The sequence below is a fragment of the Pan troglodytes genome, chromosome 5 (genome assembly GCF_028858775.2).
Source record: "Pan troglodytes isolate AG18354 chromosome 5, NHGRI_mPanTro3-v2.0_pri, whole genome shotgun sequence".
Classification (NCBI taxonomy): Eukaryota; Metazoa; Chordata; class Mammalia; order Primates; family Hominidae; genus Pan; species Pan troglodytes.
In genome coordinates this window covers 128,776,786-128,848,874 of record NC_072403.2, presented here as the reverse complement: position 1 = coordinate 128,848,874, position 72,089 = coordinate 128,776,786, and the positions used below count along the sequence as shown (strand labels likewise).

The following is a 72,089-nucleotide window of genomic DNA, read 5'->3' as shown; positions in this document are numbered from 1 at the left end:
ATGCTGAAAATACATAAAAAATTTAGCTCATTACCTGGATGACTCCTTATGTTAAAAAAAAAATCAACTCTGTGTATTTATATGTTGGGGCTCAATAAATAAAATGTGGGGATTGAAGGATCTTCTAAACCATAGTATTTCCAATGAACCAGGAAATCACTACATTTATATATTTTTAAGTCTAGAAACCACTTAAATATCCAGCAGTAGGGAATTGGTTAAGTAAGTTATAAATATCCATATTTAGAAACTCTACACAGCTACCAAAATTTTCTGGCGAAGGAAGCTAGTTAATATAGAAAAAAAGGTTCACATATAATACATAAGTGTAAACCAATATGCATAGAATCATGTTGTTAAATCATATGTGCACATAGGCTTATATGTGTATGTGTGTAAAATTATGTTTTATAGTTTTTACTTATGAGAGGTCAGTTTATGCATTTCTGAGCATCTTTTGCTTTTGTATTATAGTTAGAAAAAATATTTGTCAGAGGAAAAACAGTCTTCTCCATCTTCTCTAACAAAACATTTATTACTGCCTAATTAGCCTCCCTGGAGATATAAACGTTTGCTAATGAGACTTAAATAACCCCTTAACTTCAATAGCATATATTTTACTCCACTTACTGCTGTACTGTTCAACTAATATCAACGGGTAAATTATGTTTGAATTTTTGAAACTGAATAGGATCTCTTTTCTTATGGCTTATTTTTATTTTACCTTAATAAATCATTATGAAATATTTTAAGTTACCAAAAGTACACAGAAAAATATAATAGATATCAATGTATCCATCATTGTACTTGAACAAGTATGTAACATTTTGTTATATTTGCTTTGCATCTTTTTAAAAATGAAACCAAGTCTTTCACATACAAATGGACCCTCATCCAATCTCATCCCCCTGCCTCCTTTCCCAAAGGTAATCATGTACTGAAAATAATACATATAACTATACATACCTCCCAATCACATATTTATATTTTCATCACATATGTATGTTTATAAACAATAGTTTTATTTTATGGTTTTATTTTTAAATTTATATAAATACTGGACTTTAATCTTTTGAACTTGACTTCCACTCAACATGATCTTTTCAAAATTTATTCCTAATATGTAGAGATTTCATTAATTTTGCCTCAAGTATAGTATTCCATTGGATGAACACTTACTCATTTTGAAAATCCATCCGTTGATGGTCATTTAAGATGTTCTAATTTTTTGCTTTGAGAAATAATGCTACAGTGAACATCCTATCATCTGTCTCCTTGAGCAAAAGTACAATCATTTATTTAGGATGTACACTTGGGTTTTGTGACTTACAAAGGCATTTCCAGTTCTCCCCAATCAATCAATCAATCAATCAATTAGTGCATTAATCAATATTTGCTGAGAGCCTAGTCTATGAAAATAAATAACTAGACATTAGTTCTTAGAACCCCCTTGTGTTTCAACCCTGCCGTTGATTCAAAATAAAATCAAATCTAAAGACAAAAAGTAAGTAGACAAAATTTATGTGCATATATAACACAACTTTCTTCCCCAAGGAAAGTTTTAGATTGGTAATTATGCCATGGCAAGTCCAGCCTCCGTTAAGTTTCTATACTTTGTGCAATTCTAGTCCCATTAGATGACAATGATTGTTGTCCAGACTGTCTCTGGCCTCAAGATGTTATTTGGTGCACAGCATCTTGAGTGATGAACCCAAAGGTGACTACTCTTATTCTGAGTTTAAAGGTGTTTACTTGCAATTTTAATTAATCATGTATTTATTGCAGGATTATATCAATAAACCTGAAAATTGCCTCAGCCATCCCAGAGTATATAGTCTAGTTCAGGATACAGAAAAATAACATAGCATAAGTGCCATGTTGGGGAAGGACCTAATGGGAGCTCATGGGAGGAACACTAACCTGGAGTTTAGAGTTTCAGGAGAGACTTCTTTGGGAACAAGACACCTATACCGGAAGATTAAAAAATCAGCCAAGCACAAGAGGGGCAGAAGAGAGAGTTTATTAAATTCCTGTGTATTAATTTTCTTATCTCAGCCTTTGCCTCAATTAGGTCTCGATATGCCTTTATGTCATGGGGGTCTATCAAGGTATTTCCTCAGCTTTTCAATATCACTTTGTCACACATTAAAGAGACTGAGAATTGAGCCAGAAACGTCCATTAAATAAGGTTTCTTTCAACGTTGTTTGTGTCAAATGCTAATGTCCTGAAATATTTAAAGCCATTAAAGCTATTGATTTTTATAAGCAATTTCATCTCTATTGATCCTTTATCATTATATTCCTACACTTTTTACTCTGACAACAAAACACAAAGGAAATCCCAGTACCTACAGTGATTATTTTTGCCATCTAAAAATTCTATAAGCCTTCCAATTGCAGATGAAGTCCTCAAAAGCGTATACATTATAATGATCAATACTAGCTCCAGGCAGGAAAAGTGAAAAAACCTTAGACTCATACAGACGAGAGTGGGCCTCGTTCCGAGGTCAAAGAGGAGCAGGTGAGGAATCTTGAGCAGAGGTGTAGTTTGTATTTAAGAAAGATCTCTCCAGATACGATGGAGAAACTGATTGAATTGGGCTAATATCACAGTCCTGACAAGAAGAGTTTGCACTGGGTTGTACACGAAGATAAAGAGAATGAGAGGGCTCAAGAAGATAATTAGAAGGAAAAGACTGACCAGAAGAGGGGGCAATGAGGGAGCATTTAGGATAATTCCCAGGTTTCTGGCTTTTGTGGCACTATAACAAGGAGAGAAATACATGGTCAGAATACAACAAGAATGAAGCAAATGGCTCCAAGTCTGTACACACCGAACTTCACGGCTGGGGGACATTTTGGGGGAGATTTTCAATTGACAGTTGGATGTACAGCTTAGTGGCCTGGGAGACTGGCCTTTTGACTAGCGTGAAGGTCTTCCTTATAATAATAAGGAAGAGATCAGAAATCACCTTGTCCCTAAGCAGTTACGAAGACATTAGAAATGTCCAATTCATTAATAATTTTTTGTTATAAATTTAATCACATGTGCTTGTAGAACTATTAATTTAAATGACTTTTAAGGAAGAAAAATTAATCCATGAAAAATACTTTTTTATAATAGAAATTTTCACAGACAAGTTTCATGTTTTTATGACTTTATTGCAGGTCTGTGAAAACAAATACAATTAGACTGAAATAAACATTGACAATTCTCCTGCTAGAATTACTGATTAATAGAGAAAGAATTTGTATGATTGTATGAAACCAGTAATATATGTATAAAAACAAATTGTTTTAAAATATTGCTTGTAATCTTATTTTCATATCTAATAATTCAGACCATATTGTTACCCCATGAGTATCACCTCTATGAAACCACATTGGAGTAGTTAATGATTTACTACATTTTGCTTTTTTCCCTTTACTTTTACATAATAAATTCTTATTTAATTGGCACTGGCCTACGTTATCTTACTAGACAACTCTAGCAATAGAGCAGTTCATGTTACACATAAAGACATAAAAGAATAGTCTGCATTGCTTTTACTACTGCTACTGATTTCATGGGATTTGAAGAATAATAATGATAATTAGCAACCATTGCTATTTATTGAGCCTGTACAACGTGTCAAGAACCATCATGCTATATGGCTTAATTAATTCTCACAAAAACCTTCTTTGATAAATACTATTATTAAACCCATTTTACAGATGAGAAAAATGGTTCTCTGAGAAGTTATCTAAATCATCACACAAATAATGTGGTTAAAAACAGATCCATCTGACTCTGTGGTAAGAGTTTTAAAATTATACATATTTGATCTCTACCTTAAACTCATATTTTAGCTAATTCTGTCTTTATATTTTAATATTATATTTTAATAGAAACTTGAATACCCACTTCAATGCTATGACACAGAGATGAGTACGGGAATCTTGAAGAGATGTCTTTCCTGGGAAAGCTTGAGACTTGCCTGCATCATCCTGACACATCTTAGTGCCTGCTGCACCCCCATCTGACTCTCAAACCAAGGAGCCCAAGAAAAGCTATACTGGACTTTCACTAGGTCAAGCCATCTAGCACTGAAGCATGGACCAAAGACAAGCAATTCTTTCTGGTTTCTAGGATTAATTAGTTAGTTCTTGGCCACTGTTCCCATATACTCCCTGGGAAACATCAGTATGTAAGAGAACCACTGATATGCTAAGGGGTTATCTTTCATCCGAGGTTCAATGTTCCCCCGGAAGACTTTGTTCTGCTGGCTTGATGTCCAAGTGTCTCAAATTCCCCAGACAACTGAATATCCCGCTTCCTGTAAAAATGCTGACATCAGGTGTCACCTTCAGGCACATCTTCTAGGTGAATCTTCCTTTGGGGAGTAGAAAGTCAAAATGGGCACAATACATTGTACAGGGGTCCAGACAATAAGAAACGCGTGGAAAACAGCATGTGTGTGGCAGGGAGGGGTAGCAGATAGTACAAATATATTACCCCTGAAATTCACAGGCAAGAAATGTTGCCATTTTTAGTATAAAAATATTATATGAAAAAACATAAAAGTTTTATTTTTTCATAGAGGTCATGTGTAAAGCATTAATAAGCTAAAGTACACAAAACCAAATGACAAAGCTTGATTAACAAACTGCCCACAAAGCTCATATTTGCCTCAGTGTGTTTAAAGATGCTTGAAGGCTGTAAATCTCTGACCCTTATTCTGACTATTGATTGGTAAGAACTCCACCCTTGTTTTTAACTAATAAAAACAATGGTTTCTCTTTACTTTAGAGCAGGTATCATATTGGGTAGTTAATTTTTCACTTTTGTAAGTGTGTTTCTCACCCGAATCTTACTTGGAGGCTCTACATCTATTTTGAGAAAGGAGGTCAAGTCACTACATCACACTGAAAAATCTTGGTTTTGACCTCTTCACCTTTAGTTCTCTTCAATTTTAGGGTTAAAATCAATCATGCCAGAAATAAAGGAAAACACCATTTAAAAGAATTCACATACTTTTTCCTTTTCTTGTTATCTAAGTGTGTTTTTCAAGAAAGGATGTCTGGGATTAAGTTTGTAGAGGAAAAGAATAGAAAATTCTACTAAACTTGTTTATATTGGCTGAAATCATTTTTAAAAGAGATCCAATTTGAAACTTCCACAAAAAAACTCATGAGATTAATTTTCTTGATTAAGTGTTGTCTTTGGACACATAAAAGGGACTTACAGCCTATTAAATAATTTTTAACTGTGAAATCTAGGAGAGCAAGGCTGTTCTCATCATGAAAATGTTTCAGCATTTCAGTTTATAAAAATCTCAGTTAGGCATTCTTACCAGCCTCTTCTAATTCTTTATAGATCTTCACAATCACACAAGTTTCTCACATTTAACAATAAATCGCTAAGATCACCATTACAGTTTGAAAGCCTCAGTAGTCGCTCTCCCAACTCGTTCTGGCCGCTCTCCCTAGCTCTCTGTGATCTGCCACATCTTTTCAACTTTGATGACCAGTCTTTAGTTCCTCACATGTTGGATTCTTGTCCTGAACAAGCGGTTCTGCTGCTCGCCACCACTCTCTCTCCACCAGAAAGTTTCTCCCCATCACCACCCACTTCCTACTCATGCTTCAGGTCTCAGATTAGACGTTGCTTCTTCCAAGAAGCTTCCCTGGCCAGCTATCCCCACCCTATACCTTGTCCTGCACACACCTGCATGAGCCTAACTCTTGTTATCATTTCTCTCAGCAGCCTTCACTTTTCACATTTTCAATTAATTATTTCTTAATTGTAATTAATTGTGTAAATGTTTAGCTTACTGTCTGCCCTCCCTCATAACTATTAGCTTCATGAGGGAAGAAATCTTGTCTGTTCTTGTTATCACCAGTGTGAGCAGACATATTCATTAAAATGTGGGATAAAAGGGACTATTTCTTGGAACTTTCAACACATTCGTTTCTTAAAACTTAACCAACCTGAGATCACTACAACGTTATCTCATTACAATATTCATGCATTGGCTTTTCTAATTCTGTTATTTATTTATTATTTTTTGAGGCAGTCTCACTCTGAAGCCGAGGCTGGAGTGAAGTAGTGCAATTCCGACTCACTGCACTCTGCCTCCTGGGCTGAAGCGATCCTCCCACCTCAGTCTCCCAAGTAGCTGGGATTGCAGGCGCCACCAGGGCCGGCTAATTTTTGTATTTTTAGTAGGGACCATGTTTCACCATGTTTGCCAGGCTGGTCTTGAACCCCTAACCTCAAGTGATTCATTCGCCTGCTTCAGCCTTCCAAAGTGCTGGGATTACAGGTGTGAACCACCACACCCGGCTATTTGTCTAGTTTTGAGAGGGGGTCTTGCTCTGTCACCCAGGCTGGAATGCAGTGGCATAATGTTGGCTCACTGCAGCCTTGACCTCCTGGGCTCAAGTGATCATCCTGCTTCATCCTCCTAAGTAGCTCAACTACAGGTATGCATGTGGCTGACTTTTTTTATTTTTTGTAGAGACAAGGTCTCACTATGTTGCCCAGGCTGGTCTCAAACTCCTGGCCTCAAGCAATCCTCCTGTCTCAGCCTCACAATATGATAGGATTACAGGCATGAGCCACTGTGTCCAGCCTAATTCCGTTTTTTAAAAAGAAAGAAAATAGGCTGGGCGCGGTGGCTCACGCCTGTAATCCCAGCACTTTGGGAGGCCGAGGCGGGTGGATCACGAGGTCAGGAGATCGAGACCATCCTGGCTAACACGGTGAAACCCCGTCGTCTCTACCAAAAATACAAAAAAATTAGCCAGGCGTGGTGGTGGGCACCTGTAGTCCCAGCTACTCGAAAGGCTGAGGCAGGAGAATGGCGTGAACCCGGGAGGCGGAGCTTGCAGTGAGCCGAGATCGCACCACTGCACTCCAGCCTGGGCGACAGAGTGAGACTCTATCTCAAAAAAAAAAAAAGAAAGAAAGAAAGAAAGAAAGAAAATGATACCAAGCAACTGATAGATTTTAAACATTGATATCAAATGAAATATTTGTAAATAGTGGGATAATGTTTTTAATAGGAACAAGAATCTAGAGTTATTTTACATTTATATGTCCAAAGCTTCCCATGCCATTGGATGGACAGAGTCTTCTACTACAACCTCATCATATGACAAGTAAAAGGGTCAAACTAACAAGGGGTCAATTTTATCCTCATAAACTTCGCATGAATATATTTGAAAATATAGATTTTTAAAGAGAGATTTGGGAAAAATCAGAGACCTCTCCAGCTGGATTAGATTCTTTAAAAAACTAAGTAAAAAGTGATGTTGCTTGTTGTGGAAAATAATTGTTTTTATAATAGAAAACATTTCTATGATGGTATTATATAGCCAAGATCAGTGAAAAGCAAACTGTGTTTATAAGGTTTTGATATTAGAGAACTAATTAAAGCCTTTTATCGTTAAGAACACAGAGACCTTATTTTATGGTTAAATGTCTCAAAATTAGTGAATAGATCATTCCTCAGAGTCTGCTTACAACTACCAATCTTTTCCAGTCATTGCTAATGCCTACAATCAAGGAATAACTACAATTTATTTTCTTTTCATTTAATCAGTGTGCTTTTGAAACGGACAGGTTTTGTTCTCCGCCATTTACAAACTCAACTCAAGGATTTAATTTAAAATTCAATAATTGAATGAGATGGTATAATAACCTTTTATATAAATTCATCATTTCTTATCTTTCCCAAAGAACAAAATGTCCTGTATGCCATAATCACTACTGTTTACTTTTCTGGAAGGTTTTTGTATAAATTTCTATATCTCACCCTGGATTGTAAATCCATCCTCAAAATACAGCGTGAACAGTTTACTACTCCAGGCCTTACAAGAGCTCATAGCTGCTATTGTAACATTTGTATGGCAATTAATTTCACTCCCTGTTATAAAGAAACCGAAGTCCCTGTAATATCCCTTTCCAGGGAGTTCAGACATATCACTCTCATTTGCGTCCTGCTTTTTAAAAAAGTTAGAACTTCGGGTTTGGGTTTCACAAGATGTATCTCAAAGGTTTTCCTCCCCTACCCCCTCCCCTCCACTCCCCTCCTTTTCATTCCCCTCCCCTCCTTCTCTTGCCTCTTCTCTCTCTCTCTCTTCTCTTGTCTCCTTTTTGGAGGGGTAAGGAAGGAAAATGCATTACCTAGGCTGACTTTCAAGAATTGACAGTATTTTTTGTCCTATTTTAATGGACTGCATTTGTATGAGAAGAGATTTATTTGTTGAAAAATAAAATCAGTGAACCACTAATGTATTATTTATCAAAATTTTCTACAGAAGAGGAAACATACTGTAGTATACCTGGTAGTATAGTTAAAGCAGCTGTACTTTGAGTGACTATACAAAGACCACGTCCATTTAAGTTTCCAAGGGCAAACTCAAGTAAGTGGGCAGAAGAGAACTGGGCATTGTTTATCATTGGCCAAGATGGCAGAGCTGCAGCTCTGGTTTCTCCTGCAGGTCTGGGAAGCTGTCATTTCAGTGTCCCATTAGAGGAGGCCAACCAAAGGGGGCCAACCATTGCTGCCCAGGGACCTACTCACAACTCAGCTTCTCTCTACCTCTGCTTTTCTCTGTCTCCCTCTCCCAGCCTTACTCTTCTGCCTGTTTTTTTCTCTAGGCTATGTGTGAGTTTTGCAGTCACAGTTCCTGAGGATTTTTTTTTATAATTTTTTTTTTTAAGTTCCAGGGTACATTTGCAGGACGTGCAGTTTTGTTACATAGGTAAACGTGTGCCATGGTGGTTTGCTGCACTTATCAACCCATCACCTAGGTATTAAGCCCAGCATGCATTAGCTCTTTTCCCTAATGCTCTCCCCTCCTTGCCCTTCCCCAACAGACCCCAGAAAGTGTTGTTCCCTTCCCTGTGTCCATGTGTTCTCATTGTTCAGCTCCCACTTATACATGATAACATGCAGTGTTTGGTTTTCTCTTCCTGCATTAGTTTGCTAAGTATAATGGCTTCCAGCTTCATCCATGTCCCTGCAAAGGACATGATCTCATTCCTTTTTATGGCTGCACAGTATTCCATGGTGTATATGTACCACATTTTCTTTATCCAATCTTTCATTTATGGGCATTTGGGTTGATTCCATGTCTTTGCTATTGTGAATAGTGTTGCAATGAACATATGCATGTATCTTTATAATAGAATGATTTATATTCCTTTGGGTATATACCCAGTAATAGGATTGCTGGCTCAAATGGTATTTCTGGTTCTAAGTCTCTGAGGAATTGCCACACTGTCTTCCACAATGGTCGAACTAATTTCCCAACAATATAAAAGTGTTGCTATTTCTCTGCAACCTCACCAGCATCTGAGATTATCTGATTGGATTAGTTAGATGTTAGATAATATGAAGCGTCATGATTGGGCAAAGTTTTGTGGCAACCACCTCATAGCCTACTGGTCTGCCTTCATTTCCTTATAGAAGCATTATTGGCTTTTGAAGTAAGACAATTTCTCATTGTGCAAATCTGACCCACACATTGCAGGACATTCACATGCATGGTCCTGGCACTAAATGCCAGTGTGCCTTCCCTGTTTCGGCGTTGTGATAATCATCCCCCCTCCATTTCCAAAATAGGCTCTGGGCATGTTAGACCTTGAGGGTCTCCTGGATTCTTCTTTGAAAGGGGAACAAAGAGAAAGGCTTTTACATCACAACTATAATGGGAATTTAGCTTAAATTTTTGTTTAAACATTCTGACCTGAAAGCATGCTTTGGAACATATAACTGATGAGAGTTCTAATTTTTCTTAGTGCAACACTACCTGCAGAGAGGAAAATAAACCAGGTCCATTGTGATATGTGATTCTATGTTAATGACATAGCTGGGTTTTAAGTTGTTGTAAAACAGGTTCTTGGTCTCTAAATTCTATTAAAAATTTACTGAAGCCAGGATTGAAGTGGCTCGTTCCTGTAATCCCAGAACTTCAGGAGGCTGAGGCAGGGGGTCACTTGAACTCAGGAGTTTTGGGAGGATCACTTGAGCCTAGAAAGCCTAGGTTGCAGTGAGCTGTGATCGCCCACTGCACTCGAGCTGGGAGACAGTGAGACCCCGTCTAAAAAAAAAAAAAAAAATCTACTGAGTTAAACTGAGTTAATTGGAGCATTCATTTGTCAATAGGTCTTTTATCTATAGCAGCCACCACACCATAACATTTGAAAAATACTACTCGAGGACTGAGTTATAGGTCTGGTACGGTGGGTTATGCCTGTAATCCCAGCACTTTGTGAGGCAGGAGGATCACTTGAGCCCAGAAGTTCAGGACCCATCTGGGTAACATAGAGAGACCCCCATCTCTACAAAAAGTTAAAAAATTGAAAAAATAAAATAATTGAATTGTAAAGCAAGCATTTTTTGAATTCTGATTTCTAACCTTAATTTTGCATTTCACATAAGCATTAGCTGAAACAGGCCACTTTATAATTGATACTTCACAACTTCTAAAAACTACTTGAGGGATAATATACTTGCTTTTGGAAACAGAAACACTAAAACGCTAGGCAAGATCCTTTAACCTATTAAAATTAACAAGAATATCAGAAAATGCCTTGAGCACCCAGGCTTAGATCCATGAAGGAAACCATTTTTAAATGATGAGTGTAACTGAAGGGAAGAGAGGTATTATATTGTCTCATGCTCCTTCTAGGTAAAATTAAAGATGTTGTCACCTTTAATTCATGGAGAACTAGCACTGCCTCTCCAGAGGCATTTGAAAAAATGTGAGGTGTTTTTGGTTGTCACAGTGACTGGGAAAGGGAGTTCTATTGAGATTTAGTGTTTGAGAGCCAGGGATATAAATCTTGTGCAATATGCAGAACAGTGAGATAAAAGAACTGTCCTGCCTGAAAGCCAATAGTGCCTGCATGGAGAAACACTGTTATGCATTTAACAGAGATAAACTCAAGTCCCACTGCCTGGCAAAAAGAGCAAGTTAGTCATCTGTCTCTTGACGTCAAGATTGAGCACCTTGTTATCAGCCAGGTGCAAATGAGACCCAGAGATGCTGTTCACATGTCTTGTAAGCTTCTCCCTGCTCTGGGTCATTTTCTCTCATTTACAAAAAGGGCATCAATATATGGCAAATTATTTACACTGCAATGCTTTACAAATAGGGTAGGGAAATCCTTTGCAAACAGGGTTAGAGAAAATCCTTAAATAAATACATTCTTTTGAAATGATGCTTCTTTCTCTCTCCCTGATCTCATTCCCTCTGCTTCCAAGTATTCTCTGTGTTTATCCACTGGACATCTAGATGAGAGAAACAACCTCCAAATAGCCCCCTTTTCAGACTAATTTCTCCGCTATCCAATTCAGCCCCTCTCTCCAACTAGTGTTAGATATTCCCTAAACATCACTTTCCCCACGTTGCTTTCCTACTCAAAAATCCTCTAGGAGCTTCTATTTTCTATCACATTACCCCTTCATTGTTACACAAAATTGTATAAGGTATGACAGTGTCTTTCCCATCTTTGTATCTTCCATGTTGTTATATAATGAAGTGTCTGACACATAGAGGCTGAACATGTATTTAATTAGTATACATTAAAATTTTGGTTAACTTTCCAGACTTATGGCCAAACGCTTTTTAAAGCTGTTTTGTTTACTACTTAATTCCAAGTCTTTATTAATTTTCTCCTCTGTATTTCTACAATATTTCTAGATCAAAGAATAGAACATTTGCTATTCTTTGTGATTTGTTACTGCTATAATCTTTTTCTGTTCAATAAATTAAATTATAAACTGCATACTGTTGAACATACAACTAAGCAAATGGTAGCAATACTCTGACAGGTCCACAGATAATTGTTTATTGCTTGCTGAAAAAAATTCCACAGTTTGTTTTACCAAATTCCATCATGATGTATAATGAGTATCTGGGGCTTATAGATCCTTTTATGATGTACCTGGGGTTTATAGTGTAACCTAATCCTTAATACAAATAATATGAGGCTTGTCATAAGACTATAGGAGAAGCCTGTAAAGTTTATGGAATTCTCCTACCACAGGCCAGGAACTTTACAACAGACCTTTCAGTGAAGACATATGGAAAAGAAAAGGAAACAGAGGTAGAAAGATAGATAGATAGTGTTATCAAATTGTATTAATTTATATGTAATGATTCCTTCACTTCTGAATTAGGCTTTGCATCTAGCTAATCCCTGAACACTCATTTACTTTCAATGTATAAGAAAGTACTTGGTAAAAGACTGCTTCTAAATCTGAAAAGGTTCAAATAGTCTACAATTCACAATTTCTTTATATGTATAGGCATGGATATGATATGCAAATGTTTTTAAATTATAGTGTTTAACCAAACTACTTGACTCCTTAATCTCATCTCCAAAGGAGCTGAGATTAAAGAGTAAATCCCCAGCATTCTTCAGAAACAGTACCAGCCCCAAGAGCACCAAGCCTTTAAAAATATTTCCATACATTATTTCTTTTATTCCTTTTAATCTTTTTTAAATAAAGAGGGGAAAGCACTTATCATCTCCATTCAGTTACATAGAATCGGAATGCTGCTATGTGACAGAAATCATCACACTAATGCACAGGAATTGAAGTCAAGCAACTTTGGTCTTGGCTGAATTGAATTAAGTCTTGACCTTGTAAACATTTCCGTTGGAGGTAGAACATACACATTTGACTTTTTGTCAAATAAGGGATAGTAAACAATGATTCTGAGATCCTAATAAATTAAAGGTATTGTAAAGGCATTAAATATACTTTTTAAAAGAAACCAAAGATAAAAAGGCACACAGATGTTTAATAAATTAGAAAGTGAAATGTAAATCTTCATAGTTGAAATGTTTGCATCTTCAGATCTTCACTGGTTTTATTTGATAATTTTGAAACTATGATTAATAATGAGCTCACATTTTAAACTCTTAGTGTGCATGACAAACTCTGCAAGTATCTCCATTCACTATGGAGTTGTCCATAGTACCAGTGACTTTAAAACAATGTCAGCCACTGCATATTCATTTTTCTTTACTCTTATGGAAGTCTGAGTGAATAATGATATTTGCACAGTAGAGATTTTTTTTAAAGTTTTAGCACCCCCTCCCACATTGGTGGTTTAAGTGCCTCCAGCTGCTGTTCCCATGAACACAGTGTTGATAGGTGGTAAAGAGGACACCATTTCTCTACTGCTTGTTCCATGGGAGTCCAGGGTTTCTTGAGCTGGATACTGGTTGGAAGTTCCATACATACATTGGGATGAGGAAGAAGGAATTGGGGTTTGCAAACTGGAAGCTGTAAGGGAAAATATAATCAGCAATTGAAAATTGATTGACATTTTCTTTTCTCTGCAAATGCCTCTCATTTTAATACCCTGTATTTATTTTTGCACTTAGCACACATACCTATTCTAAATTTGAGCCTGTATGGTTTACCAGAGCAATCATCTTTTCTTCCATTTGTTCCCACTTTTCTAGTCTCCCAGAAATTATTTCCTGTACATATTTCACAAAGAAAACTCCATTTCAACTTAAGTGCTACCACCAAAATATATCCCCCAATCAACCTCCTCTTTCCATCTGCACTTTCACAGTTGTAGTTCAAACCACCGTCTTTTCTCTCCTGGACCAACACAGCAGCCTCCTGACTGGTCCCATGATCTCCACCTTTGTCTCACCCACTCACCTTCCCGAGAGCAGCCAGAATGATATTGCTGAAGACTAGATCAAACTTTCACTCGTCTCAAATGCCATAGTGGCTTCTGATACCCTTGGAACATGAACCAAGCATCTTACCCTATGTAGATGGGCTCCTGATTTTTTATTTATTTTGCTCTACTCTCTCCTTCATTCAACATGCTTAAGACACACTGGCCTGCTCTCGGCCCATTGATTTTTTTCAAACTTACTTATTCTGATTTCAGCGGTTCTGCATTCACTGTTTCTTCTGCCTGGAACTCCTCCCTCAGATCTTCACATCTTTGCCTCCTTCTCATCACTCAGCTTTCAACTCAAATGTTTCTGCCTCAGGATTCCTTTCTCAGCTGTCCTACCGAAAGCAGCTCCTCCTTTACTATCTGTCATTTTACTCTATTTAATCAGGTTCAGAGTACTTGACATTATCTTTTTAATGCATTTGCTCATGTATTTATTGCCTTACTGTCCCTCTACTAGAATGTAAACTTCTTACAGGCAAGAACTATGGCCTGATCACCACCATATCCTCACATCTAGAATGGGGTCTGGCTCCTAGTCGGTTCTCAATAAAATTCATTAACTGGCTCACTAGCCCTGTATTTCCCTCATATATGGTTGCTGCCTTCTTATTGCTGACATGACATGCTCTCTGTCTAAGAACCAGGCTTTATACTTAAGAAATAGTTGAACTCAATTCTCCTTGCACTACTTATCCACTTATTCTATCCCCTCATTTTACCCTGCAGCACACTTTGTAATCTACTTGTAAGCCAGCTCTGGTAAACTAAAGCTTAGACTCCACCCTACTCTTAACCTATGTTTCGTCAAAGCTTCCACTATCTCTTCAAGTAAACAGAACTAATAGTAACAATAGCAACACAGTACATTTTAGTCTCATGGTGAGAAAACTTCCTGAAGTGGAATTTTCTGCTTCATTAGAGTAACCTAGAAGCAATGACCATTTGCAGATAGCAGAAGATGAGCTGCTAGATTCTGCTCAGGGAGCATGTGTGACAGTGACAGGAAGAGAAGGAGTACTTCCTATTGAATTATTGGGAAGGTACACTGAGTGAGGAGAGATGAAATTGATTTCATTTTCCCTTATGCTCTGGTTGCGTGTCAATGCCCTCCACTTATGCTAGTCTGAAATCAATCTCATTGGAAGACTTTAACCATCTCATATAAATATTAACACTCTGCTTTGATACTTAGTGAATATATACTTGCCCTGTGAAATCTTATTAGTATTTTTAGAAACTAAATCTATAGTGACTAAATCTGTGTTATTACTAATAACATACTAATTATTATTGCAGAATTTCTTCATAGATGAGGATTAAGAAATGTAACCTGGTTGGAAGAAGATTCCAGGAGGCTTCACGGCAAGCACACGTTTTTCTTATTTTTACTTACATGATATGTTAGAGAGCAATAAAAATGGCAACATTTTCTACAGAGGTGTTGAATCACATTTTACATAAGAATGAGAAAATGCTAGTAGCACCCATCACAGGACACCAGTTTTTTTTAATCTTGGAGTGATTTTTGGATACTGATGGAGATCATGAGGCCTAAAGATATCTCTTGGCACTACAACTGGGTCCAACACTAATCAAGAGTGAGAAAAGGATATTATTACTGCCCTTTTAAAACTTACAGTTTTAGACTGCATTTGACAGGTCATATTAATCTTTTGCATACTTAATAGATACCAGCTATTTTTTTTTGTAAAAAGTAACAGATCTAGCAGTAGGTTGCATAATAGAGATATACAGAATAAGAAATGAAAAACTGTTACTAACTGTGTAGTCAGATACAAAAAATATAACTTTAGATCCAAGGTAATAAATCAACCGTGGAAACATGCTTGCTCAGTTCACCTCAGCATATCTCCCTCAAGTAATGTTGCATACCTGAGGTTAACAACTTCTTAAAATGTTTTCAAGAACTACTAAAATAATTTACCTAGGACTGGAGTTCGACATGCAACTGGAGATGATGTGTCTGTGTAAAACGAGCTGGTCTGTTTTCTACCACTGTCATCTAAAATGTTAAGTGGATCGTGGATGTCACTGTAGGGGGGCAGTGAACGAATGCTGCTGATGACAGAAACGTGCTGATTCACCATTGATCCGAGCCTGTGAGACTCTGGGTAGTTTATGTTGCTTCCATAGTATCCTGTAACAGAAAATGTTGAGAATTTGCTGTTAACTTACTACAAAGAACTTTCAGGAAGGAAAAAGGTGACAAAGTAATGAGGTGACGTCCTAAAGATATCAAACTGTAAGTATTACATGTGTATCTATACATGCTACAGAACTGGATTTGTGCTTGTACATGGATAAGGTTTACTGTGCTGTTTTTTGTGTTTTTTAACACATAAGAATTGTAGCATCATACATAATTTAATACAATAATTATAGCATAATACATAATTTAAGACATAAGAATTGTATTAACTTTAAGACCAGATTACACTTCTGTCAGATTTCCCTTATCTAAATTAACAAGATCTATCTTTGAAGAAAAAAAAGCACTATCACCTGTCACAAAAATACTACTTTCATGTATAGATGCATGTTTAGGGAAGACAAAGACTGGCCTACACTTGGGAGAAAGACGCCAAAGAAGCCTACACACAAAGCCTATTTTGGTGACTCAAGGTCACAGGTCTCTCTAATTCCCTTAACTTCCTATTTTTATTGGTCTGTTTTGGTCCCAATCTTTAAAATCTGCTTTTAGTTATCAGGAAGAAATATTATCCACTAAAAATGTTTTCAAAAGACAGAACATTCTTCTTTGGGGCTATTAAGGTAGGTCTCAAACATATGATTTAACTATCTTTTTTTTTTTTTTTTTTAACATATGCGGTATTTAGGAGGACAGCTGTAGGCCGGGGGTGGTGGCTCACACCTTTGGGAGGCACCTCAGCATTTTGGGAAGCCAAGGAGAGAGGATTGCTTAAAGTTGGTAGTTTGAGAACAGCCTGGGCAAACATAGCGAGACTTTGTCTCTAGAAAAAATTTAAAATATAGACAGGGATGGTGATGCATGCCTGTAGTCCCAGCTACTTGGGAAGCTGAGATAGGAGGATTGCTTGAGCTAGGGGTTTGAGGCTGCAGTGAATCATGATCCTGCCAAGCACTCCAGCCTGGGCTACAGCATAAGACCCTGTCTCAAAAAAAAAAAAAAAAAAAAAAAAAAAAAAGGAAGAAGGGCAACTTTAGGAAAGCCACAAAAATTAGGAAATACATATGTATGTGACAGAAATCAGCTCCAAATGTCTAAGATTCCATGATCTTTGGAAGCCTTAAATGAAAGGACATGCTAGTCAGCAGAGGTGGAACGCAATGTCTGATTTTGCCTCATTGCCATCTCAAAAACCAAGAAAAATTCTTTTAAATATCAATACCATTTGGTGAATTAGGAGGCAGTGTTGCTCCTTGGCAGCTGGCAGCTCCTGTGTTGCTCAAGAAATTGAAGCTTCCTGTATTTAAAAACTGCATATTGTGTGAATCCTGGGCTTGCAGGGATGGGCCATAGCTAGACGGTGGCCGGGAGTTATATGGAGACCCCGCACAGCTGCCACTGAAGAAGTCTCTTGAAAGCTGCTGTTCAGTCCAAGCCATGCATCGACCATGCTCGGTGTGATGAGGATAGAGTCCTGATGTGGAGTGGGGCTGTGCCCTAAACACAGTCTGGTAGTTAGAGCTGGTGCTATAAAAGTCATGATTGGCTTGAGGGAGAGTGGGATAAATGGGCTCTGGGTATGTGGAGCAGTGTGATGGAGCTGACAGTACTGGGCCCACACTTGGGGGCCTCCCTGCCATTGGTCCTTGGTTAATGACACTTCCTCGGCTTGCCATGGCTGGAGAAATGGGTGGTGTCATCAGATGACCAGCATTCTGTGAAAGCTCCATTTGATCTGGAAAAAATCACCAGAACATTCCTTTAGTGTCATATTAAAGTAGATGAGCTCACATCTTTAAAAAATATTCAAAAGATTTATTAATGTATTGTTTTCCAGCTTGCTTCATTCCTGCCCTCCAAAAATAACTAAATTGAAAAGCACCAAAAATCCAGAATTTAAAAAATATAATCACAACACATGTATATATCACAACAGTGGAGACGTGGATTTGGTGACTACAGAGGAAAGTCTGCGATGGCTTCATGGTTTCTCCACAGGTAGCATGGGGAGGACATGGGTGTCTGCTGCTCATATTTCCCCATAATTAAAAAATTAGCTGATTGTTAAACTGTTTGATTTTTAGGGTAAAAAGAAAAAGTCACTAATGTCAAAATGGCCATGGCTTCAAAGCAGTCAATTCAAAATGTCATGCAAACACCTCTTATAAGTAATGTGATTTATGAATGCCACCAACTCTCTGGGCCGCCAATGTTCCATTGGTAGAAATGGACCCCTGAATTATAAGGCTCTTCTAGGTTTAAAATTCTGTATATCAAATGAAGTAATGTATATAAAAAGATTTCAAAAAAGACACAAGGCAATAAGCAGATTTAAAATATTCCCGAGTAGCTAGTTCAAGCCACCAAATATTCATGTTGACACAAAGAGAACCTTAGACCAAAAGGGAGAATTATTGTAACAATTATCCTAAAATGGCCGAATCCAGTTTTTTTGTTTGTTTGTTTGCTTTTTTGATATGGAGCTTCACTCTCGTCACCCAGCTGGAGTGCAATGGCCTGATCTCAGCTCACTGCAAGGTCCGCCTCCTGGGTTCAAGAGAGAGTACAGACGCCTGCCACCAAGCCCGGCTAATTTTTTGTATGTTTAGTAGAGACGGGGTTTTGCCATGTTGGGCAGGCTGGTCTCAAACTCCTGACCTCAGGTGATCTGCTCGCCTCGGCCTCCCAAAATGCTGAGATTACAGGCATGACCCACCATACCCAGCCCGAAACTACTTTTTAAGGAAGGAGAAATAAAGTCTCCTCAAAATCCAGAAATAAGCAACCCATTTTTTTGATCTTCAAAGCATCTTAAGAATTTTATGTATACCTCATCTAATTATTTCTTCCACTAAATTAACTAATTATTCATACTTCTAATATAATTTATGGAGTGTGTCAAGACATGATACCTGTGTTAATAACAGTATTATTACCATTGCTGAAAATCACAAAAATATTATAAATCTTTATTAAAACTCAGTTAAGATCATCCTTTTTTATTGTTGGAATTCCTGGACTGGAAGTTATGAGTTTTAAGAAAAATGAAGCAACAGGCTTCTCTGAGATGTGCTGGAGCCTAAGCAGTTCTCTTTAGCGTACCTGTGAGCGGCATGTTGTCTGTGTTCCCAGCAGGGAACTGGTGCAGAGCAGGGCCTAGGCCTCCAGATTGACTGGATGGCAGAGGGAGATAGGCTGTCTCCACATGGCTTTCATTCTTCACAGCGTCGCTGGAAACCATGCTCCCTTTATTACGGTTGGCCAGAAAGCATGAACTCGGAGAAGCAGTGAAAGCAGCTTTACTCGCATCTGGAAAGAGTTTTTAAAATGGGAAATTTGAGATTTTTTCTCACATTCCTCGTAGATAAACCCAAGTAAAAGAAAATGAAAATGTTTCATTGTTGAGTATTTAATCTGGAAACTACTAAGCAATGTTTCCCATGGGAAGTGAGGTTGGCAGACCTTTGCTCTTGACAGTGATGCTAGGTTTTTTTTAGCTGCATATTTGCGGATGTGGATGTAGATAAGGAGCACTAAATAATCCAGTTTGGAGTGAAGTCTTCAAAATGCAAGTTGCCCTATCCTGAATAGATGTGTTTCCTTCCTTCTCTAAACTCCTATAGAACTTATTTTTACACCACTTACATATGTAGTATACCACATGTGTCTTGAATTACAGTTATTTTTTGTATTATAGTCACTTCTCCAACTTCACCTTAATTCCCAGAAATTAAGATCACCAATTTTGTATACTTCAGAGTTTCCAGTAAAGTACTTTTGACTACATAGCAATGAGTGAAAGAAAAGTAGTGCTCCAATAGTGTGACTGTATGGTGAGAATTAGTAATGACATGTTTGGAGAAAAACTCTGAGATTATGATAAACCCACTTAATATCTGAACTTATAAATTCTTGAACTTAAGATTAAAACAAAGAAATATGCAAAACAAAACAGTTATTTTAAGTTACCTGAATTCTTCATATACTTGTCCAATAAATTCTGTAACTCCTGCTCTTTGTCATTATTAAACTGGGTCTCCATGGCCAGGAGAATGTATTCATCGAGAAGCATTCGAATCAAATGAAAAGAACCTTGTTTATGGATGGAGAATGAGGAGAGGATAGTGTGAAATGTAAAAAGGGGAGAGAAAGAGAAGGAAAGGGAAAGAGAAGTCAGTTATCTTTGTGACCATCTCGCAACACTTTACAAGGAGCAACTGAAATAAACAAATACTTGTTGGACTTTAAATGACCTGCTAAGACCAACATGCTTAACTTGGATCTCTAATCTTTCTGTGTATTGCCTGCCCTGCTCACTGTGTGTACTGTCCTGCCAGCTCTTTGGCCACTAATTACATCAAAGGAAAATACGGATGAAAGTGAGACATGCTTTATGCTTTAAGAGGGCACACATTGGAGTGTGATAAGCTTCAACTTGGGGAGAATGAGCTCTACTCTGCTCTATTTCTGTTTACTTTGTACTAAATAATTAGACAATGGCCAACATGGTCTGAAAAAAGGCAAGTAAAGAGATGTCTTTCTAGCCTGAAACAAAATATTCTTAGATTTGGCAAAAACTAAAAGAGTAATTTTCAAGTGAAATATGTTCTGGAAAACTAAAACTTCTTTTAACTATTCAATAGATTTTCCAACAAAAGTATTTTTCGTAGTAAGGCCAGGCTTCAATGCTGTATATTTTATAAAACTTTAAATATAGAAGTCTATTTCAAATAATAGACAATGTGTTTTGTTTATTCTTCAATACAAATTCACTGATTTTATTTAATTCTATAGAACATTAAATAAAAACAATTTAGTTAATTGTAATCTCTTTCATAATGTGAAGATTTCCTGAAATGCAGCTACCAAATGCAGAGTTACTACTCATGAGTTTAACATTATAACTATAAAATAGGAGTCTCAGGAATTCTAAGGAAAAAGAAGGCATTCAATTTTATAAAAAGCTAACGTAACCCTATTTGTCTCCCAAGTCATATAGAACAGGAAAGATGGGTCAGAAACATGAGACTGTGTCTTCTAAGCTGTTTTTTGATTCCTGGAGTGCAGCTATATGGGTGCTCAGAAAAGCTGCAGAAATTTGCCATATTGCAATGAATAATAACTTTGGAAAATAATGTCTTAATTATCATTTGTTTAACAAAGAAAATTTATCCAAGCACTGATGGAATGTAATGATAATAGCTGCTATGCATTAAGCATTTCCTGAGTGCTAGGCAATTTGTTTTTATATACATCATCTCACCAAAGTACCTATACAACCCTTCGAAGAGAATATTCTTCCCCTTCTTCAATGAGCAGATTGGCCCATAGCCAGAGACAATCATTGTTAGGATTTAATCCTGCTTATGGTCTGACTCCAAAACCCAGGCTCATAAATACCATTTTCTCATAGCTCCATATTCAGATACAGTTTAAGAAGTGATGATGTAACATGTTTAAAAATTGACAGGAACTGTGACTGAGGAACAAATTATATAATTCATGTAAGAACAGTTTTATAATGCACATATGTTACCAAAACTGGATGCATTGTTCAAGGTGAGATTATGCATTACTCGAGCACCAAAAAAACTCCACTTTAACAGAAAGTCTTGAGCTCTCTTCTTTAATGACCTTCCATTTTGTTTGCTGGTCTAAAAGTAAAGGAACAAAATGAAACTATAAAATCTGTCCTCTCAGTACTACATGCATCCTGTGTTAGATCAAGAAGTAAATAGACTGTCTAACAAATGGACAGATGGCATGGCATTTATTTCATCAAATAAAACTATCTGTCCAGGGAATTTAATGTTAGCCTGTCTTTGCTGATGTTTTAAGGGTAATAAGTCTTTATTCAATATGGCTTTGTTTCCTAATAGAATTAGACAACAAAATGAAATAATTTTCAAAATATTTTTATCTTTTAATTTTTCTTTGACAGAGCTTTAAAAAGAACAGAAGGTGAGGTGTGAAGGAAGGGCTATATATTTTTGTGAATGATTAACTCTGACTTCTTTGGTACTGAATGATAATCTATTTTCCTTACAGAAGGAAAAAAGTCTCCAAACTATAACTAGTTTCCTTGATATGGAATGGCCAACACCAACTAGTGATGGATATATTTGTTCTTATTGCTTATTTCACAATGGGTGACTAGGTTAACCAAAGAAGGTGAAGAAACCACAGAGAAAACACAAAATATTGAGCTTTTGGAATTCAGAAATGCAAATGCTTAGAACCATGTTTTCCATCAGCATTTATGAAATCTTGCTTTTTAGAAACGGGCCAGATCATTCCAGTTTCTAAGTTTATCTTTCTCTACTGATGTTACTCAGCTGTAATGTTATTGACTGATAGGGAAGGCAGAGCATCTTGTAGTCTTTCGGCAAGAAAGGAGAAATATAATGGAATCCATGCCCAATGCTCTCAAATCTTGACATATTCCTAATTTCAGTATTTGGCCTGCCTTATTCGTAGAGCATCAAACGCTTTTCAAAGCCTTTACACACACAGTCTTCCACCCCTCTCCCCCCAGACAAAAAATTATAGCCAGTTTAGCATTTACTCTTTACAAGGAACTTATTTTCTGAATCTGTCATTAAAAAGTACCTTAATAACTCTCTGTTCTACCACAGTATCCAACCATTCAATAAAAGCCTCCACGGTGGCATTCTTCTTAAGGAGATCCTTCAGTTCTTGGAACACAGTGATAGAGTCATCTACCCAGGAAAAAAAAAAAAGAAAGAAAAGAAAACAGAATATTGTACTCTACTTGGAATCCAAGAGAAAACCTAAAACTTGGAATCATCAATACTTTGATAGCATGAAAGGGAAAGACAGATAAATGTGTGAAAAGAATTAATATCATATCTTGAAAACAGTAACAAAAAAATCCTTAGTACTGTACTCTTCAATGGTGTGTGTGTGAGAGAGAGAGAGACAGGATCTTGCTTTGTTGCCCAGGCTGGAGTGCAATGACGTGATCATGGCTTACTGCAGCCTCAAACTCCTGGGCTCAAGTGACCCTCCTGCCTCAGCCTCCCAAGCAGTTGGGACTCCAGGCACGCACCAACAAGCCTGCCTAAATTTAAAAAAAAAAAAATTATAGAGCAAGGTCTTGCTGTGTTGCCCAGGCTGGCCTTGAACTCCTGGGATCAAGCAATCTTCCCACCTCAGCCTCTTGAAGTGTGCCCGAAATTTTAATAAGTGTATATATCTTGGTATATATTGAAATATAGGTTTAAATCTTATATGTATATTCACATACTAGGGAAGATTAAGTTGTTTATGTAGTTAAATATTCATTTTGAGTCTAGTGTTTTCATTAAACGGAACAGATTAGTTAAAAGTGAATGAATGAACCTAAGCTTGGTGATTTCCTGCTTTCCAAAATATCTTTTATCTTTAGTAAAAGTTAATTTCTGCTCGGCAGAATTGAGCCATTTACCTGAATAACGTTTTATCATGTAATATTTAAAAGGGCAGTTTAAGACTATCCTTTTATTAAAGGGTTTAAGGTTTACTGAATCTCAAAAGGTAATCCTATTTTATGTTAGGAAATAAAAAGTGGAGTTGAGATTGGGCCCCAGAGAGCAGTCCATAGTTTGTGCTCCAGTGTATAGGAGGCTGCAGGTTTTGTCTTTTCAAAGACAGAGGGAGGAAAAAATAGTGGCTGTTATCCCTTGAAATTCAAGCCTAGTTGTCTAGCCATGCATATTGGCTTGGTAAGCTCTGTCAGATGGTCCAAACCTGAGTAGAGAGTCTGCTTTGAAAAGCATATTGTGCTGAGATACATTTTGATATTTATCACACACCACAGGATGACAAGACTATAAAACACATGCGAATTTCTATACATGTAATGTAAAACTGAAAGAAAACTTACAAAACTCAAAACCATTTTGATTATTTTCAGATTATTTCCATTTCATTTATTTCTAGGTAAAGAAATTACAGATGACTTTTATTTTCCTCAATATTTTCTATCTTTTCCATGGTGAGTAATTATAACTATTTTTTATTAGAAGATAAATTTTTTAAATTAAAAATATTTTTATAAACCAGGTTTTTTTTCAATCAGATGTGATTTTTCAGCCCAGAACACCTTTGACAATATGGGGAAACATTTTTGGTTGTCTCAGCTTGGGGGAGGCTGCTACTGTCATCTAATGGGTAAAGGTCAAGGATGCTGCTAAACATCCTACAACACACTGGACAGGCTCCTCCAACAGAGTTACCCAGCTCAAGATGTCAATTTTCTGAGCTTGGAAAACCTTGTTCTAAACAAAGAGAATGGACTTACGTTCAGTGTAGATACCAGATTCAGTGTCTGTGCTGCCTGAAATGGTAAGAAGGGCTTGAGAGCCAATGCTGTTCAAATCAACCCTTTCAATATCAGACACCATAGAATTAACGACATGCTGGTCAAAGAGAGCTGGTCTGGCAATCTGCATAGAGAAAGTAAAGAAGACACTACACTATATCATTTCTAATGTATCTAGAGGAAATTTTTAGCTATCAGAAAAATAGTTCCTTGAGATAAAAGTGTCATAAATAACTTTTTTCTTATTTTAAAGACAAAAGCAGTAGCTGAGACTCATGATCATCTCTGTTAAAAGTCTGAAAATTATAGGAGATACACCTGATGTAAATGATGAGTTAATGGGTGCAACACACCAACAGGGCACATGTATACATATGTAACAAACCTGCACGTTGTGCACATGTACCCTAAAACTTAAAGTATAATAAAAAATAAAAAAAGAAAATATAAATGGATTCTCTTTGTCCATGATCACAAAATAAGAATTTTTAAATGTTACATTTCCTATCTGAAATCATCTCAAGCTTGTCTTTTAAAATTTAGAAGGCAAGAAACCTTCATAAAGCAGATAATCATTTTGGGGAAAGAGAAATATATTTTAACAATATACAAATGTGTCATTCTTAACTTATGAATTACTTTTGCTCTCTCTATTTAAAAGAGCCATGATTAGTCGGCAGTTTAAAATGTGTTGAGTTTGTGGTTTCACAATATTAAGTATCACACAGGCTTACTTCTCACAACCTTAATTTGTACCAATTAGATTCACATGGCAAATAAATGTTTAATTGCATTCAAGTTTTTTAAATTTCCAATCACAGAGAAGTTGCAAAGATAGTGCAGAATATTTCCATATACTCTCCATCCAGCTTCTTATCATCTTCTGTAACTATTGTATATTACCCAAATTATGAAATTAACATTGGTACAATACTATTAACTACAGACATAATTCAAATTTCACCAGCTTTCCCACTAATGTGCTTTTTCTATCATAGCATTCACTTTTGGGTCTCACGTTGCATTTAGTTGTTGTCTACTTAGCTCCCTTCAATCTATGAAAGTTCCTCAATCTGTCCTTATCAGAAGATTCATTTTTTTATATGGTGACTCAAATGCTCTCGACTTAGCAACCAACATACCTGGGCAAGATGTAAGAAAGATGTTTGTCGTTTCAGAGAAGATACAAATCTTCGCACAATAGGTATTTTCTTGTCAGTTAGAGCTTCTGGCAAGTTTTCCAAGGATGAAACAACCCACTGTTCCCAATTTTTAGCAAAATTTCTTATGTCTGCTAATAAGCTACAAAGAAGGCTATGTGTTAAATGCTTCATTGTTAAAAAATGCATTAAAAATCATATTTTAATTGAGGTATACTATTATTCTATGATTTCATAAGCAGTACTTTTGAAGTCAGACAGCCTAGATCTGCCATTTATCATCTTTTCTTATGCTATATTTTTAAAATGTTTGTGGGTGCATAGGAGGTGTATATATTTATGGGGTACATGAGATGTTTTGTTATCATCTTGGTCAAAACACTCAAGCTCTTCAAACTCCACTTCAAGTACCCAATTCAGAGTACAGAATAGATATTTAAAGACTACAATTGATAATTAAAAGACATTATTGATCAGGCTAATACCAACTATCATATAGATGAAATAATCTGGAGGAAAAGGTAAATAAAAAGTAAAATTTGTTTTACCAAGCAACATCTATTTTTGGAGCACCAACTATGTCCAGTCCTACATGAATTTGTACCCCCAAAGTACTAAAATAAATTTTATCATTTCATTAGATTTTGTTTTCAGAGAAAAAGTTGGCTTTTTTTTTTCAGAATTCTATTGTTCTTATATTGAAAAGGTTTTTTTTTTTTGAAAAATCTTCTGGTATTGTTTCAATAAACTATTTGAGATTTTATTCCTTTGTTAAAAGAAGGCAGTAATTTCATCATGCCACTTTCCGATTTTGTAATTAAGACAAAAGTTAATAATAAAATACAATAATTTCTCCTATAGTTTTTATTCTTGTGGTTATTTTCCATTAATTATCTTTTTTATCATACTCCAGCTAGTTTCCATTGAAAAATTTCTCGAAGGTCAACAGTGCTTAAATCTGTTTTTCACTTTAGCCGCTCTCAAATTAAAGGGATTGAAGGATTGTTTCACCCATTTTGTTTATTGAGGCCCAGCTATAAGACACATCTCTTCCAGCAAATACAAAGGGACAAAAGTAGAAAATAGTCTTCCTGATAAATGAATAAATTACTACCTAATGTTTTCTTCTAATACAATATATAAAGTTAAATCCTATAATAGGAATATTCGCTCATGTTTTATTAACTGAACATACCTTTCAGGCATTTCTTGCATTGTTGCAGGAATGAGTACATCTGTAAGAACCTTAATCATAGCAAAAGAGGTTAATACAAATCTTTACTTAGTATTTCTATAGAAAGACATATTATTGGTCAACTACTTTTTATTCCTAGCTTCCTAGAGAATAACATGTTAACTCCTTTCTCAAAGTTATAATTTTATCTCCAAAATGAATGTATGTATGAGTTGTGTGTGTGTATGACAATAAAAACAAGAGATAGCACTGTATATGTACATGCTCAGTATGTTAATTACCAATGGATTGGTCCATGGTAATCATATACCGTTTTATGATGAAAAGCTGACCACTTTCTAGAGGTGGGAGGAAGATTTTTGTAGAAGCTCATCTTACACCGTTCTACTTACAGAGCTCACTGTGCCTCTCTGGGTCCACCATGAGGAGGAGAAACCGGGTTCATTTAAAGATATTTAAAGTCAGGATGTTTATACTAGACTAAAAAAAATAGATCACTTAAAGGGAGAAGTATGTTTTAAAAGTATTTCTTGGACAAACTGAATGACAGTCCAAAAAGCTTTGCTCTGATGGAAATGTGTGTGCATGAGCCCCAGGTCTTTTCTTATACTCACTCACGGAGCTGCCTCCCCTCCCCTTTTGGGAGCCTTGTCAAGTGTTAAGCATTACAAACAATTAATGCAAATTAAACTGTTTTTCTCTAAATAATGGCATTCATATTCAATCCAGAAAAAAAAAAAAAAAACAAGACAATCCTTACTCTCCTTTGAAATTTTTTCAACTTGAACTTGAACTAAAGGCAGAAAATATATTGGACTTTATTCCTCCTTTCTCCTATCCTGTGATGAGGAAGTACTGGACAGAGGATAAAAATATGCGCTCTCTTATTCAAGTTGTCTCATTACTTCTTGGTCTGCTTAGGGGCTTCTGGACATAGTTTATCTATAAATAGCTTTTGCTTTACTTTTCTGCAAAGCTGAGAATCTGATAGTGGCAACTAACTTAGAAGGATTTTAATTCCTAAATGTTTAACAGCGTCCAGCTTGGGTTTTCTTGCCAACTCAGATTATTTTTTAAAAGGAAAGCTTTTGTTTTTCCTTATGGTAAGATAGCAAGCAAATGTAGGCAAACTCACTTTAAAGTACCCACATTGCAATATAGTTTTATCCATCAGCTTAGAACTTGTAGCTACCAGGGAAGAGACTGTCAGGAATTAGCCTCTTTCTGTCTTCCATTAAATGTTTGCCTAGAAGGACAATCAGTTTGTCCTTATTTAGGATGTCTTCGAGATCCTTCTGCAGACACTTAGGAACTCTGATTTGGTTTGAGAAGAGAATTAGACATTAATGCATTAAAGTTAGAGGTTTTTGAGATTTTCAAGTTATTAGTCTCATAAGGGTGCCTAATTCTGCTTTCTGCCAAAACACTGGCATTGTGAAAAAAAATCCACTGTGTTATTTTAATCTGAAAACACCTTAGAGAGTTAATAAAATTTAACTAAGTTTTCACATATTAATAAGTGTGTCACATATAGACTCATTATTAGCTGTAAAAAGAAATTGAGTTTGTTTTACTTAATGTAAACTTCAATTAAAACACATACACTATTAAACATGCACTATTAAATTGCTTGCTTTCTCATCAAAAAAAAAATGACAGTGTATCTCCAGCCATAAATAACATATTTACTGAAAATATATTGCAAGAATTTAGATAGAATGCTATGTAAAGAAATAAATGGCTCATGTTTAAGACATCCCAAAGTGCTCACCTTATAAAGAATTGAGTCACAAACACAGAAAATATCAATGATAACAGGATTTTCGAGCAGGGGAAGGAGATGGTCAGGCATTCCTTGCCAAAAGTGTAATAAAAAATGCTGGATCTAGTTGCAGAGTAAAAAGTATGTTAAGATTTTTTTCTTTAACATGAACTCATTAAGAACAGAACATGAAAGTATATATAATAGGGTCAAATAAAGCATTCTTTGTCATTCTTACCTCTTCAAAGTTTCCATTAATTGCATTGTCCAGGATACACTGGCAGTGAGTTTTGTACATCATTATGAGCGTATCAACCTATTTCAAGGAAGAAAAAGCTTAACCAAAGCATCCTTTTAACACTGCCTTTTCTTGTTAATTTGTTCAACACAGATTTTTTTAAAGATCCTATTACGTACCAAGCAGTATGCTCAATGTTGAGGACTCAAAAATTAAGGCAAAATTCTTATTTCAAGGATCTTACTGCCTTGTGAAGGGAGAAAAGCAAACAAATGGACAACTACAGTATAATATGAAAAAGGTAATTTTTCAGAGTACTATGGACCAAAGTAACATCCTAGTTTTATGCCTACTAAAATATTAAATTTTAAATTTTAATTTTTAATTTAAATTTAAATTTTTTAAAATTAATTTTTGGGTAAATAAACATAAAGTAGTAACAAAGATTTGGATAAATAAACATAAAGTAGTAAAATACATCAAATCTTCACACAGTTTTATGAAGTGGATGCTTGGAGCAGTATGGCATAATGGTTTCAAATTTTGTCTCTGGAGTCAGCTCAACTTGGGTGCCCACCTTCACTGCACTACTTACCAGGTATGACTGCAAAAGTGGCTTTGTCTCTGAGCCCCCAAGCTTTTTAAGTAGGTAGTAATAACATATTACTTACATGGTGTTAAGAAAATCAAATAAAATAAGATGTGATACATATGGAATAGTGCCTGGCACCCAGTAAGACCTTACTAAACATTATCTGGAGTTAGTAACAATATCAAATGATGCATTTTCCAAAAAAAGTTTCAGACATTGAATGTCTATTATGAAAAGTCTCTATTTTCAAGTTACCATGGATATTTGCATAGCATAGTTTAAAAGTTTTAAATATATTCTAAAATTTGCAATAGGCTAGAACTAGATAATATTCTGGCCACTTAATAACATTCAAACTAAAACTTTTATTTTACATGTTAGAAATTTCCCTACCTGTTGCCAGTTATGTACTCTACGTGAAAAAAAGCAATGTTTAGAGGTTGAATGTGTGAGCTTTGCCTTCAGATTACCTGGATTTCAATCGCAGCTCTAATTTGCCACTTACTAGTTATTACTAGTTATGTAACATTAGGCACACTACTTGATATTTATGTGCTTTAATTTCCTCATATCTAAAATTGACATGATAATAACAGTAGCTATAAAATAGGGTTGCTAGGAAGACTAAATGAATTAACAAATATAAAGTGTTTGGAATAATCCATAGTACATATTAAGAAACTGATGGATGTCAGCTATTTTGATTCCAATAGCATCTAGAGTGGTGGTGGTGATGGAGGTGTCCTATCCTAACCCTTTGCATTTCCCTTTATTCCCACAACCCAATACACATATCTTTGTGGTTTAGCTTAGAGCTGTAGAACCATGACATGAACATTATTGACCCATCTGAAGGAGCTGTGCTAACTATAGAATACCTCTAGCAGGATATGTTACCATCAATGCAAATGAGAATTGCTCTATATTTCAGGCAATGCTATTATATTTTCAGATTATTCCAAGTCATATGTTTAAAATGAGGATGAGTAAGACACGAAAGATGGAAGGGAAGTCATAACTGTTGTCAAAAATTAACCCTTTCTGTATATATCCAGAAAAAGGAAATCAATATATCAAAGAGAGATATCTGCTCTCCCATGTTTATGGCAGCACTATTCACAATAGCCAACATATGGAATCAACCTAAGCGCTCATCAATGGATGAATGGATAAAGAAAATGTGGTATATACACAGGGGAATATTATTCATCCATAAAAAATAAAACCCTGTCATATGCAGCAACATGGATGGAACTGGAGGGCATTATGTTAAGTAGAATAAGCCAAGCAGAGAAAGACAAATATCACATGATCTCACTCATATGTGGGACCTAAACAAGTGGATCTCATGAAGGTAGCGAGCAGACTGGTGGTTACCAGAGGTCGGAAAGAGGAGGGGGAGAGGAAAATAATGAGAAGTTGATTAATGGGTACAAATACACAATTTGATAGAAGAACTAAGATCTGGTGTTGGATAGATCTGTAGGGTGATTATAGCTTACAATAATCTATTGCATATTCAAAGTAGCTACAAGAGAACAATTCAAATGTCTTTAGCAAAAAGAGAAGATAAATATTTAAGGTGATCAGTAACCCAATTACACTGATTTATCCTTACAAATTATATGAGCATATTATCACATGTGCCCCCAAAATATGTACATCTATTCCATATCAATAAATTCTTTCAAAATTAATCCTTTGAGCCCTGAAACCTATTAAAGTACAAGTAAGCCTTTATCTTCACAAGTATTTCTATTTGTTACAAAATTTATTGCTTTATATGCAAATCATCAAAATTTTTAAAACTTACAATTAGTATAATACTTAATTTGTTTATTTAATACTTACATAGTCTTAGCGCAATGAATTTTAATTCCAGTGTACTTTGCATTCTTTGTAAACATAATCTTAGTCAATTTTCTGAGAATAGACATTGTATTAGAGTGGGCAGGAGCAGAGGCAAGGCTTAGCTCCACTAAAGACAGTGAGCACGTGGTGGGGGAGACAACTGCCTCGAGAGACACTATGAGTAGCAGGCCCCCAGCTTCAGTCAGTACCCTCACTGGGGTCAGCTTTTCACTGGGCAGTTTCCATTCTTTCGGCCTTAAAGAAGCAAGTGCTGGCTGGGCGCAGTGGCTTACGCCTGTAATCTCAATGCTTTGGGAGGCTGAGGCAGGTGGATTACTTGACGTCAGGAGTTCGAGACGAGCCTGGCCAGCATAGGGAAATCCCGTCTCTACTAAAAACACAAAAGTTAGCCAGGCATGTTGGCAGCCACTTGTAATCCCAGCTACAGAAGCTGAGGCAGGAGAATCACTGAACCCGGGAGGCAAAGGTTGCCGTGAGCCGAGATGGCGCCACTGCACTCCAGCCTGGGCAACAGAGCGAGACTCTGTCTCAAAAGAAAAAAGAAAAAGAAGCAGGTGACTTAAGTGCTTGATTTTAGCCCCACCGCACTTTCTAGGAACTGATAATTTACCTGAGGAGCCTGGCTAATGGCAAGGAAGGTGACAGAGCTAAATTGTCCTCAAAAAAGAGTGTCAGTCCCTGGCTTTCATGATGGAGTCCACTGGGAATGAACTTAGAAACCAAGGGTTATAAAAGCACCTTGATACCTGAGAAATGATCTACAGACCAGTCTTTCAAATTGGCAGGTATGAACTTCCTTGGAGGCCAGCAGAGAAACATGAAATTCCCAGCAAACTATTGAGGTAAACTATTGGAGCCTGTTTCTCACCTCTCCTTTCTTCTTTGTTGCTTGCCTTTTTGGTCCCCCTCTCTCTCTCACCAGGTATATTTACACCATAAACATCTTCATGATAAGTTTGCATGGAAGCAATCCTCTCCACAAAAGTAACCCAATAATACCCTCCCTCAGAAGACTGAGATCCTCCTGATTTCCACAGGAATCCTCACAAACTGCCACATGTTAACATTTACTGGGGGATTCTCAAATATGAAGTCATCATATCACACATTACATCTATAAGGTAAAAATTATGTGATAACCTTGAGAAATGTAATGGGAGAGAACAGTCAGAAGTGAACATAGTTTGAGAGACTCCCTTGGATTTGGCATTTGAGAATTATCTTCATTTGCCTATTCTTTTTTTTAAGGGTATATTTTACTTTTTTTTCCCAACTTTTATTTTAGATTTAGAGGGTACATATGCATGTTTGTTACGTAAGTATACCAAGAGATGCTGAGGTTTGGAATACGAATGATCCATTTACCCAGATCCTGAGCATAGTACCCAATAGTTAGTTTTTCAACCCATTTCCCTCTTCCCTCTTCCCCAGCAGTAGTCTCCAGTGTCTACTGTTGCTATTTTATGGCTAGGAATACCCAGTGTTTAGCTCTCACTTATAAGTGAGAACATGTAGTATTTAGTTTTCTTCTCCTGCATTAATTTGCTTATGTTAACGGCCTCCAGCTGCATCCATGTTGCTGCAAAAGACATGTTTTCATTCTTTTTAAAGAATACTTTGCCTATTCTTAACTAACAGAGTATGGCTGTCATCAAAATGAGCCCTGTAAGTTACTATGCATCTCTACTTATATGCCAATAAATTTGTTTTAAATCAATGTGCTATCTTTACCTCATTTCTACAAAAAGCCCATTACTAAAGTAAAGCATGTGGACATTAATCGTATTCCTCTATCTTTGTACCTCAGAAATACGAACTAACTCAATATACTATAAGAGATGTCTTCTTCAAATGCTAATGAAACATGTACTTTGGTTGAAACAAAAATGTAGAAATAATTATGCTCTAATTTAATAATGGTCTCTGCTACTAAACAGCCAACAGATCCCCGACAAATGACTTTAGAAGTACAGAAATCGAAGATTTAGTTTACACGCTATTACATAAACATTGAAAAGTCATATTGAGAATTATTTATAAACTGAATCCCAATGAAAATGATTCTTTCTTAACTTTAAAAAATGCAAATATAAGAGAACACAGAATTTTAGAAGTAAGGAAAGTTCATGCTCATCTGGCATAGTTCTTGCATTCATCTAGCATGTCCCTCAGTGCTAGGGACAGATTCTGTCCTAGAGAAATGCTTGATGACCATTTACTGAAATAAAATGGAGATAATTGAAAACATAAAACTTTTAACTGAAGAAAGTGTATGTGACAGACACATTCCAGTATTTTCTTCTTCAATAGAGCTTTAAATAAAAAATAATGTTTAGTCTTTTAAGGTTTATTTTACCACCTTCTGATTACACACTATCATGGAGATGGTAAATAATTAATTGGAAGTGTTAATCAATGTTAACAAAAGTTTGCCTCTCCTATAAATCAGTCAATTATGTTTGATTATGCAGATTTCTGATTGCTTCCTGCAGTGCCATGAAGTTCCCAGCAAATTGACATATGGAGCCAACATATCAGAAAATCAATAGAGAAGTATCTGTAATTGATACCTTGTCCTTAGAAATGCATCCTTGGTATACAAGGTGTTGAGCGCTGGGGAATTCTGGAAGAAGTGTTCCAGTTTTTGAGCTAAGCGAATATTTACGAGTGAAGCCACCCTATAATTTAGAAAAATGAAAACAAATACATCATTATCAACTATATGCTTCCAAAGTACTATTCTAGTAAAATACAAATGCATAAAATTTCATTCTTCTTCATCCTGCAAACCATGAGAACTTACGAGATTTGAGTAGACTGTTTAGATTGTGTAACTGAATAAACGAGACATGTCAGCCAAATGGTTTTCAAACCTTCAATAGTTTCATAGTTAGAATATTTTTCCTATCACTTCAAATTTTAGTTTTGAATATTTGTCAGTTTTCACAACTTTTAGAAATTTAAGTACACATTTGCTAATGGCATAAGTTTAGGAAGATCTGCCTTTGGAACTACTGAAATTATTTTAACTATAAGAGGATCAGGAATTGTCAAATCCAACCTTCCTTTTTACAAATTAAGTAAATGAGATGATTGAACGTAAAATAATTTATTCAGTCTCAGAGGTAATTACTAGCAAAATTTTTATTGGAGTCTAACTTTTGATTCTCAAGCTAGTGCACTGGACTCTCCCACAGTAAGTTTCTTCTACCCTAAATTCAGGCATGTGTTGTTCTTTCACATCTCTTGGGGAAAGCATACTTGAGCTATTTTCAGAAAATTAGAAAAGTGACAAATAACATAATGCTACTGTGCTGGTATACTTACAAGAAACCCACACAGGAAGAACAAACGCATATTCATGACAGAACTGGAGCCTCAGCAAATCAGTCTCCCAGGCCATAACTGATTGTTCCTCCTCCCCAAACAAAATTTTAACAAACCAGATTGTAATCAAAAGTTTGGGGAAATAATGAAATTATGAATATAATAAAGGACATAAAGTGTCCCTGGCAAGGACAAAATTTTGTTCTTTCTCATAATTTTCTCACATTTATTTCTACACTGCATTTCTTTGTTTATCTCTGTCATATTGAAGATGTTTAGTAGACAAAAACTTAATTACTGTCATAGACAGGTTGGGTTCCCATCCTCTTTCTAGAACTTATAATGGTAGAGCCAAAGGAACTGGGAGTACTTTTGAGTCCTTTAACACCAGATATTTTAGAAGCCCTGATTTCTTGTTGACTTATTTGATATAAGATTTAAATAAGCTGGAGACAGAGCTTGCAGTGAGCCAAGATCGCGCCACTGCACTCCAGCCTGGGTGACAGAGCAAGACTCCGTCTCAAAAAAAAAAAAAAAAAAAAAAAAGATTTAAATGAGCTTTATATTTAAAATATAGTAGAAATTCATTTTTAAAAATTATGTTTTTTACTTTATTAATCTCTTTTCAAGTATAGTTATTCTTAATTTTTTAATTAATAACTATTATTTAATAATTATCATAAACTGATATAATAGCATAGTTAATCCCAATCCACTCTATTTATTAATCTATCTTAATTTAAGAAATGCTTCGAAGACTTTCAATGCTTGGATTTTCCATTTATGAGCACCAATTATCATTGCACTGTCAAGGAATGTTACTGTCAATAAATAGGGAAAAATAATATAGGAAACAAGAAAATAAATAACTTAATCCTTAAAGGAAGGAAGTTATATGACAAAATAGAAAACTAACATTTGTTGGATAAGCATAACAAAAATTTACCTAAATCTTAATTTTAGAAAGGTTTGCACTTTTCATATATTTTTTCTCTTGTGTGGAAAGTCATGTTTTTTCATCTCAATATGTGATTTGGTGATATAGGAAAAGAGAAACAGAGAAATATAAACTCCCAAAATGATAATACACAGTATGATATTAAACTGAAGTTAGGAATAAAGGAATACTCTTATTTCCACTAAAGAAATATAATTAGTAATCAAAAATCCTTTTACAAAGAAAAAAATAGACTCAAAAGATTTTAACAGGTGACCTTTTATCAAGCATTCAGGAAACAGACAATTTTAAGCTTAGTAGATTTTTTTCTGACAATAGAAAAAAGGATAACTTCCCAATTCACTTGAAAACGTATATGTCAAAACTAGACAAGAACAGAAAAAGAAAAATTATATTTCAATCTCACTTATTACTATACTTAAGACAGTATTAAACAAAATATTAAACAAAATTCAGTAGTATATAAGTACAATCATACTCAAGTTAGGTTTAAATTCATCATATTAACAACAAATAGAGGAGAATGCTGTATATTATATAATCATCTCAACTGATGCAGGAAAAAGTTTGTTTAAAATCCACTACCATTCATTAGCCTCTCTCTCTCTCTCTCTCTCTCTCAATCCTTCTGTGTGTGTGTGTGTGTGTGTGTGTGTGTGTGTATGCTAGAAATAGAGGAAAACTTAATTATTATACAAAGAATATCTATCAGAAGCCCACAGCAAATGTCTTACTTAGTGGTAAAATACCCTTGAAAATCACAAACAAGGTAAAGTTGCCTGCTCTCACCTTTTTTACTCAACACTATACCAGAGTTTGTAGCCAGAATAATACTGAACTTGAAAAAGTAATGACAGATTAAGTACCAAAAAGGAAGAGACAATATTAGCATTATTTGCTACTGATGTAATTGATTTCATTGAAAAACTAAAACAAATTACACAAAAATTATGGTTAACAATAAAGTTTTTTTAGCAAAGTTGCTGAATACAAGATCAACTTAAAAGTCAATTGCAACAACATGGATGAAACTGGAAAATATTATGGCAAGTGAAATAAGCCAGGCACAGAAAGACAAATATCACGTGTTCTCACTCGTATATGGGAGATAAAAAATTTGATCACATGAACTTGGAGAATAGAATAGTGGTTACGAGATGCTAGAAAGTGTAGTGGGTAATGGAGGATAATGAGGAGTTGATTAATGGTAATTACTTTCAATGTAAATGAATCAATCTCTCCAATTGGAAGACAGATATTGGCAGAATGAAGTTAGACAAAATAGACTCTAAATTTTAAAAGGTGTGTAACAGACAGGGATATTATACATTAACAAAATTTTGATAAGGCAAAAAAGATCTAATAATCATAACCCTTTATGTACATGTACCTAATAACAGGTATGTACAGATAACAGATAATAACAGATAATCAAAATATATGAAGAAAAATTGACAAAATTAAAGGGAGAAATGAACAGCTTTACAATAATTGTTGGAGACTTTAACACCTCATTCTCAATAACGGACAGAACAAACAGACAGAAGTTAAGTAAGAGTATAGAGGATGTGACAGCACAATAAACCAACTATATTGAACAAACATATACAGAATAATCTACCCAACAACAACAGAATACACATTATTTTCAAGAGCACATGGGACATCTTCCAGGATAGACCATATGTTAGGCCACAAACTAAGTCTCAGTGAATTCGAAAAGATAGATGTCATACAATGTACCTTCTTCAACCAACATGGGATGAACTTGGAAATAAATAATAGCAGAAAACTGGAAAATTTACAAATTTGTAGTAGTTAACCAACACACTCAAAGAAAAGCCCCAGAGTTGGCTTCAGCAGTGAATTCTACCAAACATTTAAAGAGGAACTAATATCAATACATCTCAAAGTTTTCCAAGGAATTGAAGAGGAAGGAGTACTTTGTAACTTATTCTATGAGGCCAATATTGCCCTGATACCAAAGCCTGACAAAGACATTGCAAGGCAAGAAAACTGCAGACCAATATCCCTTATGAACTTTGATGCAAAAACTCTCCACAAAATATTAGTAAGCCAAATTCCACAGCATATTAACAGGATTACACACCATACATAAGTGAGATTTATTTCTGGAATGCAAGGATGGTTCAATATATAAAAATCAATAAATGTGTTACATCACATTAATGGAATAAAAAAATGATAATCTCATTAGGTACAGAAAAAGTATTTGAAAAATTTCCATATCCTTTCATGATAACAATACTCAACAAACCAGCCATATAGGAAAACCACCTCAACATAATAAAAGCTGTTTATGAAAAACCTATAGAAAACATCATATGTAATGGTGAAAGACTGAAAGCTTTTCCTCAAAGATCAGGAACAAAGCAAGTCTGCTTTCATCACTTCTACTCAACATGGTACTAGAAGTCTTATCTAGAGTAGTTAGGCAAAAAAAACCCACAAGGCATCCAAATTGAAAAGGAAGAAGTAGAAAATCTCTGTTCACAGATGATATAATCTTATATGTAGAAACCCCTAAAAATTACACACACACACACACACAACTCATAAATGGATTCAACAAAGTAGCAGGATTCAAAGTCAGCATGCAAAAACTAGTTGCATTTATATTCACTAATAATGAACAGCCTGAAAAGAAAATTAAGAAAACAATTTCATCTACAATAGCATCAAAAAGAATAAAATACTTAAAAACTAATTTAACCAAGGAAGTGAAAGACTTGTACAATACAAACTACATAAAAGAGCTGAAAGAAATTAAAGAAGACATAAATAAATAAAAAGACATTCTATGTTCATGGATTAGAAGAATTAATATTTAAGATAGCAGTACTGCCTAGAGTGAGATATAGATTCAATGATTCAATGCAATCCTAGTGACAGTTTTTTCAGAAAAAGAAAAATCCATCCTAAAAATATCTATGGAATCTCAAGGGACACTGGGTAGCCAAAAATCTTGAAAAAGAAGAACAAAGTCAGAGAAGACTTCCTGATTTCAAATGTACTATAAAGTTACAGTAATCAAAACAATATGGTACTGTCATGAAGACAGACACATAAACCAATGGAATAGAACAGAGAGACCAGTAACAAATCCTCACATATATGGTAAAATAATTTTTGATAGGGGTGCCAAAACCATTCTATGGGGAAAGGACAGTTCTATCAACAAAGTGTGCTCAGAAAACTGGATGTCCACATTCAAAGGAATAAAGTCAGACCTTTACCTCATACATCATATACAAAAATTAACCAAAAATGAATCAAATATCTAAATGTAGGAGCTAAAACTATAAAAATTTTAGAAGGAAACATAGGAAACATGTTTAGAAGGAAACATGTGATTTGGAAAAAAATTTTTATATAGGTCACTAAAACACAGGTAACAACAAAAATTACACAAATTGTACTTCATAAAAAAAATAGTTCTTCATGAACTATTTATAATCCCAGCACTTTGGGAGGCTGAGGTGGGTGGATCATGAGGTCAAGAGATTGAGAACATCCTGGCCAACATGGTGAAACTCTGTCTCTACTAAAAATACAAAAATTAGCTGGGCATGGTGGCACACGCCTGCAGTCCCAGCTCCTTGGGAGGCTGAGGCAGGAGAATGCTTGAACACGGGAGGCAGAGGTTGCAGTGAGCCGAGACTGCACCACTGCACTCCAGCCTGGTGACAGAGTGAGACTCCATCTCAAAAAAAAAAAAAGAAACACTTTTGTTCATAAAAGTTATGCATATAACTGTACATGACACTATGATCACAGTAGAAAGGCAATGCATGGAATGAGAGAAAATATTTGCAAATCATGTTTCATAAGGGATTAATATACAGAATATATTGAGAACTCCTAAAACTTAACAACATAAAAGTAAACAAAATGATTCATAATGGGCAAAGGACTTGATATACACTTCTCTAGAGAAGATATATGAATGACTAGTACATACATTAAAATATGCTCAATGTTACAATCATTAGGGAAATGCAAATCAAACCCTAAATGAGATACCACATCACACCCACTGGGATGGCTACTATAAACACAAAAACACACACAAACACACACCAGCAAAAATAACAAGTGTTGTCAAGGATGTGAAAAAATTGGAATTCTTGTGCATTGTTGGTGAGAATGTAAAATAGTACAGCTGCTATGTAAAACAGTTTGGTAGTTCCCCCCAAAATTAAAAATAGAAATATTATATGACCCAGTAATTCCGCTTCTGGGTATATACCCAAAACAATTATAGCAGGATCTCAAAGAGATATTTGTACATCCACATTCATAGCAGCATTAGTCACTATAGCTTAAACATGGAAGCAACCCACTTGTCCATCGACAGATGAATGGATTAGCAAAATGTGGTACTGTATATACATACAATGAAATATCATTCATCCTTAAAAGGGAATGATGTTCTGACATATGCTACAACATGGATGAACCTTGAGGACATTATGGTAAGTGAAATAAGTCAGTCACCAGAAGACAAATACTGTATGGCTCTACTTAAAGAGGATTCTAGAGTAGTAAAAATCTTAGAGACAGAAAGTAGAATGGTAGTGGCCAGGGACATGGTAGAGGGAAGATGGGAGTTATTGTTCAATGAGTAGAGAGTTTCAGTCTTGCAAGATGAAAGAGTTCTGAGGGTGGATGGTGGTCATGGTTACACAATGATACCAATGTACTTAATACCACAAAACTGTACACTCAAAAATGGCTGAGATAGTATATTTTATATGTAGTTTACCACAATAAAAATATGAACAAAAACCAATTACAAATGAAATAAATGTTCAGAGCAACTTTATGCTTTCAAAGTAATTTATAGAGAATATTGTTATAATCTTGGAATATACACAAATTTTTAAAAAACAAGATAGAAAAAGTACTAACCATAAAATAAAAATCTTCATCAAAAGATACAATAGAATATTGAGTCATGCCACTAACAGGAAGAAGTTATTTACAACACATAACTTACAGGATATTAGTATCCAGAACATATAAAGAACTCTTAAGATTAAAATTTCAAAATAAAAAACGATATGATCTGAACAAACATTTCACAGAAAAGAATTGACCAATAAAAATCCAAAAATATATTCTAGCTCATCAGTTGTTAAAAACAATTTCCAAATAAAAAACACAGACATGATTTTACACCCACAAGACTGGCAAAAACTAAAATGTCATTTAATACCAAGCATAAGAATAAGGTACAAAAGTAATGATCACACACAGCTGGAGAGACAGAAGTTGATACAACCACTCTGGAAAATAATTTCACCTTTACTAGTAAAGTTAAAGATGAGTATATCTTAGGACCTGGAATTCAACTCCTATAGATGTCTACCTGGAGAATTGTTTGCGTCAATATTGTTTTTCAGGCAAAAAAAAAATTCCCATCCACAATGGAATGAATAAACGCATTGGGATAGTTTCCTACAATGGAATATTATACAGCAGTACAAATAAATTAGAACTTCATATATCAGCATTAAAGAATCACAAAACCTAGCATTGAATGAAAACAGAAAGTCACAGGGAAAACAAGGAGCCTATTTTTATGTAGGATACAACTGGGCAAATAATAAACAATATGTTGTTGAGAGATCTATTTGTAAGTGGCAAACTTTACAGAAAAACAAACAGTAACACCATATTCTGGAGAGTGGTAACTTCTGATGAGTAGGAAGGAAAAAGTGATTGAAGTGGGTGCACAGAGGACTCCTCTCTTTTAAGTTATGAGAAAGGGCTTGAGTTTTCATATTATGATTATTTTAAAAATTCTATGCATGTGTTTGTGTGTTTGGGTGGGTGCTGTGAATAACACATTTCCCAATAAAAAATGTTAGCATGCTAAAGAAACACATATTAAGAAATAAAGTATGTAACTTTAATTCTAATACTTTTAAAAACTCTCATATTGGTAAATAATAATTTTGTGTAATCAAAGCTAGCAATATGTGCAACATCAAGAAGGGGCAAAAGGTCCCCAAAAAACCTTAAAATTAATTTTGTTTTGGATGTTAACAACTGGATACAAAGATGATATAAATTGCATAAATCGAATAATATTCAGTAAGTGTAACACAAAAAGAGAGGAGTGATCATCTTTAAAATAGTAAAATATGCTCATTCTAATTCCACTAATATATTTGCTATTACAATCGTACTAAAAGAGGTGCCAGATCATAGGCCAGCTACAGAGGTCTGGGTTTGTTTTGTTTTTTCCTTTCTCAATTGATAACTTTGGTACTCTTGGGTGAACTATTAAGAATCGTATTTCTAAAAGAAAACAAGAAGGACCCTACAGAAAAGAAACAAATATGACTAGAAGGCAAGAGGGTCTGATTTATGAGGAAAGATTAAAGGACTTAAGCTGCACGGCTTGGCTAAGTGATGACAAAGGAGAGTATGATAACAGTCTACAAATATTTGAAAAGCATATACCAAGGAGGGAGGATTTGATATTTATCTTGGTACAAAGTTGTTCAACTGGCTGTGAATGGTTGATGTTAAGGAGAAGAAAACTCAGGCTATCAAGGAAACTTCCTGGTAGAAATGTATGAAATCAATGGACCCATTCCCTAAGAAATAATGTCAACTTCACTAGCTGCTTGAAACAAAAATTTGGCCCACATTAGAAGACCCACAGGAAAAGAAAAGCTTTCTTTGATGGGGAGAAAATATTATAATTAAGTTTTGTTCATTTGTTTTATTCCTGTGAATTAACAGATTCTGAGACAATCTCTAAGACATTGCTGAAATTTAAACCACTCCATTTATGAATAAAAATTTTAAAACAGTAACAATTATTAATACTAAGTAGTAACGCTCTTACCATCTTTTTCCTGTTTTTTATTTTGTTTTTGTTGTTTTTTGTTGTTGTTGTTTGCTTTTATATTTTGAACTATTTAAAACTTTTTAAAAGATATAGAGAAAAAATAATAAATACCCACTTACCATCCTGATTAAGACATGAGACATTTCCAATACTAAAGCAGCCTTGCCTAATTTCATTCCCTTCTTCTCCCACAAGAAATAGTGTTCTGGGCTTGGTTTAGATCATTTCTACTCAAACATTAAAAAATTTACCTAGTATGTAAATGTTCTTAATATTATACTGTTCTTTAAAACTGGTACCATACACTATGTATCCTTGTATTTTCAATGTGCTTTTTTCACTCAACTTTAGGTTTTTGAGATGACCCTAATTTGATTATTATTATAACTATCATTCATTTGCTCATACCCAAAGCAGTACAGCACTCCATTGTATAAATGTATAAAAACTTATTTCCCATTATATCATAATGAACACTTAGATTATTTTCGAGTATTCTGCAGTTATAAACCATGTCGCAGTGAACATCCTCATACACACCTCCTTGTGCACAATGTGAAGGTTTCTTTAGGAATGCAGTCATAAAGTGTGTAAATCTTCAACTTCACTAGATATTGTCCCTTCTACTCTATTTGAGAGTTCCTTTGGTCCATATTCCTGTCAACAGTGTGTCTTTAGACATTTTAGTTATTGCTAATGTAATATATGTGAGACAATCACACATTAGGGTTTTAATTTTCATTTCCCTGATTAATATTTAGATTGAGCACTTTTTTATTGGCAAGGGGTGGTATTCAACATACGTTATGGACACTGGTCAACCAGAATGCCAACTAGCACTGTTAGTCATTCTTTGTTTATCCTGAATTAATTGCCTCTTCATATACTTTGCTATAATTCTGTTGGGTTGTCTTTTCATTATTGACTTGAATTCTATACATATTCTAGAACAGTGCTGTCCAATAGAGCTTTCTGTTATTATGGAAATGTTCTGTATCTTTCCTGTCCAATACAGTAAGCACTTGAAATGTAGCTAACGTGACTGAGCAACTAAATTTTTTACTTTACCTAATTAATAGTCACATGTGGCTAGCAGCTACAATATTTTACAACATAGTAATAGGTATTAATTCTCTGTCATACAGTGCCTCTCAATTTACAATGGGGTTACATCCCAATAAAACCATTACAATTGGAAAATATTGTAAGTCAAAAATGCGTTTAATATACCCAACTTACTGAACATTATAACTTAGCCTAGCCTACCTTAAACGTGCTTGGAACATTTACATTAGGTTACAGTAGGGCAAAATCATCTAACACAAAGCTTATTTTATAATGAAGTGTTGAATAACTCATAATTTATTAAATACTGTATTGAAAGTGGGAAGTGGAATGGTTGTATGGGTACTCGAAGTACAGTTTCTACTGAATGCACATCCCTTTCACACCATCACAAAGTCGAAAAATTGTAAGTCAAACCATTTTAAGCCAGGGACCAACTGTATATAATTTATAAATACCCAGTTATGCTTTACATATTTCACATATATTTGCTTCTGTGTCCTTTTTTTCATAATTAACATTTCTCTATATCATTAAAAGAGCCTTTTAATAAATAATATTCAGCCACACAAAAGTACAATAAATTATGTAACCATTTCTTTGATATTAGTCATTTAGGTTACATATAGTTTCTCACTGTAATCAATAAAAATTTTGTGCATAATTTTCTGTCTGCATTTTCTATTTTATTTCACTATGAAATTTACCTATTTTATTTTTATTTCTATTTTTATTTCATAGTGAAATAAAAAATTTTTTTAAATAAAAATAGATTTATTTCACTATGAAATAAAAATAGATTCAAGGCCGGGCACGGTGGCTCACGCCTGTCATCCCAACACTTTGGAAGGCCGAGGTAGGCAGATCACCTGAGGTCAGGAGTTCAAGACCAGCCTGGCCAACATGACAAAACCCCGACTCTACTAAAAACACAAAAATTAGCCAGGTGTGGTGGCGCACGCCTGTAATCCCAGCTACTCGGGAAGCTGAGGCAGGAGAATCACTTGAACACTGGAGACGCAGGTTGCAATGAGCCATATCACGCCACTGCACTCCGACCTGGGTGACAGAGCAAGACTCCATCTCAAAAAAAAAGAAAAGAAAAGATTCATACAAAATCCATACAAAAGTAGAATTAGCAGGAAAGGATATAAATACTTTAAAGACTTGGTGCAGATCTTCCAAACATTTTCCAAAAATTCATTCTGCCTTCAGCAAGATATGAAAGAGTTTATCTCATCCTACCTTCACCAACTTCCCAATAATTTTTAAATATTTCATAGTTTCATTTTGTAAAATGTTATCTTAATTTTTGTTTATTTGGTACTCCTTTCTTCATGCGCTTATTAGCTTTTTCTTTCTACTGTGAATCATCTATTCGCATCTTCTACTACTTATTGTGGTCTTCATATTTTTATAGGATTTTTTATGTACTATGGATATAATTTTATTGTCATGTTTGCTGAAGATATTTCCCCCAGTTTTTCCTTTGACTTCAAATTTTGCATATGATGCTTTTGATATGAAGAAGTTTCCAATGTCTGTGTTTTTCTTTTTCCTATGAAATGTCTTAAACTGCTTTTATGCTTAGAAAGTGAATAACTCCTTCCAGAAGTGGGGTAGACATATATTTCCTCCTAAGTATTATTTTTATATTTAATTGTTTATATGAAATTCACATAAGTTGTGAGGTATAGAAATTTTTTTGCAAAATGGTCAATTTTTCTAACACCTCCTGAATAATTTTATTTATATAGTACTCCACCTTTCTCCAAAAAGGACACAGAAAAATATTTTCTTCCTTCATTTGTTGTAATTTCTGTTTGGTCATACACTAAAACCTTATAAATACTAGGGTCTTTTGTCAGGTACCTAAACTCCGCTGCAGATTTGTTCTATCTACAGTTGACTCAGTATCGTGTCATAATATTTTGATATGTGGCAGACAAGTCCCCTTTTTACTCTTCTTGTTTACATTTCTCTTAACTATTACTTCCTGTATATTCTTCTAGATTAAGCTCGTAACATATTCATCTCCAAAAATTAATTACCCACTCAAATTTTCATTATAATATAAAATGTCTAAATTAATTTAGGAAGAATTGGAATATTTATAATATCTAGCATTCCTATCCAGGCACATGGTATGTCATTTCACTTGTAGTTTTCTTTTATGCCTGTATTTTTTTTTTCCAAATAGGCAGTATGCTTCTCTTATTATAACTGTTCCTGAATATTTTGCATTTCTTCTGGCTCATGCCATTTAAATTTTACAATCTTCTAACTTTCTTGTCTTCCACAAAGACTGTTGCTGCCATCGCAATAAATCTGTGAGAAAATTAAGTCCTACAGAAAATGATTTGAACAACCATTTTTCAATTCTCTCAAGGATGGTGCTTAATCAATACCATTCTAAACACTCATGCACGACAGAGTTTATTCCTTATATTCAGTGGGTGTCTTAGGGCATTAGGGCTATATTCTCTCTAGAAAACCTGGTTGAGAATAGCTAGGACTTTCTTTTAAGTTCCTCAAACTCCTACTTTCTTTCCATGATTTTTGCCACAGCACATGACCTACACTACCATTCCTGAGAGAAATGCAAAACTACCAAACAGAAGCTACCTCAACTTTCTGCCACAAAAATCTACAAATCTGCTTGCATCCAAACTTACCCTTTCTCTTTCCAGTTTTAGTGGAAGAACTGCTCCTCCTCTCTAGGGCCAATTCCTCTACACTGACCTCCTCAGTGAGCTTGTGCTCTCAACTTTCCTTTCTTTAATATTTTCAGTCTTCATTCTTTACTGTTTCTGTTTTATTAGCATTAGACATTAGTCTAATCATCCTTCAAAACTAAATTCCAAAAAATTAGCTGGGTGTGGTGGTGTATGCCTGTAGTCCCAGCTACTTGGGAAGCTGAGGTGGGAGGATCACTTGAGCCCAGGAGGTTGAGGCTGCAGTGAGTCAAGATTGTGCCACTGCACACCAGCCTGGGTGACAGAGTGAGACCCTGTCTCAAAAACAAAAACAAAAAATCCCAAATCCCAAATCCTTTCCAATTATCACCCTGAACTTGACTAAATGTTCTACATTCAATGCTACTTCCCACTCATTTCACAAACCAAACCCCAGCTCACCACTGAAAAGGCTCTCCCTGAAATCATTACTTATCTCCACTCAACTAATTCCATGGATCCTTTCCACTCCTTATCTTGATGACTTTTCAGCACCATCTGAGCATTCCCTTCTGTAGGGAGCATTTTTTCCTCCTGAATCCTGTGACACTGTATTCTCCTCCTTCTCTTCCTACCACTCTAGACTCTCCTCTGTTATCTCACCGACTCTTCCTCTCTCACTTTTCACAACTTTTTTTTGGCAACCTCTTGTCTTCTCATTCATTTTTTCCCTAAGCATTTTTATCCATTACTATGGCTTCAATCACCATCAAACTAAATATTGAAGTCCTCCTTTCCAATCACATATATCCAACTTCCCACTTGAAATTTGTGTTAAATGTTTCACAAACACATCAAATATGACAAGTCCCAAATTAAACCCCTTATCTTTTTACTCTTTCTTCCTGCTTCTCCTTCAATATTTCCCAACTAAAATCAATTACTTCTCTCCATCCCTTGGGCTATTATTCTGGTCCAGATCTTCTCTTACACAGACTATCCAGATAGCCTCCAATGGATCTACTGGCTTCCTGCCTTACACTCTTCTAATGTATTCTCCATGTCATGGTCAGAATGAGTTTTATAAAACACAAGTCTGATGCATAATTCCCCTTTAGTGGCTTCCCATTACAGAATTCTTAACCTAATGAGACTACACACAATCCAGCCTCTACCTATTATATTACTCTCTACCTCATTCTACACTATAGCTAAGCAGAATTTTTTTTTTTTTTACAACATGATACACCTCTTGCTTGCCTTCACATATGCCAGTAGTTGACATTTGGCAATGTCAGAGACGTTTTTGGTTGTCACGACAAGGGGGTGGGGGTCTGCTACTGGAATGTAATGGGTAGAGGCCAGAGATGCTGTGATACTACTAAGCATCCTACAATATACTTGATATCTTCCATAAACATTATTATCTGAACCACAATTTCCATAGTATGGAGGCTGAGAAACCCTGGCCTATGCTATTCCATCTGTCTTAACCACTCTTCTTCCCTCTTCCCCTACTCCACTCCTCCTCCAAACTACCACTATATTCTCAGTTATTTCCTTAATATCACTTCCTGTGTAAAACGTCCTTAACTCCCTAAACCTAGTTACTCCCATGACACCCTCTAGAATTTCTTATAATTACTTGTTCAAGATATGCTTTCCTGCTATACTGTAAAGCTCTGGAAGGGCAGGACCAAATCTCTTCATTCACCATTTTGTCTCCTAGTACCTGTAATGTAATACATCTGTTAATTAATATCTTGACCATGGCTTTAAAAAAATAGAATCTTTCTCTGACCTCTTAAAAAAGCAAATACATCTCTCAGCCTCATTGTTCTTAGCTGTAAATATGCTGACACCATACCTCACAGTTATGAATGTTCAAATGAACTGATGTATATGAAGATTTGCACTGAAAGTCATGTCTGAGCACACCAACGATGGTTGGTCGCCCTAAATACAATTTTTTTTTTTGAGATAGGGTCTCACACTGTTGCCTAGGCTAGAGTACAGTGGCACAATCATGGCTCACTGCAACCTCCGAGCCTCTAGGGCTCAAGTGATTCTGCTGCCTCAGCCTCCTGAGTAGCTGGGATTACAGGCATACATCACCATGCCCAAATAATTTTTTGTATTTTTCAGCCTCCCAAAGAAAATAATTTTTTAAAATTTCAATTGTGTGATGAAAATATTTTATTATCATTTTAAACTTATTTAGAGTAGTTCTGAGCCTTTAGAAAGCTCTTAGTTGTGTTAATTTCTATAATCATCCAAGTAATGGTACACTATTATTGCCTTCAGGTATCCACAGAAAATGGTTAGGTTATAGAGCTTAATCAGAATATTTTAATTTTAGTAACAAAATCTACAACAGTATTTGTAGTGTCCTCTTCTAAGGAGGAAAAAGTAGACTTGAGAAATATTTTTCTTTTATTCCATGAAACAAGGCTTGCCATTTATCGGCAGAGGGCTTGCTAATACCACCAGCCTCATCAAACTAGTCGAAAGAACACCTGAGAGAAATAACGTAAATTCCCTATTGACATAAACTTTACTCAACCAAAGTGTATCTCTAAGTCAATATTTTTGCAGTTTCACAATTGTTTATCTAATAAAGAGCTATTATTTCATTGATAAAAAGAGCAATCTGGAGGATTTATATTATGTAATTAGCCATTAACTGTATTAAAAGCACTGGTGGAAAGAAATTGGCCATTTAGTGGGTTGGGGGCCTTATATTATTTCTTAAAATATGCTTGCATCATTTCACCAAACTAATGGAGTTACACTTTACCTCAGGTCCAGATTTACTACACAACACATTGTCATGTGCCCTTAGCTTGGCAGCACCTCTTCTTAATGATTAGTTAACTTGAGAATAATGAAGGCCTTATCATGTGTCTAATTAGCCATGCAGTCCCTAATGGTAGTCTAACTCATTTAGATAAAGTCTGTTCTTGAAGGAGGGGGTGGAGAGGAAGCCTAGGGAGAAAGATTGTATACATGTGTGTATGTGTGTATGTGTGTGTGTGTGTGTGTGTGTGTGTACACAAAGTAGTAAAACAAACCATAGTGTAGCATAGCATTTGGGCTCCTTGATAACTAATAAATGTTTTGTCTAAATGGGTACAGTCTAAAGACCAATTCTTTCCATATCCTCAGCTTAAGCTTTTTGTTTATATTTAAGTGAAAACTTTTTGGATAAATGATAGTGTTTTTTTTACAGTCTTGTAAGTATCTGATATTAGGTAAAGATAACTAAAAATGTATCTCTCCTAGGTTAACTGAAAGTTGTTTGGTAGATCCATGCAAAGATTCATTTGTTGTCCCAAATCTAATTGAGCTGTATCTGAAGTCCTTCGTCAAGGAATTCCTAATAAATAACATTTATTTCTACATTTGCCAAAGGGAATAATTAACATGTATTGCTCAGCTTGTAAGACATATTATAGCAGATGTAAAATAGAGATGAAAAGAATTCTTACCTCATTCTTTAGCTTGCTTCCAGAAAACCTTAAAAAATTAGTACATTTTCCATTAGTTCAAACAAAATTACAGCTATAGCATTCAATGATATGTAGACAACCTAAAGAAGCAGTAATTTCATACCATGATTAGAGAAATAAGCTGGAGAAATTTGCTTTTTTTAAAGAAATCAAGCATCTTTCTCAACTTACTAAAACAAAATAAGTTCTTTAGAAAAAAAGTAAATGAATAATATTTTTAAAAGTCAGGTGAGATTTGAGACAAGTAAAGGACACTCACTATTAAACATTTGTGTGTGTTCCAGCCTATATTTACATTTTATAGTGGGGTGGTGGCTAGTAAGCAGCCTTATGTTCCTTGTAATATCTAAATTTATCTTAGTATGACTCAGTGACTAAACTTTTTTTTCCACAAGATACTTTACTTTTAAAAATAATTTCTTCTTTTAAGAGCTAAGAGCAATTCTTGGTAAATCGTGCCATAAAGCAATCTCAGATACACATCTAATTATTCAGAGTTTCAGTTTAAAAAATGAATGATGTGTTATCACTGGTTTCATTAGATGTAACCTCACTTACTAATATCCCCATGATAGTTAACAGTGGCTTAGAGCAATGTGCTGTTTATTTTCATTCATGTTTTACCTTTCATAGAAACCCAAACAGGTCAGTAATTTCACCTTCATAAGGTAAGATGATGGTCAAAGTATATGTGATTAGAGATTATTACAATAAACTTTCTATCTTGGTAAGGTACTAGTCAAGCACATAGATCTTTAAAACAGGTTGTCTCAGAAAAAAGTTACATTTACATTTACTGCCTTTATTTTATTGAATCCAACCTGAAAATAGACTTTGCTTTATTAGTAAATACTAATTTAAAAGCAATTCTGCTTCCTTGATTTCTCCTCTTCATCTCTCTGGAACACTAGTTCACAATTAATTTCTCACCAATTATGACAAGTTATATAATTTTCCCAGTAATCTAGATTATATAATCATTCATACAAAGCGGACATTAAGGTCTGATGCTTAAATTGATAAGCAAAATTAAGAAATCATTTTATTCAATAGGTATCATGCATATTTAAAGAAACACAGAGAATTTGTCTTGAAGATGGTGTAACTCTACCTTGTCAAGCCCTTTCCAGAATAAACGGAGTGGTAATATGCACTGCTCTCTTTGATGCCAATCCCATAGTAATGATACCTAGAGCAAAGACAGGAACCAGCTCTGTGTTAATGAAGGAGATTTTTGGAGGGGAAAAAGAGACTAAGGTATAACTGACGTAACCATGAATAAGAACTGCAAACCCTTCTGACCTTTCTTTTCTGACATTTTTCAGGTAGGCAGCATCTTAATGTGCTATATCCCTCTTTGATAGTCACTACTCCTACTTATTGTTGTTATTTCTGACTCTAGGCTTGAAAAAGGAGAATTACCTACTGACAATCCTCTTACATACCCTAAAACATTAGGTTCCAAATCCCAAGAATGTATAAATGTAGGCTTTGGCTCTAAGTATATGTACTGTATGTATTTACAAATTGAGTGATTCAACATGAATTTAGTCAATTGAACAAGAAAATGCTATGGTTTTCTTTACCATATGTGTAGGGAAGACCAATCTCACACATGGGAATATGTATGAAGCATGTGACCCTTTACACATTATTTTCCTCATGAGGAATCAAAAGTCCAATTCACTACTATTTTCACTTCAAAATTTCATGCAACAATGGGGAGAAGGCTATGTTGCAAATCAATGAAAATGACATGTGGAAAGTAACAGTGCCATAGATAATTTGTTTTAAATATGCCAGTGGATCATGAGACACAATACAAGTATAGCAACTCACTGATTCTCAAATTATAGCTTATTCTCCTAAGCCACAAACTCTTGACATATTACACACCCATATACAAACACTACAAATATTATACACATGCTAGTGGAATAGTGGGCATTTAGTGAGGATAGTCAGAGTCCTCTAGCATCTGCTTTCTGTGGTCAGTCTCCACTCTCCACCATCCATCCCCCCATGAAGCACCACTACCTACTGTTTACCAACTCCTTCAATTTGCATTCATCTAGGATCAGGAAAGAAATGAAAAAAAGAGAATGAGGGGATTTCCAGTGGACATCAGCCTAATTATATTTTAAAACGTTGTTTCCGAGCACCACCATCTGAGTTTAAAGTGGATCCTTTAAACTGAGGAGCCACCATCTGAATCCTCAGTTCATCCATCTGGTTGAATGGATGAATCTTCCATTCATCCATCAAGGGCCCTATCTCTGGCCTCAGCAATAAAGAACTACTTGGCCAAGAAGTTCCACTCCTAAGCATTTTCAGGATCCAGGACAGGAGTACAAATGGAAGCCTACATACCATATGAATAGCTATTTGAAAACTATAAATCGAGCTAATGAACAGCTAACAAAAATATTCCTGTCCTCTTACATTGACAGGTTACCTCCATAATGATCTAGTAGGTAAATATGAATTTAGCATTCTTAGACTCCTGGAGTTCCATATGGGAACATGGTGGTGGGGAAAGACCCACTTTTACCCCATTTTTCAGCTCTGGCTCCTTTGTTCACTGTGAGGGAACTGGACTGCACATCCAAGATCCAGCTGCATCTGCATCACCTACTAACAGCTACCCCCTGACCACACCTCAGTCTAGGGTTATGAACACTAGTGAAGCAATGTGGCCTTCTGAGGATGGACTTGGGACATGCCCAATACAGGCCCAAGAAGTGGGCCTGGGGGAGTTTGAACAGGGAATTCCAGGGCCCCAGGGCCCCAGGGACCAGAAGTGGGATGTGGTTTTTGGATGGACACATTCACTCAGGCTATGGACTCCCTGCCTCATGGGAGGACAGCAGCTGGATGACAGCCAGAATGAGCCCCCCAAAGTGGGAGGCCCAGAAATGGCTTCTCTCTTCTCAGGTGCTAAGGGCAGGACTGTGGCATTGCCTCTACTGATTCAAGGTCATTTGAGATGAAGGAAAAAGGATTTTTAAACATCAAAACAACAACAGCAGCAACAAATATTATAACTAATGTTTTCAGAAAGAGTTGTCATATTTGGGAAACAATAATATATGGTGGTCAAGGTAAATGAAGATATTTTATGATTCTGGAAGACTGGGAAGATGTTTTCAAGTCCTCAATTTTGGTAAACGTACAATTATAGTCTGTTAACCTGAAAAAAGGACCATCATAACTGCTCATTTTTACAGTACAGAAAAAGAAATCCTATGGTAGATTAAAAAAAGAACCTCTAAGGTATAATGGAACAAAGGGAGAAATGAAGGAAATGGAAAACTTAATAGAAACTTCAAAATACTAAACTGAGTATGTCTCTAATTAGAAACGAAAAGAAAGAAGCTTACTTAAGTCACAAAGACTTTACCAAAGGAGCTATATTAATAGATATAGGTAAGAGAAATATTTAAAACTGTGAAAAAATTAGCAGATTTAGATGATAGTCACATATATTAGTAGAATTAGTTAATAAGCCAGAGTCTGAAATAATTACTAATATTTCATGTGTTAGATTTTAGAACTAAGATATCAAAAGAAATGTTTACATATTAGAAGAAATAAATCAAATAATGTTTGAAAACAGAGATCCATTAGAATGGAAAGATGTTGTAATTTCATGTTCTTTTTGCAAAGCTTGCTGTTTGATCTATAAGCTTTATAGTTTAAATACTACATTTTAGCCACTTGCTAAAGAAATACATGTTAAACGTTGGCTTAAAAATTGATAAACTTCTTTTATTATAACTTCAATTTTCTTGTTTCTCAACTCTAATCCTCTTTTCAGTGTGGTAAAATGGTTTGCCATGCAGATTGAGAACAAACTACACTGTCTTCACAGGTGGTACACAAAAATCACAAGACAAGTCAAAGGGATGACCATTAGTTCAAAAAATATTAGAGCAGATACTGTGCCCTGACCACTGTGCTAGTTGTCAGTACAATGATGAACAAAACAGACATTGAAAATCTGATCAGGAATATCCATGTTTCCAAATTCCTCCATAGTCTATGGCCTTCTGATGCCTGCTGTCATGGAAAAGTGACTACACTGACCAGCACTGAGGTACATTTTACTTGCAGTTTTTAAAACCATTTGATATTCACATTTTTTAAAAATTGCTACATTTTAAGACTAAATAAATTCTAACTAATACAGATGTGTAACTTTTTTCTTACGACTTTTAAGGATAGAATGTTTTATTATGCAATTTATTTGTTTCTTATTGTTATAAATGATTATATTATTTGGCCCCCTTATTCCCGTCCCCAGTCATTAGGACAGAATATCTTTACAAATAGAAATATTTAATGCCTCTACCTACATCCAAAATATTTACATTCCAAAAGTAACTATTTTATATATACTCAAAAAAACATGCTTTTTAATTAACATATGTATTTTATGTATAAGTCAAATGTAAATAACACTATAAACCCATACACAAACTGACACCTGAAGAAAATGACTTGGTCAGCTACACTCAGCTCTACAAGAGAGAAATGGCATGTCCTTTTCTTATTAGCAATGCCTTAGATTTTAGATATGTTGATGTAGCTGAGCATATTCTATCATACAATCTTATATACATGCCAGGAGATAGAGAACCAGTGAAAGAGTACACTCTTTTTTTTCCTACATGTATTCAGTGCTCACTGTGTGCCATGTGCTGAGGATTGAAAGAGAGGTAGAGGAGAGTCTCTGGAGGAGTTAACAGTCTTGTGAGGGAACAAATAATGCAAACGGAGAATTGTAATACCAAATTAATATTTGCTACCATTGAAGCAGGTGATAGTGAGTCATGATAGAAATAATTACCATTTTTGAGCATCTATTACATGCAAAGAATTGTATGTGTACATGATCTCAAATTTTCACAGCAGCCGGCAAGTAGAGCATTATCCCCATTCCAAAACAGACATTCAAAAATTATGTGATTTGTTTAAAAATGTTATGGGTTTGAAGGCAAAATTTAAACCCATGATTCCACAAACCATATTGCCTCCACACTCAAGATGCAAAAGATATCTCTCTTTTGTATTGCAATTTTATTTACAATTAGAAAGTTCTAGTGAAATACAGTTCAAATATGTCTGCATTCACACACACACACTCTTTATTCTTGTTTGGCAGGAGTAATGTAAGCATAGATAACTAACATGAATTATTAAGACCCACACCACTGATCTGGATGTTTCATATTTGACATTTCATATATAAACTCCCAGAATGTAAGCTCCCTGTAACAGGAAATTAATAAACATTTATTAGATAAATGAATGAATAACTTGAAAAATTAAAAATAACAATGTGTCACAAAACCATAAAAACATTTGCCAATAAGAGATTTCATATAATATCATATACTTAAACATATCACAATTTAAAATTTGATAGAAATTAAAGAATCTCTTATCTAACATGATGTAAGGAAGTCTACTAACTCCTTTAACCCTGTCACAGGTACTGTAGAAACTTGACTGTTACTATCAGGATGACTTGCTCTTCATAAATAGCTTGCCATAGCCACGGTGGTACCTTTGGTTTTTTGAACTCTCCATTGGGAATACCCTTCTTCCATCAGGTCCTCGTTTCTTAATCATAGTTTAAGGCATATTTTAACACATGAAGCTTTGCCTGATATCTCAGGCAAAACTCCTGAACTCCCCTGAACTCCTCCCTTGGTCATTTACCCTATACAGCTTTGTCCTTGTATCATTGGCATTTGTATACATGGCTTACCTCCCATACTAAACCCTAAGATTTCGAGGATGAGAATTTTATCTTTCCCTTCACTGTATTCCTCATTAAAAATTAGTACGAAGAAAAATCCTCATACATTTACTGGTTAAATCAATGTGTTCTTCTAGGAATTTAGAAAACAATAAAACAAATTTTCTTAAAGCTGATAGTTTTCAATAACCACCTTCTGACACTGCATTTCCAGGTCATCAGTAAAACACTGAGATTGAACAAAAGTTGCATACGTAAACAATATATATAAAGGGCATGAAATTGGTGTACTTTGGTGGAAAGACTGTTGCTAGCAATACAAACCTCAGTATTTTGCAATGACCACTGTAATGCTTTAGCACATTTCATACCCAGTTTCTTCTGGAGCCAACAAAATAACCTTTCCCCTTTAATCTTCCTTTTAGTCTAACTAGGTACATGTTGCCATCTGAGTGATTTAGTGTCTCTGAGAACAGAGAAGAGATAATAAATGAGCAGCTTTCTGTCTTCCTAGTCACTAAAGATAAACCTCATAAAACTGGGGAGAGAGAGTTCATGCAAAGTGTACATAAATTTTTCATCTCACTTGCAATATTTTATAGCATTATTTTGTGGTTAATAGACGACCCTAAAATAAATCTTGCTAGGGAGTATTTACCATGCATACTGTAATATAACAAGAAGATATGCTGGTGTATGTTAAATAAAAAGTGATGTTTGTCTCACTGTGGAAGAAATAGTTGTTTAAATTTATATAACACTACCTGATGCTTATCCTGTAGGTTACTCTGAATAAAGATACCCAAACATTTCACAGTTCCTTCTCCCTATATGATTATTATCCATTTCTATTAAAGAAGATATATGATAAATGCTCAAAAATCCTGGGGATGATTAGCTAATGTCTTCAAGAAAATGTGTCATGAAAGCAGCTTCTATGATTATCTAAGAAAATTGTGTTCATTTATTAGCAACTTTCCTCAATCTTATGTCAAATGACAGATCTGATTTAAAATTTATGAAAAAAGAAGAATAATTAATGCTTGTAACCACATTTTAATGTGAACATGTTATAAAATATAACAGACTTTTAATATGACAAATGAAATTATTGCTGTTCTTTTTTACTACTAAAATATTTACTTTGTGCCTAATACTTTTCTTCATTTGCTGAGCAATTTGTACTTGCATCTATATTTCTTCTTTTCCATTTCAGTCTTTATATAGAATTCCTGAAACATATGTTCCCACTGAGCTAGTAGCCCTGATGTTAGTTTACACTACACAAATGATAACTGATAAGGAAATGATGGGATTAAGCTGTTCAGGGACTTGCAATAACTTGCTATGATAAGAGCAGCTGCCATATCAGTTTTATTAACCCACTAAATCACTACTAATAAATAAGATAATAGCTTTTGTCCATCATGTCTGAAAACCAAGATTTGGCTGATCAAAGTCTACAAAAAATTAAAATGTAACTTAAAATCAAACAGTCTACCATGTGTGTAAAATCTATTTGTGGGCTCAATTATGTTCTCCTTTACTTAGCCAAGCCATTCTGAGCAAGGGTAGGATACAAGGTTTTTGCTTATCATTGTACCCGAGGGCCTAGTTAGCAACGGGACCCTCAGTAAAATGCTTATTAAATAATTAAGATGAATAGCGAAAGTTCTTTGCCAGCAGGTACCCTGTTTTACAATTCTTTGCATCTCAAAAACTCTTTAGCATCACGCTTTGTACATCCATGTCAGTAGGAATGGACTGATTATTCTCAATGTATTCATAACCATAAAATATGCAAGAATTATTCTTCATTATTATCCTTATAGAACTTTGTTTCATTATTTATTTATTCAAAACCTCAATTAAAAAATATCACAGATAATAAAATCAGGTGTATACTTTTTGGAATTGGTAGTAAAACTAAAGGGAAGAAAAGAAGAAACATGAAAGTAAAGTCAATTTTTATCTTGGTATTGGGAATGTACAGTGTCTGCCGCTGGGGTTGCTGGTTTTCTTGGCTGGCAGGGGATGGTAAGTGTGAAGGAACTGGATAGAGAGCTGAGCTGCTAATGGACCTGCAAATTGACTGGCTTTGTCCCCAAAGCACACTTGTTAGGTGCCCTAGAGTGACGCTTCCTGACCCCTCATGTTCATCTTTAGAGATTTTTTTTTTCCATAACCATCAGCAGCAGTGGCCTCTCATGTGGAATGTTGAACTTGCCACTGAAAACAAATTACTCCATTTTTAATTGTTCCTAATTTTGACAGTGGATGATATCTGGCCCTACACAGTGATCCTGTTTAGATTTTTTTGTTTTATTATTTTTTTATTTTTGTTTTGTTTTGTTATGTTTTGAGATGGAGTCTCGCTCGGTCGCCAGGCTGGAGTGCAGTGGTGCGATCTCAGCTCACTGCAACCTCCGCCTCTCAGGTTCAAGTGATTCTCCTGCCTCGGCTTCCTGAGTAGCTGGAACTACAGGTGCACACCACCACGCCCAGCTAATTTTTGTATTTTTAGTAAAGACAGGGTTTCACCATGTTGGCCAGGATGGTCTCAATCTCTTGACCTCATGATCCTCCTGTCTCAGCCTCCCAAAGTGCTGGGATTACAGGTGTGAGCCACCACATCCAGCCTATTTTTTTTTGTTTTAATATATCTGTTGTAAATATTTTATCTCTTCCATTTAATTGAATAAATTTTGGGCTCATTTTATACAGTCAAACTTTTTCATCTTTCACTTTTCAGTGAGGGAAAGAAGTAGCACATGCACAAATGTGAGAGCTGTGAAGACATTACTGTAATTAACAGCTAGTTATTTCAAAACTTAGGAAAATAGAACTTGAAAATAGACACCACATTCATTCATGATTTTTAGGCCCTACTAATCATCTCTTTGTCACATAGATTAGTGTTTTCCAAACTTTGGGTTTTATATAGGGACCAGTAAAATTTAGAGAGTGACATTGCTTCATGAACCTCAAAGACATCTAAGAACAATTTTTAAAAAGAGGGTGCTATCTCATGCCCAGAGTACAGGAGAAACTTTTGAGTCAATCATAATCTAAAATAAATTCTGATAGTCCCCAGTGAGATGACTGGACATACTCTAGCTATCCTATAATAATTTGGCCAAACTGAGAACTCATTTTTTAAGTAATCATCATCAGAACAGTTTCACAATGTTTGTATGTATTAGTATGCAATCCAAGGAAGTTAAAATAAATATCACATTTATTTATATTTTTTAAATAATTCAATAAATATTTAGTAATACTATGCTAAAAGTACTGTATTAAACACTACAATAACAATAAAATGTTTTGCAAAATTACTAGTAAAATTGGGAGAAATTATGATTCCCTGATTTTCTAAGGTATACTTACTTTATATTTCTGTCTTTCATTCAGTTGTTCATATTTCCATAGAAACATAAAAATATTTTTATAAAATGTAAGTTTATGAAATAATAGCCATTAGAAATGTTTGCAAAGATAATATATAACAGAGACATGTTTAGGACTAAAATTAAAAGGCAGAAAATAAAATTGTGTTTGTGCTACAAATTTGCTGTTATATAAAACACAAATACCTCTAAATTAAATGCCTTACAATTGTGGCATGGTAAAGTGTTGTTTGTTCTCTGAAGAAGAATCTAATATGTTAATAAAGTTTAAGAACTGTTAGATCTGTTAAAAAAACTTAATAAAACTTACATGTCAAAAATCAAACATTCAATTGAACAATTATTTGTTGATACGATTGATATTGGAAAAAAAGTAGTAGGCTTCCCTACTTTTACTAGCAGATAAAACATAAACTTTAGAGTCAGATATACTTCGATTCAAATGCCAGCATTGTTATTATGTATTATCTATGTGGCCTTGGGCAAGCCAATAACCTTTGAAATGCAATTTCCTCATTTGTAATACAGTAATTCCTATCTTCTATCATTATTGCAAGGATTAGAGATGAGTACATGTATCTGTGTGTGTGTGTAATACTCAGTAAATAACTTTTAATTGTATTGCAGATATTTTATATTGAGTCATTAATTTTTTATTATTAAGGATAGTGGGGTTGAAAGCATATTCACTACTATATTCATTCCTATACTTTATCTCATTTAACTCTCACAACAATCCTATAAGATATTGCATACCCACTTTACTGGTGAAAAGCTGAATAACCTTACAATAAATCACTAGCTGGAAAGCTGGTGTCACAGCTATACATGGAAACATCAGATTCATGTTTAAAGTTGTCCAACTTTAAAGCCTATGTCCCTAACCATTAGGCTATACTGCCTTTTGATATTCTATCTTCCAAGATAAAAGCTAAGGATATTTCTTGGAAATAAAGGCAGAAACATACCTAGCTAATAATAATTATGTCAAAAAAATTACTATTTACAAGATATACAAACTACATTTTGCTATTTTTTACCACATGTAGTTTAAATATGGAAAATTAATTTTTCTCTATGATATAAACATATCAAAAAAGTCATGTCACAAAAATCAAATGGCATATCAGCACAGCAGAAAAAAATTCAAATTGTTAATGCCTTGCTGTTGGGCATATCTATGGCTCTTGGATTCAAATAAATTGCCCGAAGTCACCCCATGTTGTTACATCAACCTAAGTACTAGAGCCCCACTGTGACACAATGGACATGGTTAATGATTCATCCCTAATCCTAAAGCCTCCTTCAAAGATTAATTGACTTTCCCTGCAGCCTGCCAGCCCACCCTCTTGTAGATCCTGTCAAGAGGGTTTCTCTTCATTGCTCTGCCTCTTTTCCCCCTATCTATTTACTTTAAACACTATCTGATCTTTCCTCAACCTACACAATTCAGTAGGTATCAAATTCAGTAGAAATCAGTCAGTTAAACTGATCAAACTTTGAAATAAAGTTGACTTGGTTAGAAGGAAGGGATCTATTTTGCCTTTTTGAATCTGGCACTTTATTTATTCTTTCCAGGCCACAATAATGTTAACATTAATTGTAATCAATTAAATAAGTATTAATTGATAATCTATTATATATCGACCAACAGAAAGAATATAAAAGTGAATGAGACAAAGTTTCTGTCCTCAAAATATGTATTATCTGTTTAGAGGAGGAGATAAGTTAATTTCACATTAAGATAGGTACCAGCAAACTGCCACAGGGTGCAGAGAAGGGGCCTACAATAAATCAATGGACTAAAAAAAGATCTAAAGGAAGAAGTTCAAGAGACATTCGTTCAAATGGGTAAAATTTCAACACACATATATGGGAAAAGGCATTCTCCAGGGGAAGACAGCATAAACTTAAACAGAAGACTGGCAGTTGGAGTGAATCAAAGGTTACTGGGATGATTATTTGGTGAGCACATAGACTACATGCTAGAAAGTAAGAAATAGGTGACATAGTAAAACGAACTTGGACTAAATCATGATGGACCTTGAATGTCAAGTTGAGGAAATTTTGTTGTTAATAGTAGAAATTATGAGCCAGTGGAGGTTTTGAACATGGAAGAGATATGATTGAATCTCAACTTTAAAAGGTCAGTTTGGAAAAATTGCATGAATGGACAAGAAAGACAGAGTCAAGGCCAGGCTATGAAAGTAGCAATGAGGAGAGTTATATTCAAAAGAATTCAAAAAGTAGGACCTATGTTTTTGCAAGTGTCTAAAGCTGAGCTATCCAATAAAGCAATAAAGCCACTGGCCATATGTGGGGGTAAGCACAGGAAATGTGGCTAGTCTAAACTGAGATGTGATGTAAGTGTAAAATACACACTAGATTTCAAAAACGTAGTATGAAAAGAAGAATGTAAAATATCCGATTAATAATTTTTATATTGATTCCATAGTGAGATAATAATGTTTTGGATAAATTGGATTACATAAAACATTAAAACTAATTTCACTTGTTCCTTTTTACTTTTTAAACGTGGCTTCCAGAAATTTTTGAATTAAATATGTGGCCACATTATACTTTCATTGATCAGTGCTGGATGTGATGTCAGGGCAGAAGGAGGCAGTGGACAAGCCAGAAAAGGAGTGGTAGAAGAGGGAAGAGGGCCTAGATAGTACTGTGACAGAGAAGCTATAGAGGTAGTTTTCTGTATTTATTTTAAGAGGGCATTATCAGTTGGTTCAAATGCTAAGCAGGAGCCAAGGAAGATGAGTAACAGTAAAAACCAGCCATTGGATTTTTGCCCAGGTAGAGAAATGGACTAGGTCAGAGGGATGTGATCAGTGGTAAGGGAAGCAACAACTCAAAGGGGGAAATACTAGAGCAATCATGAAGGTTGGAACTTTTTTCTTTCTCAGCATAAAGGAGATCTGGACATGCTCATAGGCAGAAGGAAAGGAGAAACTGAAAACACAGTACGCATAGAAAATAGCTGTTGAATGAGAAACTGTACCTGGGAGTTCTCCAGAGACTGCCACAACAGAGAGGAAAATTTAAAGACATAAAGAGGGGGAATGTGTGACAGCTTAGTTTATGTTTATATTTACCTTAAGAGATGACCAAACAGGTCATCTGTGCATGTCATTTGTCTTAAAGAGAAAAGAAGGAGATATCAAGAAATTATTGTCTCAGAAAGAAAACTAGAGGAAGAACCTGAAGCATGCTAAGGCACTTCCTTCCTACTCAAAGCTCTTTACCCCCTGGTTTGGGCCTTGCTCTTTGGGAGCGTTGCATTCCTCCTCATAACACTGGTGCCTTCAGTAACAGCTTTAAGATTATGAAAATGACTCATTTAAATTATTTCAGCAGAAATAATAATACATTATTATTTTCATATGTAAAATTTGCTTTTTAAACATTATTCTAAAATCTACTTTTTTTTTTCAGTTCTCACAGTTGATAAAAGTCTGCTTCATCAAGAGAATACCTGGTTCTCTTTGTACTGACAAAGACAATACTTATTTTACATCTGTGTCAATCTTCATGCACAAGAGCAGAACCTGAATATGTTCACTGGTATCTTACTTTGAATGGCCTCTTGTTCCAAGCCGCCTTGTTGTTAGGAGGGGAAACTTCTGGCGAATTGTCTAAAAAGAAAGATGATTACTTTAGGCTTTAGAAAGTATATGGTCCTAATGCAAGCCACTCATAGCCAATTACTTGGGGAAAGTAAATGTTGAACTCTGAATGAACTGTGAGTGAATACTTAGTCTGGAAAAAGTAATAACTTACACATATTGATAAGCAATACATCAGCAGAGGCAGGGAGGTACTTTTTTGATTGAAGTGCTCTACTGACCTTGTCTTGATTTCTAAGGCAGATCATACCAATATCTGCTTTTGCTTGATGGTACTACCAAAGCAATTATTACTTTATTTATGTATGGAGTGAGAAGATTTGGGTCTCTTCATATAATTCCATACAGAGATTTACCCACAATTAAAAATCTATTCCCAACCCCAAAGGACATATAAAACTTTCTCTGCCTTACTGTATCTACATTATAATGTTATAAATTTTTTGTTTTGTATGTTCCTTTCTCTAAATTTGCTAAAATTAGGATCTGATTAAACATTTTTTTAAAGTCTTCTACATAAAACAATTTTAACCTCAATCTTTGAAGATCCATACATGAACTTTAAAGAGCTCCATGGCAAACTATGTATGTATTAATTTCTTGGAGGCTGGCTCTATAGTTTTACCAGGTTTTCAAGGTGCTTCATGACTGCCAAACAGTTAAGAATTATTCCCATAAGGTAGACTCACAAAATGGTAATGTTAATATGGATATTAGAAGTTGTCTTATCCAAACTCCTCATTTAATAGAATGAGTAAACAGATTTTTAAAGAGATTAAGTGCTTTTCAGAAGGTCTCACAATAAATTAGTCCAGTCTAGGCTAGAACCTAGGTTACCTGATTACAATGTATAATATCACACTCTCTCTGTAAATAGATAGGTTTTTGAAATAAATAACATTATTTTTTAAATGAGAAGCTGGACTATAGTATTCATTATTTTCTGGACAATGAGTCCCTCTACAGGTTAGAATCTGGATTTCAATTTGTATAAGATACAATATTTGAGACCCAAGCTTCCTAAAGTTTTTCTGGGATATCCTAGGTTCTCAAACACAGCATGACATGAATCTTAAAGAACAAGGCTTTCTTAAGAGATTCATATTGATTCTCAAAGTGATGTCTCTCTCTCTATATATAAGCATAATAATGTCAGTTATATAGATTCCCATCCTAACCACACAGGTTGGGTAGAAAGAAATATTTTTAAATGAGAGAATTCTAACCCATCCCATCATAAAATCTTGGGATTTGGAATGTAAACATAGAGTGAAATGGAGAATTAGGAGAACTTTTAATACATTTTAAAACCTATTAAAAACTCATATATTTGGACTAGCTAAATAGTATGGATAACCACTAACCACTAATTGCATTAGCAAGAGACTTGTCACCTCCACTTAATTTTGCTTCTTAACACAGGCCATACTATACACTTTAATGCATCCCTCTTTGAAGGCAAATGCTACTGCTTAAACAAAGCTTGCTTTAAATTCACATTAGATCTTCTAATAGTTAGGGTTCTAATATTCAAAATCAAGTTATAAACATATAGCAATTCCAAACAGAGTCCTTAAGACAATTTATGCCTGCAAAACAAATGTCTCAATATTCTCTAAGAGAACTTGCACAGATGAATTCGTTTTCATGCTAACTACCTGACATGACTTTAGTTATAAGTCACTATAGCCAATATGTGTCATTTACCTTTCCAAAGGTGGCCGCACAGGCTGGCTCTAATTTCTCTTTCCTACAGAAATCTAAGTAGTGTGCATAAAGAATGCACCGTGGTAAGCAAACTCCTTCACATACAATGTAATTCTCTTCAAGCCTAAGAAAAAGGAACAAAAATTAGGTCAAATATTTTATTTCCTTTTCCTTCAACTTTCTCATTGACTTATTACCCATTTTGAATATGGACTCTATAAATGAGGTAATGAGTAGACATTCGTTTATTCTGGATATTTTTTAAAAATCAAATTATAAGGATTAATGTTAGAAGTACAAAACCCCAGTGAAAAATCTGCTAGTACAGTTAAAATATCATGGCTAACATAAAACCATGCCTGGTCCACATCACAAATATTAGGTCTTCTATATAAACCTCATGGTTCATCATGATTTGCTCTGTGACATATAAATATGAATGGTGAAATTGAAGATGATGGGTATTTTTTAAAACATTCTTAGTACTAAAGGGCTGTCAAGCTTCAGGTTGGCAAATGCTTACATTCTCTCACTTTCATTCAAAACCTATTTCTCAGCCCTGAATAATTAGGGAAGGACAATGATGCATTTATTTGCAAAACACATGAGGATAAACTCATTTTACTTAAGTCTGAAATGACACTGATATATTTCTATTCCTATACTTTTTACTACTGTCATCCGTACTATAATTATCTAAAACATCCTATACACTTAAAAGATAATGTAATTCTCTATAGATATCTCCAAACATAACATATATACCTTCAACTTTATATTATAAAAATAACTATATAACCTTTGAAAATTTGGAGTAATTCCATTTAATTTGTAACTAAGCATAACTTATATAAATGTAATAAATACATATTTGTGTTACAACTTTCTAAACAGCAATGTAGAAATTAAACTTTTAGATTCCATTCCCAGTTTTCCTAACAGTTCAGTAGGTGATTTTGACTAAAGTTTACTTATACCAATTTTATGTATAGTAAGATAATATTTATTATAATACAGAAACGATGCAATATAGAGTCTGCAGATTAAAATTGGATGAAACCCTTCAAAGATTTCATTTAAAATATCCTAATGTGTACAAGATAAAGGCTAAAGAAAGTATTCCCTGAACAGGTAAAATATCACTCATTTTTTTAATGAAGAACAAAAAAAGACCAAAAACTAAGATCTAGTGTTTCAAAATATGAAATCAATATATGTACATAAAATCAGCTGACATACTAGTTGATAGTGAAAACTGGAATTAATCAGCCAGCTTTTTCACTTTGATTTTCAGTTCTAGTTTATCTGTTTAAAAATTATATTTTAATTACATGTACACAATGTTCACATTTCATCTTGCTATTTTGATACTGTTGTAGTCGGCATTGTCTTTGTCTTCAAAATATTGAATCATCCTAGACATAAGTATGATGTTCATTTGGGGTACAACTTTTTTCTTTGATCTTAACTTATATATATTTATGTATACATTTATTCATAAAAGAAACATATATTTCCACACACTCAATTTAAATGGAAAAAATGCAGTAATCATTCGAAACAGCTCAATAATATATCTGAAATCAAAACAATTTTGCCCCAGTTATCCTGCTGCAAATAGTTGTATCCTAAATATCCCAGATATTTAACTCAATTACTTAACTGCTCTAGTATATTCTTAACTAGTAACCACGACATCAACTTCAATAGTTAAACTCCAACTTTAGATGAATATTTGGCTTATATTTCAAATATTTGAAAGGGTTCAAGCATATAATCACAAAAAAACTACTATATGTAAATTGTAATTTAATCTTTAAATAAATAATAAAAATAAAATTTACTAGTTCTTTATCTTGTATTTTTCTAAGGCTCCTTAGATCATACTTTACATAAAATTAGGTTATGTAACTAATCAGTAAATATATAGTCCTTTTTATTAGTTTGTTTTTTACTTGGAATTTGTGAGGAAATTTATGCTCCTATTTCTTCCTACTATGTAGGAAAGTTTAATATAATGCTTTTACTTTAGAGCCGTCTTTCTTTTAGATAGATATTACAAAATGTTCACTCTATGCGAAAATCCTACTGATAAATTCTTGGTTTTAAAAGATTTTCCACAAAATCCAATTTGTAATATTTTATTATTATAAATCATATATGATAGATGCTATAAAAATAGTTGAACTTCTATTTAAGTTAGTACAGAGAACCGATTTTTTCTATGTCTTCTACTTCAAACACATTTCATCTTATAGAGTATACACTATTTTTAATTTGCCCTCATGAATAAAGGCAGTGTTAAGATCCTTCCTCATTTTAAGTTGTTTTTAAGAATCATATTTTATAATCTCAAAAACTATCAAACAACAAATATGTAAGGACTGAACTGATTGCATATTAAGCCAGTAAGTCATAAAAACGTTCATTAATGCTTACATTTGAAGAAAATATGGTTTTAGTCAATAAGGAACAACGTAATGTGGTTTTCATTTGTATTGCAAATCCTTCATCAGTACTTGTATAAGTCTCTATACTAAAAATTCAGTGAAAAAAATTCTGGGTTAAATTCTAATTGGTTTTTTAAACTTTCCCAAAAAGTCTGAGGAAGAAGTGAATTGTGAAAATCAAAGATCCTGAAGACGCTGGCTGTTAAAACGTCAACAGGTGCTTCAGTGTACCCTGCGGGCGAGTCTCACCACTGCAGCGTGAGCTGTGTCTGCTTCTTTTTATCCTTCACAATCTGCGTGATGGTTTTCTTCTGAGACAGGTATTGATCCGCTGCTTTGGTTTTGCTGTCGTGGTTGTCGGCATCCTCTTCTTCAGAGGAAAAGTTACCATTGTTTAAGTGCATTTCTGATTGCCAGTTGAAGGGATGATAAAGAAAAACAGAATATAAAATCAACTAAGTCGCCTTTAAGTGTACCTTAACTTCAAAGTAGTAGCCTACTGGGGTGGGGGGCGGAGGGGAGGAAAGGGGGGCTATGCAAAATGTCAAGTCTCTACTTGACATTTTACTGAGGAAATACAAAGATTTGGACAGAACATTCTACATCTGCCTTATGTTTGTTCGGGATGCATTATTACTATTGGGTGCCCTTCTTAGAATACGTCCTCGTCCCCTTCCCAGCTCCGGATGCGGCAGAGCACTCACCTGATTTCACTGCCCCCGGCAGCTCCGGGTCTTCGCCTTTCTCCCCGCCGCCCTGCTCGCCCCCGGGCTGCCCTTCGGCCGCCAGGTACACTGTTTCTTCCGGATAGACTAGCAAGCCCTTGCCCAGGAGCTGCACACAGCAGTCTTCCTGGATCCCCGGGGACAGTTGGGGCGCAGGCTGCGCCTGCAGGAAGGTGTCTTCCAGCTCCGGGACCTTGGCCATCCTCCTGGCCGCCGGACACCTCCGCGCGCGCCGCTCGGCCGGTTCCCCAGCGGAGCCCCAGCCCGGGGCGGGGCGGGGCGGGGCTGGGACCGGGGGCCGCAGGGGCGGGGAAGGAGGCCGCAGGCTCCGGTGTGCCCTGGCTCAGCGGAGAAAGGACGCCGCGCACAGGTACAGCCCAGGCCGCCCGGGAGCCGCGGTGGGCCGCGGTGGGACTCCGTTTCTCCACCTGTCTGCGGTCCCGGCCGATGCTTCCGCGAAACTCACTTTCTCACCTGCGCCCGTCACGCCCTGGGCGCTCACAGCTTCCCCCTCCCTCCCGTTCTCTCAACCTGCGCTGGCCGGAGGACCGTTTTCACACTCAGAGCTCCCAGAAAGATCCCGGGAAGGCTCACTGTCTTCTGCAGGGAAAGTGCAGCTGTAACTGGCCCCATCCCTACTTTCAGGTACACTATTGGGGCACCTGGCCGCGCGGCGTGGACTCTGCACGCCTGGGACAGGGAAAAAGTACGCCGGAGTACCGGTCAGTCTTTGCACAGCAGGGACCGGGCTTTTTATTCTGGGAACCTTCCGAGGGATTGGCGAGGGCTCTTCTCAGCATTTGAGGGAAGATCCCATCTCGTCACACACTGCTTTGCTCGAGGGTGCACAGTGGCCCGCACTCCTGGGTCTCCCAGCCCTGGAGGATCTGGCCTCAACACCGAGGAAAGATTCTTTCTCTCCCATTTACCGTTATTTTGTAATTTAAACGCGTCCCTGACGATTACTCATCTCATACCTAGCAGTACGGCAACGGACGTTTGCTTAAGTGAAAAATGAAATTGCGACCATCTTCCAACCCAAAATGGCAATCTCATGGGGGCAAACTATAATCTGTGCTCTCTTTAGATGGGAGTGGTCAGTGGAGACTTGGGATTGGTGTTACCTGACTGCCAGATCATCTTCCTTTCCTTCCACCTTCTGTTCTTTTGACAAATACGCCCAGTGTCTTTATATGTCCAGCGCTCTCCAACAAAAGCAAGGATTCTGCTTTGGATCACATTGCCTCATCACAACCTACAGCATGTCATCTTCTCTTGCAGCATTAGAGAGAGAAATCAGCCTTCGACTTTGACAATATTAAACTACATTACATTGAAATTTAACATAGAACAAACAAAATGGGATCCAAGGTGGTGGGTGGCTGAAGGGTGAATTATGGGAAGGAGCGATACAGTCTAAGTAATACAGCAAAAGCAGCTAAAGTTATGAGTAGATTTGAATCTCCCCATTTTTAGTACCACTTGTTGGGAAAGGCAGCAACTCTTTGTCAAAGGTTTTCACCTTATCTGGTACCTCCAGCAGCTAGATCCAGGATGGGGCTACCCACCCCTCCACACTCCTAAAGTGGGTATACCCCTCCACTGCCTCAGGACAACTTTGCCAGTTTTCTCTACCCAGTCCTCCGAAAGCCTCAGAGCCTGCTCAGACCAGAGGGCTTAGCTGTATGTACAGTACTAAAGTTTAGAATGTTGCCTCTTCACAGAGATACCCTCAGATTCATTCTGTAAAGGGAGTCCCAGTGATTAACTGTGTCTACTTATATGAAATGATAAGAAGAAAAATGTTCAGGAAAATTACTGGAATTTCTTTTTTAAAATACTAACCATATGATAATGTGTTTGTGTGTGTGTATGTGTGTGTGTAAGTCATACAGACACTACGTGAAAATCTGGCAATTATCCAATTGAACAGATCATTGGAAACAAAAACCACGATCAGTTAAGGCCCTAAGTGAACTTTTTGCCTTAATTTTAAGTAAATCTGTTTGCCTAACAAAATAATGTGAAAGTTATTTGTGCTTCTATTCAAAAATAGGAAGTCTAAATAGGCCTATAGCAGGTAAATAAATTTAATCAGTAATAAAAAAACTTCCAACATAAAGAAAGCACAAGACGAGATAGCTTCATGAGTGATTTATACCAAACGTTTAAAGAAGAATAAATGCCAGTTCTTCTCAAACGTATGGTATGTGGTGAAAGCAGAGGAGGGGAAAAGCTGTCAATATTCTAAATTTGCTATTTGTAATTATTATAACGAATCTGAGCTCATGAGACTAGTGTTTTAGAAAAGCAGCTCTAGGCAGGAAAATAGGTAAAAATGGAGAATGATCTTTTAAAATAGTGATTTGTAAGATTTTTATTTTTTATATACTCTTTAAGAAATTTTTGTAAGCTATCAACTGTCTCCCAGGGAGAAAAATGCCCATGAATACGCTAATGTAAAAATTTCTGCTTACGGTTTAACAGACTGTAAGTAAAAAAACCTGAAAAAGTTTATTCTGTTTTAAGGAAAAAAAAAAAAACACATGATGTCTGAAAGGAGATTCTTTGAAGTTCCCAAATTACAGTGTCTTCATGACTGGAGGCACAAGAGTAAAGGGGAAAGGAAAAGGAATTTGGAGTCAGGTACATTTGCACTCATTCTCTTTGTGCTTCTGGGCATTTAACCTTTCTGTGCCTGTTTCCTTCCCTCAAAATTGGAAAAAAATAGTACATATCTATAGTAGATTTTGTGGGTGTTCTGCTCAGATCCCCTTGGATTTCTTCCACATTTTCTGAGCACCCCTCACCCCGTTTTTGCCTCCTTTGGTTTCCAATACCAACCCCAAGACCACCACCTGAGAGCTCCTGGGACTTTTCTTTGGAGGAACTGCCCTTAGCTACCAGACCACCATTGCCCATAGGCAGATAGAGCCTAGGTGCCCCTGAGTAGCACTTAGCCAATGACTGATGGTTGAGAACCTTGATCTCATGTTGGATAAATCTGAGGTACAACTTACAACCAGAGCTCCTCTATGGGATCGGACTGAAACCATCTCCCACTAGACCATTCCTAAAATCCCATCCGTGTTGGCTTCTTGCCCTCCTCTGTCCTGCTACCCCTACTCCCTTTCCTGTTTCTCCTGGCAACACTTTCTTTAAATTGCTTTTGTAGAAAAATACTTGACTCAAGTCCTGCTGACATAAGACATCACATTATAGAGTTAATATAAGCATCAGATGAAACATTATAAAGAAGAAACTAGTCCAGTGCCTGAAACAGAGTAAGCCTTCAATAAAACATATCTAATCTTTTTATTCTGAAACTTTAGATCTTTTTTAGTTCACATAAGCAAGGAAAAAAAAATTTCTCTCTTTCATTGCAGAAGAATTTTGAGGAACATCTCCTTGCCTAGATTATTTCTGGGCATAGTATTATCTGGAGTGATCGTATACTATGAAATTTTCTTCTGTGAAAGTTCATGTCTCTCCTAATTTGTTTTTCTGTTCACCAAAATTATTTTATAAATACAGCAAGTACTTTGCTTTCTGTTAATGAATTTCATTTTGTTTCTTTCAAATAAAAGTAAAGTGAGGTTATGAACCTAACAACAGAGCCCCAAAATACACGAAGCAATAAATACCGTTTTTTGATAAAGGTACTAACACCATTCAGTGGAAAAAGATATATAGCCTTTTCAATTATATAACCACATCTAAAAGAATGAGTTTGGAACCCTACTTCACACTATATACAAAAATAAAAATGGTTCAAAGACCTAAATATAAGAGCTAAAACTGTACAACTCTTGGACTAAAACCTTGCCTTAAGTCTTTATCACCTGGGATTAGGCAAAGGTTTATTGAATGTGGTACAAAAAGTACAAGCAATAAAAGATAAAAGGTAGATAAACTGAACTCCACCAAAATGTGTGCATCAAAAAACACTATCAAGAAAACGAAAAGACAACACACAATGGACAAATATTTTAAAATCGTCCATCAGAATATATAAAGAACTCTTACAACTCAACAATCAAAAGACAATAGCCCAATTTAAAAACATGTAAAAGATTTAAATAGACATTTCTCCAGATAAGATATATAAATGGCTAATAAGCCATAAAATGTTCAATATCATTTGCATTAGGAAAACGCAAATCAAAACCACAATAAGATATCACTTCACACCCACTATAATTTTTTAAAAATGATAGTGAGGTTGTGGAGAAATTGGGACCTTCATACACTGCTGGTAGGAATGTAAAATGATACCACCACTGTGGAAAATAGTTTCACAGTTCCTCAAAAAGTTAAACATATGATCCAGTAATTCTGTTTCTAGGTAGATACTCAAGAGAATTGAAACATAAATTCATACACAAAGCTTGTGTAAAAATGTTTATAGCAACATTATGCATAAAAGTTAAAAAGTCAACACAACCAAAATGTTCATCAGCTGTTCTATACATAAACACAATGTGGTATATCCATACAAGGGAATATTATGCAGTCATTAAAAAACAATGAAGCTGAGGCTGACGGATTACTTGAGCTGAGGAGTTTGAGACCAGCCTGGGCAACATGTCAAAACCCCATCTTTACTGAAACATACAAAAATTAGCCGGGCATGGTGGTGCATGCCTGTAATCCCAGCTACTCAGGTGGCTGAGCTGAGATTGCAGCCACTGCACTCTAGCCTGGGCAACAGAGCAAGACTTTGTCTCAAAAAAATAAAATGAAACAAAATAGTGAAGCAATGATACATGCTTCAATATGTATGAACCTTAAAAACATCACGTCAAGTGAAATAAGCCAGATATAAAAGGCTACATATTGTGTGATCCATTTACATGTAATGTCCAGAATAAGCACATCCATAGAGACAGAAAGTAGATTAATGGGTTTGCCAGGGGTTAGAAGTAGGGGAAATGAGGTGTGACTCCCTAA

At 35.4% G+C, this 72,089-nt stretch overlaps 1 protein-coding gene across 1 annotated transcript; it reads right to left on the bottom strand.

Annotated features, from left to right (window-relative positions):
• Window positions 1-12,461: 12,461 nt before the first annotated feature.
• Window positions 12,462-67,375, bottom strand: RFX6 (regulatory factor X6). The gene is made up of 19 exons (XM_527584.7): window positions 67,119-67,375; window positions 66,664-66,820; window positions 63,965-64,088; window positions 62,205-62,266; window positions 50,557-50,634; window positions 49,425-49,452; window positions 33,596-33,703; window positions 28,562-28,639; window positions 28,333-28,446; window positions 26,562-26,611; window positions 25,349-25,508; window positions 24,186-24,330; window positions 22,493-22,602; window positions 21,420-21,537; window positions 19,853-19,975; window positions 18,986-19,192; window positions 17,106-17,618; window positions 15,659-15,871; window positions 12,462-13,292 (listed from the first exon to the last, which is right to left on the bottom strand). The coding sequence occupies exons 1-19, from the start codon at window positions 67,339-67,341 to the stop codon at window positions 13,117-13,119; spliced, it is 2,787 nt and encodes a 928-aa protein (XP_527584.5). The 5' UTR covers window positions 67,342-67,375; the 3' UTR covers window positions 12,462-13,116.
• Between the last annotated feature and the right edge of the window lie 4,714 nt (window positions 67,376-72,089).

Excerpts from the sequence above, each read along its gene's own strand:
- RFX6 (XM_527584.7), bottom strand. The coding sequence starts at position 67,341 with ATGGCCAAGGTCCCGGAGCTGGAAGACACCTTCCTGCAGGCGCAGCCT. Across the intron at positions 28,447-28,561 it reads TTAATGGAAACTTTGAAGAG|ATCCAGCATTTTTTATTACA; the intron begins GTAAGAATGACA and ends CTCTGCAACTAG. Across the intron at positions 19,976-21,419 it reads GAACAATGCATCCAGTTTTG|GTTCTTTTCATTTGATTCGA; the intron begins GTAACATATGTG and ends TCCATAAACAAG.